A 72,089-nucleotide genomic window follows, 5' to 3' on the forward strand; every position below is an offset into this window, starting at 1 on the left:
TTCATTCATTCATTCATTCATTTAGTATACTGCCCTCCATCTGAAGATCGCAGGGTGGTTCACAACATAAAAAAAAACAAAATGAGAACCCCAAATACTAGAAACTCAGTCTATGTTTGTAACAAGCATGATGGAACAAATTGGTGTAACAAGACAATTGAGGGTTGGTAATGCAAATTCTAGGGACGCAGGTGGCGCTGTGGGTTAAAGCCTCAGCGCCTAGGACTTGCCGATCAAAAGGTCGGCGGTTCGAATCCCTGCGGCGGGGTGCGCTCCCGCTGCTCGGTCCCAGCGCCTGCCAACCTAGCAGTACGAAAGCACCTCAGGGTGCAAGTAGATAAATAGGGACCGCTTACCAGCGGGAAGGTAAACGGCGTTTCCGTGTGCGGCTCTGGCTCGCCAGAGCAGCGATGTCACGCTGGCCACGTGACCCGGAAGTGTCTCCGGACAGCGCTGGCCCCTGGCCTCTTAAGTGAGATGGGCGCACAACCCCAGAGTCTGTCAAGACTGGCCCGTACGGGCAGGGGTACCTTTACCTTTTTAATGCAAATTCTAAAAAATCAAAACCACAGTGAAGTTTCAATAAAGCATTCAGAAGGCTTGGAGACCCTCAAAGATAAGAATGTGAGGAACATTCTAGAGAGAGGCTTACAATATGTGTCATTGGAAGTGCCAAAAGTTCAGAAGGGGATGGTATTGACTCAAGGCATTTTGCTGCCTGAGGAAAACATGATGGTGTCCCCTCCAATTCCATATACTGAAACCAGTCAAAGTGGTGGATGGAACTTATTTCAGCACTGTTGATAGGACAGCATCTTCACTACACCTGAGGGCAGAAGACTAGCTTTTGGGGTACAGTGGTACCTCGGGTTAAGAACTTAATTCATTCTGGAAGTCTGTTCTTAACCTGCAACTGTTCTTAACCTGAGGTACCACTTTAGCTAATGGGGCCTCCCGCTGCTGCCACGCCACCGCCACATGATTTCTGTTCTCATTCTGAAGCAAAGTTCTTAACCTGAGGTACTGTTTCTGGGTTAGCGGTGTCTGGAAACTGAAGCGTCTGTAACCTGAAGTGTCTGTAACCCGAGGTACCACTGTACAGGGCAGGCCATGTGGCATATGCAACAGTGTCCTCCAATACCTTGCCACCACTTCCCGCCCACTAGAATTTTCCACCTGAGGTGCAGCCCTCATTCTGCCGAATGGTAGAGCTGGCCCTGTATGTGTTCCCTAAGTGTAACATCCTGAGTATCAAGTCAGATGGTTCAATGGGTAAAGGGTGAATGGCAATGCTCACAGCAGAAAAGGCACTTTCCCATATGCCTTTCCCATTTTGCTCTCGGAGGTGGACTGGTAAGGGAAGTCTCTCCTGCTTATCGCCAAGTAGAGCATGGGTGGCAGCCTTCTTATATATAACTTGGACCCAAACTGTGATGACTTTTTAAAAGGTTAGTCATCCACCCAACTATCCAATCAGTCATTGGAACAGATCTCCCACTGTCACCTTTATTCTATTCTCTCCCTCTTTCTCCCTCTTGCTTATCTATCATGTAGAGTCTGTCTTAGCCAATCTGCACTGATGCCTGTTTTAGCCCCGGAAGCTGAGTGTTTTGAGAGTCATTGAAGACAATTCCAAAGTCCATGTTATATGAAATAAATCCAGGTCTCATTTGTAGCTTCAACTTCTATCTGGATTCATTTGCAAACTGCTTTGATTATTGTTTGACTAGAAAACTGAGGTATAAATGTTAATAAACTAATGTAAATAAAAACAACAAACTTTTTGCAGTTGCAGATGAGAAAATCTTGGAATCTTTCATGGAAAAAGCAAAGCACATCTGCAGCTTATAAGGCTGAATTGGAAAACTCATTGCTAAAAATAAATAGGAATTCATCATGAGAAAATTCTAATTCCGGTTCATTTCAGTGGCAGCCTTGAGGACTGATCCAGGAATGTAAAAATCCATAAAATTCAATGGCACCTCTCTTTGTAATGAGCTTTAGATCAACTCCAAGGACATTAAGAAATGGGTTCTTTTCATAGCTGTCATTTATAAGCAGTTATAAGCAGAGCCAACAGCTTCTGCATTATTCTTCCATATGCAAATGATCTCGGGTTTTTATAGCAGGTCATTTTTTATTTGTACACACATAAAAATTGCATAATTCATGGGATATTGGCCACAGATCCAAGGACCACATCTGCATGAACCTCCATCAGTTGTCAATATTATGGAGCAAAATATGCAGTATTCCACATCTTTAAGAGTTGACTTTACTGCTGAGAGTTAAAGTTTACAAATCACATAGGAAGGCACCCTCCACACTGTCCCACTACATAAGGTTCATTTGCAATAGATACATAGATAGATTATATAAATGTTGTATTTCTCAGCCATTTTTTAAGCATAAATAAACTATTTTACAATCAAATATATGCCAACACATTGTGATACTATGTTGAATATGTTACGGAAATCAGCAGTGGAAGCAGGTAATAAAGCTATTTACACCTATTTATTTGGATCACAGGAAGATAAGGGTAGTAATCAGCTGGTGCCTGTAAAAACACACACACACAAAAACCCAATCAGGTCTGTGGTCATGCCATTATCTAAATGATTTCATTTTCTCTGGATTGCTTATCCAGCCCCAGATTTTGTGAGAACATATTGAGTGACATATTGTGATTAAAATGTGGGTTTAATAAACCAGTTGCTTAATTGATTGAAGACATGTTGCACTGGTGTAATAAAATTAATTAAATATGATTTAATTAACCCAATGTAACTACAACCCCAGAGTATCATTGGTAGGATGCTGGCAATATTTATTCATGGAGGAAGCATAGCTCAATGGTAGAGCATTTGTGCTGCACCCAGAAATAGTAACTCTCCAGTTTTAATAGATGACTTAAGGCAGCAGAACCAGGGAGGCCTTGGCCTGAGATGTTGAAGAGCTGCTATCAGTTGGAGTAAGCAACATTAGGCTATATTAGGTAACCTGTGGCCCTCCAGGTGTTATTGTACTTGGCCTTGAGAGCCCAGTGGAAATCTGCCTGGTGCTAATGGAGTCCCAGTGCAAATAGAGGTGGAGGACCCTATCCTCAAATGATGTGAACAACTACTGATTAATTTGCCAGTAGGGACAGTGCCTGTTGGAGAAGTTGCTTGATCTTGCCAGAACCAGTTAATGGCCAAATCTACTGTTTATGTTACCGGTAAGGAAATAGACTTGTTGCAGAGCTAGGCATTCACATACATGCAGAGCTCTTGCCTATCCCAGACACTGAAAGCTAGTTTGCCTCCTAGTGCACACCATGTTTTGATTCCACTTGCCTCACCCATTTAAACATCCTCCTGAGGAGCAGAGAGGCCAGGGAGTAACAGCCGGAATGGGCATATGGGTAACACATTGGAACCTATCACTCTGTCTGCAGCAATGGACAAACTGTTAATTTCCAGTTTGAACTCTCACATCACATGAAAGCTACTGCCGGAAACCTAGCTACTGTTTTCAGCACTGTGGACAGCTCCCTGGGTTTAGGTCTCTGCTCAGCTATTCTTCGAGAGGATGGGAAACCAAACTCTTTGTAACTAACCAAAAGGTCTGTCATCATGAATCCTGTTCCACACAATGCCGGAATCAGGCCTTTAGTGTGGCAGCAAGTACTCTTTGGAACTTCCCCCTACTGTGTATCAGACCGGCACCTTTTCAGTGCCTTCAACAAGCCTTCTTAAAAAATGTATCCCACTTGGTGTCTGTATTGGATTTGAATTGATTTTACATATGTATTAAATTGATTTTATATTTATGATTGGTTTGGGTTTTTTTAAAAAATCTTTTTATATGCAATTATTTTAACTTTTATATATGTAACTATTCTGTTATATGTTTCAGATCTCTTTGAGAAGCCTCATAGGATGCAACTCATAAATGAAACAAAGAATAATAACAGCAATGAATTGTATCCTGACTCTGCCCCATTTCCATTGTTTCAAAGGGAGAACTGCTCCTTCAGTGATGTACACAGTTTAGTGACTCACTGCAGTAGGGAAAGCATAAAAGGATGAGAAGGAGAGAGAGAGAGAGAGAGAGAGAGAGAGAGAGAGAGAGAGCGCAATTCCGCTTCAGCATAATAGGTGATCAACTGAGTAGGCTAGTGCCTGATGTTTGATGGAGTGTCTTTTCCCTTTTGATCCCAGCTAGTATAACTGCAGGCACCCTTCTTAGTCACAGAAATGCCTGGATTCTTGCTGAAAATCCACAAAGATGTTTGAGGGGGATGTCTGGCACATGAAAAGGAATACTTAAAGAAGACGAACCTTGTGTCACATTCAGAACCCAAGGAAATTAACAAGCACGCTAAGACAATGAATTTTCTGTCACCGGTGACAGTTAACTGTGGAAGTTTCTCTGATGCTGACTTGTGAAACAACATCCCATTTGCCTTGTCTCCTTTCAGAGCTAATGCTGTATGCTATCTAACCCTGCCTAGCCAAAAAGAAAGTGCTACTTTCACTCTTTTCAGCTACTAACCTATCAGGAAGATAACGTGTAAACTCAGATGACCACTGCATCGCTTGGCAGAAAGGTAACCAATCCTTCTTGCCATTGCAAAATCAAGTACTTCTCTATTTTGTCAAGAAGTAGCTTCTTTTGCATATCTTTCATAAAGACACAGAATTGAAGTGTTGGAAGGGACCCTGAAAGTCATTTAGTCGAACCCCCTGCAATGCAGGAATCTCAACTAGATCATATATGACTGATGGCCATCCAACCTCTGATCCAAAGAAAGAGAGTCCACCACCACATAGGAAGATGCCTTACACTTAGCTAGACTATGGTCCTATCCCATCAATGCTCAATGGCATCTACCGGCAACAGCTGTAACATTTCAGATCTTTCTCTTAACGCGCTCAGTCTAATTCTGGATCCCACAGAGAAGGAAGGGTGAGAGAGTGCAGGACAACGGATAGCTCCAGATGAGCAACTTGCTCCAATAAACTGTTGCAAGCAGACTGAGTCTTTTTAAGCATCTACCCTCAGATTACCTCTGGCACAACCCTATTCTGGTGGTCAGCTGCTGGACTCCAGTGTTTTACTTAAGCTCTGCAACACCAGTAGAACTAGATACATGCCAGTGGAGTAGCCAGTGTGGGGATATGGCTGGGACTGGAGCATCACATGTACATCAATTTTTGCTCCAGCCAGGTAAAAGCACTCAGGGAAAGTGCAAAGCAGGGCTGGTGAACAGCAATGCTCTGGGGAGTGTGTGCTCTGGGAAGAGTACTGAGGGCTATATCTGGTCCCCAGCCTTGAGGTTACTCATCTCGGCTCTAGAGATCCAGGTGTGTGATCACTGACTCCACTGTATGTGAACAAAATATTCTAGTGCTTGCCTTTCCTGAAGCTGTTGAAATATTTTAAGGGGCAAATAATCTTACCTTCTTTTTTAAAAAAATCATTTCTGAATTTGAATCTTTAGAAATAATAAGAAATACGTGCTCTGTAAGAAAAATTAGTAACACAAATGTAAACAATATGACAAGTATTTGCAGCACTATCAATTAAGGCAATGTACAATTTAAATTACATATACATTATCTTTTTTTAAAAAAAATGAGAGCACGTTTAGTATATTAGTTTTAAAAAAGCAATGGATTTATACAAATTGTTGTAATTTGTGTTTGAAAGGCTTCTCAGCTAAACTGGTTTTTATTTCATAATTAAAGGGTGGTTTAATAGAACATTTTGAATTGGTATTAGTTATTCAGAAATATGTATTGTGCCCAGAACTGATTCACAGAGTCAATCAGACTGGAGGCGATGACTGCAGGCTGCCTATCCAAGTGTCCACCTCAATCACCTGTACAGGTGTGTGATTTAAGTTTTTGAATAAAAGGTCTGCATGCTGAGAGGACGTGTACCTCATCCGCCCACCCCATCACCACCACCTTATCTGACTTTGCTCCATTGCTTCATGCACTTATCTCTTGAGCTTCGTTTATTCTTGGATTAGAGAAAAAATGCTCACAGTGATGGAGTATGGGGAGGAAGGCTCATGGCCCCCTCAACTCCTTGCATCTTCAGTTGTTAAAAGCCCACTCATCCTCTCTGTTGGGTGCCATTGCGGCCTGGCTCTCAGGATGCTGTCAGCGACTCCCGGCTGGTTGCCCAGGAAAGTATGAAGACAATGTAAAGTTTCTTACAGTCCTTTTTTGTTTCAAACATTACATTACAGAGGCTATATAACCCAGCCTCTTGGATAATGGCGATGTCCTGAGTGAATCTCCACCACCACCCCCATCTCTCCCACTTCCTCATTCATCACTTCTACGGGTGCTGCTACATGCCCTCTGTCTCTGAGTTCTTGGCTCTCCTATTTTTAAGGCTCATCAGGTTCTGGGAGATGCTGGGTCTGGAATGCTTTCTTTTTAATAATAATAATAATAATAATAATAATAATAATAATAATAATAATTTTTATTTATTTTCCAATAGAAAACATCCAATCAAATATCCGATCATAATACTTCAATTAAAAAATAAAAAAACTAAAATAAAAAAGATCCAAATTGTATTTATTAATTTCTTGGGGTTCCCCATGGTCTGGATCTCTGGAGCACATCTCTCCATCTTAGACCTACTTCTCCTTATTTTTTCCATATTTTCCACATCTCATGGAATGCTTTCTAGTGACAACGTGTCAGCCAGCTGCTGCTCTGGCTCTCCTATTATTTCCCAACTTTTCCTCTCATCTACTTCTGAGCTGTGACCTCCCACAAACCTTTGTTGTAAATCTATACTGTCTTCCTCTTCCCTGGAAGGGTCAGGACTGGGAGGCAGTCTCCCCCATTCTAGTCCCTCTTTCCAGTCCCTAACGCTGGCATTCCTTCATGTACCGGGATCCAACATGGGAAGTCCCTGGGACTGTTTCCCAAGCAGAAAAATAAGTCTCTGGGCTGAGTTTGCTGCCTGGTTATTTGGTCCCACCCACTCACCTAATCAGTAAATTGCAAGCAGGCATGGGCCAGCAGGAGGCAGGCTTAGTCCACCCCTTAAGTATATTGCATAGGCACATGGGTTGATCTGCAGCCACTTTTTGTTTCAGCCAGTGTCAGGGACTGGACAGACGAGGAATAGTGGAGACCACCTCCCCATCCTGAACCTTCCAGAGAAGAGGAAGACAGTATAGATTTACAACAGTGGTTTGCGGGAAGTTGCATGTGATGGCCTGGGATTCGGACTCGGAGGCTGAACCTGAGGAATCCCAGCCTGCACAGGAGTCCCCGCCTCCAGAATCAGCTGAGCCAGGGCTGGGGCATGAGCCTGAAGGGTCCTCACCTGTGCTGGATCCTCAGGTGCAGGCACCAGCTGAGTCTGCTCTGGCTCTTGAGGTGATGGAGGACCCATTGCCTGCAGGTGCTCCACTCTCAGGCCTGTCAGGGGAAGAGGAGGTTAACCCTCCAGCCTCTCCTGAGCTGCAGAGGCTCAGGGCAGAGAGGCGGAGGGAACTAAGTTCCTGCAGAAGGAGTGCTCGCCTCCAGGCCAGGAGAGGCGAGTCACCTGTGGACCAGGGCCGCCCTATGCCTCGGGGCAAATAAAAGCCAGCCAGCCACAGTCCCAAGTTGCGGGAGCAAAATTGTTGGTAGTCTGTTCCTGCCTGCACCCTGTCCTGCTCTCCTGCCAGAGTTCCTGACCTCACCCGACTCCCTGCCTTGGACCCAGCTTCAGCTTGACGGACTGCCTCAATACCGCACTCTCGACCTTGCCACACTGTTACCCATCGGGACCAGCACATTGCAGCTCATAGGAAGATGAGGGTAAAAGTTGGGAAATAATGGGAGAGGAGGGGGGGCCGAGTCGGAGCAGCTGGCTGACATGTTATCACTACAAAGCAGTCCAGACCCACCATCTCCCAGAACCCGATGAGCATTGAAAGTAGGAGAGCAAAGGGCTCAGAGACAGATGGCTCTAAGCAGGAACTGTAAGGTGGGTAGTGCTGTTGACAAATGAGGAAGGAGGGGAGAAGGGGTGTGTGGAGATTTACTCGGAGCAACACCATTACTCCAAGAGGCTGCATTTCTAAGCCTCTCACTGTGAATATTGAATAAACAACAATGGTAAGAACTTTCCTTGTCTTATCCATTCCTGGCAACCTGCCGTGGGGGGTTGGATCCTCTGACGCCTGACAGACAGGCTACTTGCAGCTCAAGGGAGCACTTGTCCAACTGGTTTTAAGAAATGTAAAGCTATTCCAGGGACGGGATCACATTATAGGCACCTGTCCAGTCAAACTCCACAGGTGAAGTCTGCTGAACTGTGCACTTCCGCCCAATGCTCAACTAGGGGAACTAAAGTACAATTTTGACCTAACATAGTGTGAGTATTTCCAAATCAGCCATTCTGCTCCACAATAGGTTTTGCCTGACTTCATACCGGGATTCCATTTCCACATTTCTGTGTAATCCCATTGTAGCCAATGGATTTTAATTATTCTAGCGAACTCAGGATAAAAGCCAGAGGCTTTAGATAAGTGACTGCTTGCCCATTAAGGCTCGGAATAGCAGGGTTTATTGTAACCAACTTTTTCAGAGCAACTCACACAATAAGTGCTTACCTTTTATTGATTTTGGTCGTCCCTGCTCCCTTTTTAAAGGAAGCTGTAAGGTCTTTAAGGAAACAAATTCTTTGCTTATCCCATTGATCCCCTTTCCCTGTCTCTTAATGTGACATTGTAGAGAACAGTGCTAAAAAAGAGAGAATGATTTCCCAATGCTATATTTAATGCTAAATACTCCCTCACTAGACACTTGGTTGAAGTCAATGTAGCACTAAGCCAATCATTCCATCAGCACCAGGATCTCTCCTTGCACAATGGAATTATTTCCCCCTTTCTTACCCCTGCATGCCTCCTAAAGAAGTTTCCCAACCAGTCAGAGCTAATTTGGAGACAGCATGGGGTGCATGCTGTGGGTAGGAGAGGGGGAAGTCCTTTTGCGCTAGCACTAATCCTTGCCAGAGGCAGATTTAGGGGAGCTCAACCAGTTTTCCTGCACTGGGAACTGAGCTGAGAGGGCACCTGAGAGAGCACTGAAACAATGACTTAGAACGCAAGATGAGAGGCAGGGGGTGAATACTGCTGTCACACAGGCAACCGCTGAAATTTTAAAGTCCCAGATCCACCACTGCCCATTGTTCTTGATAGACACATTTTAAATGCTCCTAGGACAGCCACTTCATATTGCTTAAAAAGGTTAGCTTTTTAACACTGGGGTTTGATGCTCACTGCATATTCTGAGTAAGAGAGAAGTGATGCAAACTTCATAAATCATAAGCTCACTTAAAGAAAATGGCTGAAATATTTTGTAGAGGCATATATTTTTAAGCACGGAACCTTTCAGCATAATTGCATCACCCTCCCCCCCCCCCAGGTAATTTAGTTGCACCCTTAGAGCTTTCCCTTAATTCTGAATTAAGAAATTTCTCACAAATACTTTTTTGAGATCAATGTGCACAACTCAATAACCCGGTCGTGTCATTTTCACCACAAAATATGTTTTCAGTGTGTGAGAGAGAAATCTCTTGTTCAAATATCTTTTGTTTTCTAAACTTGAAATAAATTGGGGAGTGCAAGGTATTTTAGATGAATGCACCCCCCCCCCCATTTTTAAATTCCAGATAATTTAAGATTCTCTTTTTAATCCACTGTGGTTGATCTTAAAGGATTTCACTGTCCAGAACTCCAGTCCACAAAACATTTTGGATCTTTTGTTGCTCTTCAGAACCACTATTTGATTGCATGGTTAATCTTTGATGGTCGCAAATGCCAAATGTTTGCTATGTTCCTGTCTCCTGTGTTTTCATTTTTTATGTCCAGAATTTATGTGGAATTAAGAGTTCTGTATTAGAAAAAGAATGATGTGAACTAAAAACCCAAATTCTGTCACTGTTTATAAATTGTGCAAATTAAGAATGTGCAAGAATGTGCTATTAAAAAGGTAAAGGTACCCCTGCCCGTACGGGCCAGTCTTGACAGACTCTGGGGTTGTGCGCCCATCTCACTTAAGAGGCCAGGGGCCAGCGCTGTCCGGAGACACTTCCAGGTCACGTGGCCAGCGTGACATCGCTGCTCTGGCGAGCCAGAGCCGCACACGGAAACGCCGTTTACCTTCCCGCTGGTAAGCGGTCCCTATTTATCTACTTGCACCCGGAGGTGCTTTCGAACTGCTAGGTTGGCAGGCGCTGGGACCGGGCAGCGGGAGCGCACCCCGCCGCAGGGATTCGAATGTGCTATTAAGTTCATGCAAATTGCATCGTGTATGACTTATGGATGAAATCTGATCTCAAACCACATTTCAGGCCAGGCAATAGTGATAACATCTAAAAAGTTGTTCCAAACTCCTCCAAAAGTTGCTCCAAAATATCTTTTCTACTTCATTTCAAATGGAGACGATCTTGTGGAATTTTGTCTCATTACAGCTGCCTGCCTAGATCAACAACATGCAAGCCCGTCCCTATCGAACCCTCTCAGGCTTGCTCTATTCAAAGATGTCCATTCCCTTAGTGATTAGTTCTCTGCTGGGTTTGATCAGCTGCCAAGAACTTCCACCCTGGGCTTGTGTCAACTCAGCTAGTCTGTTTAAGTGCATGCCAGAGGCTGTTTTTAATATAGTGTGCACTGGACATGCAAATCACCGAAAGACTCAAAGCTATTTTTCAGGCACCCTGCTAGTGTGATCTGAATCTTGATTTATGAAGTGGAACTCCCATGTTGTACTTTAACTGTTGAAAGAGAAGAAATATATTTCTTGGTCTGCCATACATCACTAATATAAAGGCATGCATTCAACAAAACTTATTCTACTACATATCTTTCCAGGAGTGGAATGAAGCCTTAAAAGGATTTTTAAAACCCAATAAAAAGCAGGTGGTATTTTTTTTTCCATTTTCAGATTCTTGTATTGAAAGGGAGGGAGCAACATTTTAGGAAAGTATAATTGGGTTTACTGAAGGATGTGATAGCATACAAGCTGAACAAAGGAAACCTATTAGCCTTCCGAAGCTCAAACATGTATGGAAATTCTTTTTAGAAGACATCTTTCATTTATTTATGTCTTGCAGTTATCTTCTGCCTCACTTCCAAGGAGTCCAAGGATCTCAAAAGATGACACAAACATTCTCCCCTACCCCAGAGAAAAGAATTGCCCTCATAACAATCTTGTAAGGAAGGTTAGGCCTAGAAATAAGGTAAAGGTAAAGGTACCCCTGCCCGTACGGGCCAGTCTTGACAGACTCTGGGGTTGTGCGCCCATCTCACTTAAGAGGCCAGGGGCCAGCGCTGTCCGGAGACACTTCTGGGTCACGTGGCCAGTGTGACATCGCTGCTCTGGCGAGCCAGAGTCACACACGGAAACGCCGTTTACCTTCCCGCTGGTAAGCGGTCCCTATTTATCTACTTGCACCCGGAGGTGCTTTCGAACTGCTAGGTTGGCAGGCGCTGGGACCGAGCAGCGGGAGCGCACCCCGCCGCAGGGATTCGAACCGCCGACCTTTCGATCGGCAAGTCCTAGGCGCTGAGGCTTTAACCCACAGCGCCACCTGCGTCCCAGGCCTAGAAATAGTGACTAGCCAATGGTCAGCTTCATGTCTGCACTTGGTTCTCTCAGTCATTCCCCCAACACTAATCCAGGAGTGAAGAACCTTTTTCAGCCTGAGGGTCTCATTCCCTCATGGACAACCTTCCAGGAATCTAATTCCAGTGGCTGCAATTGTAAAAAAAAAATTCATACCAACTACAGTCATACCGTGGAAGTCAAACAGAATCTGTTCCGGAAGTCTGCTCAACTTCCAAAACCAAAGCTCAGCTTCTGAGAAAAGTTAACCTGCAAAAGAAGTCTTAACTGAGGGTGGGCAGGGTGGTCCCTCCCCCTACCTGGCCTGATCACCTTGGCAATGCCTCCCCAGGCGAGATTGGGCAACTGGCTGAGGTAGGCGGAGACCTCCAGGTATCCCACCTGGGGAAGGCAAAGCCAAGCCTGTGCTAATGGTGCTGCATAGGGTCCAGGGGGCTGTGCGCGACCATGCAAGGGGCGCCCCCCCCCATTTATTTTGGGAGCGGTCATTCCTGCAGGCCACTTTTGACAGGTGTGTGAGGCAACCCACCTGCCAGTCATATGGCATTATCATTATGACAGGTGACTGACACCTATCCAAGTCCATTGCACAGCACTTCCCATATCCCAGGCAACCAGCTGACTGCCAGGCATTTGGGAAGTGCTGAGCAAAGAACTTTGTGCAATAATTCCCAAGTGTCAGATAACCAGTTAGTTGCCTGGCATTTGGAGGTACTGCCCTTTCAGTCAAGCCCCACTTTTACCTGCCCAAAATGTTGGACATGTCTTGCCCTAGATGGTCTTGCAGGTCAAATGGTGAGACATGGCAGGCTGGAAGTTCCCCATCCTGCTCAAGAATCCCACCCCTCGCCAATCACACTTCCAGCTGAGACACAGCAAGGGGAGCTGCAAGCATCTCCTTTAAAAATGCTCAGTTCCAGGAAAGTGATAGAAAAGGCTGCTCCCATATTTACAGGGAGGAAATGTTCCCAGTAAGTAGGTGGATGAGCGAAGCTTTGTGCTCTGCTTTAATTTGTGGAACCACAGCTTCTGAATATGCCTAAAATTGGATCATGTTCTGGGCTTTTTTCTAGATAACATATTAGTTGTAATAAAACTATGCTTGTTCTTTTAGTAAGAATTCTGTCTGGAAAGCAGAATTTCCCTATTTTTGACTAAAAATGAACTTTTAAAAACCATGGCATCGGTAACAAATAATGGAGTAAATGGTATAATTGGGCCATTTGAAAAGACTGCTCCTGAAGACATCACCAGCATGGAGTGATGACGGCTGCAAACGGCACTGTCACCTGCTCCCCATGGTTTATTCATCACCAGGGAGAGCGATAAACAGACTTCCCCCAGTTTGCTCCGCAGCGAAGTGTGATTACTTCTGGGGTTTTTTTTTATTTAAATATATGAAGTTCATCAATCCTTCCAAGGGAACATTTGCATGCCCCCTTAAAAAGGCAAGTGCAAGGCCAAGCCTGGGGAATTTCAACCAACATATTGAAAAACAAATCAGCCAAATCTCTTGGGTGCTCTGTTGCATCTCAAGTAGGACAGTCCAAGCAGGCAGGCTGGTTTTGAACTGGGATTGTGCTTCTTGCTTGCTTAATGGAGAGGTGTGTGAATCACATGCCTTCCAGATTGCTTAAAGATCACCTTGATTTGCAGAATTATTTGTAGGCAAATAATTGGCCAGCTGTCTGGCTGGCTGATGTCAATTCCGCCTCCTCTCGCTCCGTTTCTCAGTCATCATAGCTCCCCCTAAGGGTTGCTAAGTCACAATACTGCAGTGACAGTAGAAACCACAACTCTATGCATGACAATGGCACAAAGCCTTTTGCACTGGGCAAAGGCCCTGTGTTGATAACACTGCTACAATGATTGTGATGAGTGCTTTTTTCTGGGGGGGGGGGAGGTGGGAAAACTAACCATGAAGTTTGTTTGTTTGTTTATTTATTGTGGGCCTGGTCACAGTGCCACACACCCTACCTCGAGCAGTGGCTAAATGTAAGATGTGATTAATAAACTCAAGCAGACGATGATCTGGATTAGAAATGACCACAACTTCATTGATTTATATAGGTGGATTTTTGGCTGAGACATTGGGTGTATATCCATTCCAGGACCTCAGACAAATAAAATAATTACTATGTAATTTTTTTTAAGGTAAGGGACTCAGTTCCCTTGAGTTCCTGCTGAAAAAAAAACTCCTTGATTGTGATGCTTTGTTAAAAAAAAATAATCACAACAGGTAATAAGGTGTGCTTAACGATTTGCTGCTGCTGCTTCTTTGCAAATTGGCTTTGAATGTACCAAAGCATGGAGAATTTTGAGCTTGCCTTCTTTCAGCACCAGTAACAACCAGCTAAAATGTATTTTCCTTTTTCAGCTAGATCTAAAGTGGCACTACATATTGCAATATTTTACCACTTTGCATGCTGGGCCCTGCATTATACATGGATGTTGTTGTTGTTTAGTCGTTTAGTCATGTCCAACTCTTCATGACCCCATGGACCAGAGCATGCCAGGCACTCCTGTCTTCCACTGCCTCCCACAATTTGGTCAAACTCATGCTGGTAGCTTCGAGAACACTGTCCAACCACCTCATCCTCTGTCGTCCCCTTCTCCTTGTGCCCTCAATCTTTCCCAATATCAGGGTCTTTTCCAGGGAGTCTTCTCTTCTCATGAGAGGTGGCCAAAGTATTGGAGCCTCAGCTTCACGATCTGTCCTTCCATTGAGCACTCAGGGCTTAAGAATGGATAGGTTTGATCTTCTTGCAATCCATGGGACTCTCAAGAGTCTCCTCCAGCACCATAATTCAAAAGCATCAATTCTTTGGCGATCAGCCTTCTTTATGGTCCAGCTTTCACTTCCATACATCACTACTGGGAAAACCATAGCTTTTACTATATGGACCTTTGTTGGCAATACAGACCTTTGTTAGGAAACAGTTAAATGTCTTTTTCTTTTCTGTTCATTGACCTTAGTCCAGTGACTTCTGTTAATATCTTTTAAAAGCTGTTTCTTCAGAGACATCTAATTTTTCATCGTAAGTAATTGAGCCTGATCTTTGAAATGCTTTTGTTATTCAAAGCAACCTGAAGGTATAGCTTGTTGGGAGCTGTATTGCCTCCCTTCTAGAGATGCTCTGCTAGGTGTGCTAACCCTGCCATCGAGATTGCAGCTTTATATTAAATCTCTGTGGACAACTGATAGAGGCTTTTTGTCCAAATGAAAAGTATGCTTGGAAAAGAGGTGTGACACTCAAAATTTGCTGGAGATTGGAAAAAGAAGTGCCCACAGCTGAGCAATGGCCAATACTTAAGCAGGGGAGTGTCCAGACTGTCACTATTTTTGGAGTGGGATTCAATCACCATTCCAGAAAATTCAAGTTACACAATTATGGCCGATTAGGAGATTGTGCACAACAAACCCACTTCCTCAAAAGAGCAGACTTTTTGCAATAAGGAAAGCATTGGGAAAATGAACCGGAAAGTGTGGGAAAGCGCTTGGTTTGAAACAATGTCATCTAACCTCCCCACAAACAAATCGGAATGAATGCCCATTAAAGAGCCAACGTCATCTAATTTATGTGCAATCAAAGCAGGATAAATGCTCAATAAACCAGTCATCTGGAAGTGTGCCGTTAGAGACTGATTGTGTGTTGGATGAACAAATCATTTTTATTCGTCTTGGCAAGCCATTGCCTTAACAGGAGAACCTTAATACTGTGCCACAAAGAAGGCATTGTCATCAGTTGAAGCACACTGGGGATGTTATTGTTTCACAAGGACTATTATTATTTGATAAAAATTCATTTTTACAATACCGTTTTGAGGCTTTGCCTCTTCTTTTGCTTTATTTTATTACCTTAAAAACCACTGCATGTCAATTTTAAGGGATAACCTTGATCTTGTTTCCTCGCACTTGAAATAGTTACTGTGACTGCATAACTAAACCCACCAAGAATCATAGAATTGTAGAGCTGAAAGGGACTCCAAGGGTCTTCTTCCATGGAAGCAAGCCCTCTTGAATTCAGTGAGACCTACTTTCAAATAAATGCACGTAGGATTGCACTGTTTGTGGGTAGAAGGTTAGGTCTGGGTGGGATATCAGTGGCTGCCTTCTAGCAGGTCAAACTATTTGTCTATCTATGCCCAGTATTGTCTGGCTGGCAGTGGCTCTCCAGATTCTCAGGCAGAGGTTTTCTGCAACTATTGTTATCTGGGCTTTTTAAACTTGAGACACTAGACAAGAGGTGGTTAACCAGATGTTCCAGATGCAACCAGATATAATGTTTCAGATATCATTGGACTCCAACTCTGATCAGCCTCATCCAGTGTGGTCAATAATCCTTCAACACACCTACACAAGCCCTTAAACCACGTACATGCCCTCCAATATTTCTCTGATGAAAATAGGGACATCCGATTCAAATTATTATTATTATTATTATTATTATTATTATTATTATTATTATTATTATTATTATTATTCACCTCTGACTGGGTTGGTTCTGCTAGTGCAATTGTTGCACTGGATTTCATTTTTCATAACCACTATTCTTGCCCTTACTCTAGTGTTGTGCTGGGAGTCAAATGGTATTGAATCTGGGCCTGAGTTTTTGGCAAGAATGTGTACCACTGGGTGCTGCATCTCAGGCAGCAAAAGCTTTTCTGCTAGCCCAAGACTGGCATTTTCTTTATATCACTTTGGAAGATCATTTGTTTTGCCTTTTTCTCCCACTCTGAATTGAGGAAAAAGAGGCTGGGAAATGAAACTGGCTGAAGATGACCCACCCTCTAAACATGAGATGTGCCCCCTTCTCTGACATTTGTTAATCCCTAGAAGTGAGTTGATGTCTTGAATTTGATCACACAAAGTGTCAGCATATTGGCTGTGTGGGGAGAAACAAACTTGTTTGCTAAAGTGAAGGATAAGTTCCATTGACAACACAGCTCTCAGCATCAGAGAGAAAGAGATGAAACAAAAGCAATATGGAAATTGATCAATGAAGTGCTTGCTTTGCAGTTAAATCAAGATGAGGGTGGGGGAAGAAGAGAAATGGGTGGGGGGGAGCACTCAAAGTTCTTTTCTGTGACAAAACCTTTAAGAAAACTTATGAAGTGGGATTAGTGAAGAAAAGCTGTTAATACTTTTCTTTAAGTATTTCCTTCCAAGCTTTCTTCAGATTCAGCAAGCTCTAGTTGTTGATTTTCTGAGCTGTGTTCTTAGCGCAATTGGGTCATCAAGTTGTTAGGAATAACTGCTCTCTGCAATTACTTTTGCCCTCTTGCTCTTTCCCCTGCTCTCCGTCACCTCTGTTTTCCTTCTCCTCATTTTGAAGAGATTCAACCCCCACCTCCTGATTTAACACAGCACACAAACAACTTTCAAAATATGCAAGCAGTTCCATTGAAATATTAAGACATGGACGATCAGATTTTGTTTCAGGACCCTTAGCTTTCAACACGCAGCCATTTCTTTTTCTTTTTTTTTTCATTTTAGGAAGTAAAATGGTCAGGAAAATAAGCTATTGGGTAACAACACCTTTAAAATGCCAGCCATAGATGATGTTCCAGTATGTCTGTCTGATCTTAAAGTTGAGTGAAATTGGTAGGGGCCATTCAGGGGTCCCTACGTCAATTTGAGTTACCTCTTTGAGGTCCTGCTCCATCTATAAGAAGACATAAACACCTCTTCCCCTTTGGATTCATCAAAGTTATGTTTTATCATGACTGAATCTTGAACAAACTCAGAGTAATTGATTCACACAATGATTTTCTTCCTTATAAAAACACCAACACCATCAGCATATTTACAGTGAGTTGAACTAGGCTTCGGGGTGGACTATATTTCAGATTCAGTGGCACTCTGTGCGAGGCCAAAATTCGGTGCCTCCCACCTCTAGGCTTCCATTCTGCTCAATTCACTATGTTGAAGCAATGATTCTTTAACATCAACTTCGTTGGACTGGTCATGTTGTGTGGATGCCTGATTATTGTCTTCCAAAGCTCTGTTCTATTCCAAACTTAAAAATGGAAAGCATAATGCTAGTGGTCAACAAAAGAGCTTTAAAAATTGTCTCAAGGCATTTTTTTTAAAAAATGTAGTATAAACACCAACAATTGGGAAACACTTGCTTGCAAACGCTCCAGTTGGAGAACAGCCTTTACCAAAGGTGAAGCTTTGAAGCTTTGGGCTTTGAAGACACTCAAAATCAGGACGCAAGGGAGAAACGTGCTAAGAGGAAGGCACACTTGGCAAATCCACACCGTGATCAACTCTCACCCGGTAACCAATGTCCCCCTGTGGAAGGACGTGTGGATCCAGAATTGGCCTCCACAATCACTTACAGACTCATTGTTAAAACCATGTTTAGGGAAGACAATCTTACTTGGCTATGAGTGATAGAAGAAGAAGAAGAAGAAGAAGAAGAAGAAGAAGAAGAAGAAGAAGAAATAGAAATCATAGTTGTGGCACCCTGTGGCACCCTCCTTGGCTCAACGTCCAGTGCAGGGGGAACTGGTTTGCTGCCCTAAATCTGCCTCTGCTAGGCTTCTACGTGTCACCAAACCTACACTCAATCAATCCCCTTTTGTAAAGTTTTCTAAATATTCAGTAAGCTGATTCTAAACTTATTCACAAGACAAATCAGACATCCTCTAATTCAGTCAAGATTGATCAACATTTAAATAGCAGGGATGAGCAAAAGCGGGAAGAGGTGATATGAATTTATAACTAGAGTCCATAGACCCATTTTATAATTGCTTTATACTTTCTGAAAAGTTTTCTGAAGAGTTTTAGAAATGCTTCAGCTAGCAACAGAGTATAGAAATAAATTGAAAATCTCTCTCACTTGCTCTCTCTCTTTTGATGCTGTTGCATTTGGGGACATTGGGGGTGTGGAGAAAGAATAATGGAATTGCCCATAAACCATTAAAGCACATTTGGCCTCCGAAAAAGGAATTCTGACTTTGCTAGCATTTTATTGACAATGATTGTAAGCCAAGAATGGTAGTAAAAATAGATTTTGCAATGTAGGACATATAAAGCACAATATTGATATTATATGAATGCTGTACTTGAAACAAGCATATTTACAGCTGAAAATGGTAAACAAAAGGGCATTGTCAAGTACATAATTCACCTTTCTTCCACTCATATTATTCACACCTTCCTTACAACCTAAGGATCCAGTTGAGGGAAGATGTGAAATTATTAGGCTGGAAGAGGGTAGAATTTTATTCTTGCCATTATCTTGCAGCAGAATACAATTCTTAGTACAAGAGGTAGACAGGGCCTAAACAGACATCTTTTCCACAGTCCACAATCTTCCCTGATTTGCTCTGCCTAGGTACCACAAACAGAAGCCTCTTGACCACTTCTAATTCCTTACCCAAAATGGTGAGCAGCCTAGAAGCCTCTACAGAGCAAAACAAGAAGTATTGACAATACAGTCATACCTTGGGTTACGTTCCGCTCTCCTTACAGACTTTCAGCTTATGAATGCAGCAAACACAGAAGTGTTTACTTCCAGGTTCACTGCCTGCACCTGCACAGAAACTCTCAATCACGTCACACACATGCGCAGAAGAGGCACTCTAGTTGTGGACTTTTCGGTGTGCGAATGGCACACCGAAATGGATTAAGTCTGCAACTAGAGGTACCACTGTAATGCTGACTTGTTGGGTTATTGTTTTTTGCAGGTGTGGAGAGGTGTTCCTTGAAATCAGCTCTTGTTAGTACCTGTCAGAGTTTGAACTTTGCACCCAGTGCAACCCACAAGGCTGGACATAGCATTTTACTGATGTGGGGAGGAAGGGAGAGAGAAAGCCACGAAAGAGACAGGATTCATTTTTCTCTACCCACTCCAAATATGACAGATTTAAATGCTCTGGAAAGGGAGCACCATCCTCAATAAGGAGGAAATGGATGCTTGGATTTTCCCTAGTGTATAGGTAGCAGTGTTCAGCATTATACTACCATCCCTGTTTATACAAGAGGCTTGTTCACACATTACACTGAAAACATTTACATGCTGTCTCTACTCATTTACAAATGCTTGCGTGAAAGGGCATACATGATTAGTACAGCTTAACTCCTGTGTACACAGGTGCAAAGAGTTTAATGGCATACCCTCCAATGTTTCTTCAAAGAAAATAGGAATGTCCTGTCATCATCATCATCATCATCATCATACCCCTACCCATCTGACTGAGTTCCTTCAGCCACTCTGGGTGGCTTCCAACATATATAAAAGCATAATACAGTAAAACATCAAGCATTTAAAACCTTCCCTATACAGGGCTTCCTTCAGCTGTTGTCTAAAGGTTGTACAGTGGTACCTCCGGTTGCGAGGGGGATCCGTTCTGGAGCTCCAGTCGGATCCCAAGGAATTCGCAAATGGAGCTGCCGCATCTGCACATGCGCATGGCGCAATTTAGTGCTTCTGTGCATGTGTGCACAGCAAAACCCAGGAAAATACTTGCGGGTTTGCCATGTACGTATCCTAAAGGATATGTAACTGGAGGTGAATGTAAGTAGAGGTACCACTTTATAGTTATTTATCTCCTTGTCTTGGAGGTTGCATAATTCCATACCCTTCAACATTTCTTCGATGAAAATAGGGACATTCTAAGGAAATGTGGGACATTCTGGGATCAAATTAGAAACTGGGATGGCTTCTAGGGACTGGAAAATAGGGATTCTTGGTGGGGGGGTCTGTAATGGGGCTTATTTCTAAATCTCCCAGCTTACAATTAGACTTACACACAGGTAAATCTGCACAAGAAAAACCTATGTAAGATTGTAGACATGGAAAGCAAGCATCTATCTCTTGCAAATAAAAACACACAGGGTTGGAAGAGAGTCCCATTGTGTTCAGTGATAGTTGCTCCAAGTGTGCATAGGATTGCAGTCAAGCAGGGCATTTGTACACATGTCTACTCAAAAGTAAACCTCACCGAGTGAAATTGAACTTATGGTTAGGTAAGTGATAATAACAGTGCCACCTTGATGATTTCATATCCCTCCTAAAATAGCCAGATTTTGCTTAGGCCATGGAAATCAACTGCTGTTGGTCCATCAAACACTTTGCAACCTGACGTTTCCCATTTCAGACAAAAGCAGTTGAGATTTGTCTGCTTTATTGTGCTTAAGAATGAGATCCCTGAACTTGCATAGAGGATTTCGATCCTCATTTCTCATTCATTTCCATGGGAAATAGGGTCCACATCTCTTAGGCGGCTTTACAAATTGAGGAATAAGCCAGTATATTAACAAGGGAAATCCTTCCTCTGACAGTCTCTCTTTGAGCCCTAAGGCTTGTTCCGCATGCCCCGTTGGAGACTCAAGCTCATTGTCTCCTCTTGAAGCAATGAGGCTGACCCAACTGCTGTTTAAAATCTGGGCAAATAGATTCATACATTGCTGTCTGCTTTCCACCCCCCAAGGCAAAGCTGTATGTCATAATCACAAGCAAAGTACCTTTCCTTCTTCTTTTTTCCCATGTTAAGAGGATAAATACAGCTTGCTTCAAGTTTTCAGATCATGCTAATTTCTTGCACGAACACATCAAGGCAAAACGCTTCTGCACACAGATATTTTGAAATATTGTCAGTCTGGGAAACAGAAGGGAAGAAATGGTTTCTGAGGTTTACTAAACACACAAACATTCAGGCCAATTCACACTCTATTTTTTCTCACTGTTGCATCTGGGCATCACTCGTTCTTCCACCGCATCCAGCATCCAGCACAAACTCATTGGACTCCTTCAGAAAAAACCTGTTTATTGAACATGGAGGTGAGAATGTATCTGATCTTTATTATTTCATTCTGATTTGTTTGCACAGAGGTTTTATGACAATGAGCATTCATCCTGAATTCTTATTTCTTTTTGCCTGCACAGTGGTTATACAGCTACCCATTCATCCCAGAATTCTCAGTGCTTTTACCATCACTTTCCTAATAGCAAGGGGCTGTTATTTGTTTTTTTTAAGTGGATTTGTTTTGCCAGACTGCCAGAGCACTTTACTCTGCTTTAGTTGTGCAAACCTAAATTTCTGGTATGCACCTAACCACTCCTGAAAAATACTGCTATTCTGGAAACAAGCTTTGTGTTTATGGCTAATTTTTCTCTTCCCACTTGGTTTAGAAAAAGCAGCTGGCTGCATTAAACAGACACTTTTAGTCCTTAATTAGAATGGGGTTTGCTCACTGCTGTACCTTGGTCTACCACGTAACAGCAATTATTGAGATGCTAGGTATTTGGCAACATTAAATGTTCCTCGATACAGGAGAGCAATGGCTGGGTTCAGTTGATTTCCAATACAGCCTTGACATTTGAGAGTTTGTTCTAGTGAAAGTGTTTCCCACATGTTTTCCTGTGCTATAATTTTAGGGGGTGCTGTGGGTTAAACCACAGAGCCTAGGGCTTGCCAATCAGAAGGTCAGCAGTTCAAATCCCCGCAACGGGGTGAGCTCCTGTTGCTCGGTCCCTGCTCCTGCCAACCTAGCAGTTCGAATGCACGTCAAAGTGCAAGTAGATAAATAGGTGGCGGAGAAGTAAACGGTGTTTCCGTGCGCTGCTCTGGTTTGCCAGAAGTGGCTTAGTCATGCTGGCCACATGACCCAGAAGCTTTACATCGGCTCCCTCAGCCAGTAAAGTGAGATGAGTGCCACAACCCCAGAGTCGTCCGTGACTGGACTGGACCTAACGGTCAGGGGTCCCTTTACCTTTACTTTCTCTATACTCAGGAAACTTAGATGATTTCTAGGACTCCATTTTAATGGCAGGTTCCAGAAGAAGGAGGAGGAGGAAGAGGAGTTTGGATTTGATATCCAGCTTTATCACTACACTAAGGAGTCTCAAAGCGGCTGTTGCAATTGAACAACATCTAGATGGGCCAAGGTTACTGACCCTTGCTTTAACAGATAAATACAGTCGTATCTTGGTTTTCAAACAGCTTAGTTCTCAAACGTTTTGGCTCCCAAGCGATCGAAACCTGGAAGTGAGTGTTCCACTTTGCGAACTATTTTTGGAAGCTGAATGTCCGACAGGGCTTCCACAGCTTCCGATTGGCTGCAGGAGCTTCCTGCAGCCAATCAGAAGCCATGCATTGATTTTCAAACATTTTGGAAGTCGAACGGACTTCCGGAATGGATTCTGTTCGACTTCCAAGGTACGACTGTACTAAATTCATTGACAACTGCAGCTCACACACTTCTGCTGGGTGGAATTGCATGACTTGTCTCTCCAGAAGGATTAGCTGGCTTTTTGTGGTAAACAGAGTCTCTGCAAAAGGTTTGGTACTGATGAAAGCCCAACTGGCTGTCTTAAATGCTATATTCCTGTCCCATCAAGATGTTGTGACATTTCCTCTTAGTTCTCTGAGGTGGCATCCACGTCTTATGAGATAAGGTTGAAACCAGCTTGATGTCGGTCCAGATGTCAACCTGAATTTCTCTCACACACATTTACTAAGGCCAAGTGTGCCACAAATCCAATGTACTTTGTGGTGATGGACCTATCTGACCCTCTTTCTCCCATCAGAACACTTCATTATTAATCTTTAACGGGTACAAAAATGCAAAAAAGTGTGCTAGCTATTTTATTAACATGAGGGATTATGCTTTCAGCAATATATCAGAAAGTATTTTATCTAAGCTGTATTAGTGATTACATTTGCATTTGAATTTCAGCCCCCATCATTTCATATGCAGAAACAACCCCAGAGAAAACAGGACAACATTCATCATGTTAGACGGATCTGTCACAGGAAAAGAAACTGTTGAGGCTATTCTAATTTAATTTTCCTCCTTGATTTTTATACCCCCTTATCTATTAGCTCAAGATGGTGCAAAAAAAAGACACCCCCAAACAAATACCTAATACATTAAGACGGAACCATAAAAATCTTATGACATAAACAATATGCATCCTTCCAAAATTTATTGACAAGAAAAGCAACCTTCCCCTCTCCCACAGCACTGAGAACACATCCAAAAGGAATGGTGGCATCTTAAAATGCTTCTGAAATGCAGCCAGGGAAGAATGTTGCATGGCTTTAGAGCTTCAGCTGAGAAAGTTGATCCATGGACCTTTGAGATTCTAATTTTGCACAAAAAATGAGTATGGGAGGAAAGAAACCTTAACTGGTTGTAAGGGCTGAATATGCAGGCTTTGTACACCATATAAATCACCTCCCCCCCCCAAAAAAAAACCCCTCACACTACAAATCCTGTAGTTTGCTAAGGGTGCTGGGAATTGCAGCTCTGTGAATGGTAAACTATAGTTCCCATCGTTCTTTGGTGATGTGTATGCTTCGAGTGTGTGGTAGATACACGGCCAGAATTAGAATTGACACCAAATGTCACCTAAAGCAATTGTCTGAGGCAAAATTACCTGAAGGAAGTGAAAAGAATTTGGCTAAGGAAAAGTTACATTTCTTACAATAGGGGGAGTGTCCCAACCATTAGGCAGTGAGAGGCAGTTACCTCAGGCAGCAAAAAGTTAATAACTGAATTTAGTATTATTGTATTTTCAGTTCCTGGGAGAGGTGCTTATTGGACTTTCTGCCTTAGATGCCCCAATAATGGATACTTCGCAGCTTTACTAAAGGGCAGGGAGAACAGCTTCCTGCTCCATCTTAGGCAGAAAATTGTCTTGGTTCAGCCCTGATTCAACACAGCTTCACTGAATGTGAAATTTGGATGTGAATTCAGTGGTTTCATGACCTTTCTTGGATGAAATACGAAGAATCCTGAGGTAAAGCTCAAGGGAGCTTTATGTATTTGTAAAGTGGAATTCTGAGGCACACTTCAAAGGAGAAACTTCTTAGGGATGTTAAGAGAACTAAAAACATTTTAAAGTGATGGTGTGTGATGGAGGGGGCAGTATTCACTCATATCTGTAAGGATGTCTCTCAGATATGTGTATAATTTCAAGGTACTGTATATAATTATATCTTCATTGCATCACTCTCTATTTGAAACATAGAATTGTAAGGTTGGAAGGGACCCTGAGGGTCATCTTGGCAGAGACTGCTTTAAATTATTTACCATACATTTCCCCCAGGATTTTGTCCTTAAAATACCTCTTTCACAACAAACAGCCTAATTCAGAGTGGCAAATTTTAGGAGCCTCAGTGTCGACGCTTCACTTTCCCCAACTGCTGTGTCCTTTGGAATGCACTGGGGCAGGAACTGTCTCACCCTATGGATGTATGCACCCATAGCTAACTGAAACGAGAGGTGATGTCAGCTGAGGCCTCTAGGCTTTAATGCCATACAAATATTTACTACATAGCTGCATAACGTACCCTGAGCAGAAAGGTGTTGGGGTAACCGAAGATACACTTTCTTGGCATTGGCAACAGATTCCCCAGTGGAACATAACTGCAATAAACAAGTACTGTGTCGTAGGAGCCAGTGTAGTGTAGTGGTTAAGAGTGGTAGATTCGTAATCTAGGGAACCGGGTTCGCGTCTCCGCTCCTCCACATGCAGCTGCTGGGTGACCTTGGGCCAGTCACACTTCTTTGAAGTCTCTCAGGCCCACTCACCTCACAGAGTGTTTGTTGTGGGGGAGGAAGGGAAAGGAGAATGTTAGCCGCTTTGAGACTCCTTAGGGTAGTGATAAAGCAGGATATCAAATCCAAACTACTACTACTACTACTACTCTTCTTCTTTTTCTTCTTCTTCTTCTCCTCCAATCGCTCCTACTTTCTGGTACCCAGACTGAGCCCAACATTCCCAATGAAATCCATTTCCTGGATCGAATTGTACAGACCTATAACTGGGTTTTTCCTTGGCCCGGTTCACACATAATGCTAAGCAGATATGAGGAACATTTTGGCTCTCCAGCTGTTGCTTGCAGAATCAGCCCGAGCAAGTGTGGCCAATGGCCTGTCAGCAACACTTGGAGGGCTGAAGGTTCTCCAGAAGTTCTTTCTTCTCACCCCCTTCTGTGAAAAGCACACATGGAAATAATGAAAACTCAAAAGGGTATTGGGATGGTAAACAGTGGGAGACCGATACGCATTTCCCCAACACCTGCTTTTACAAGGTCCAGAGAGTCAGACTGAACAGAATGAGAAATCACACACTGGGAAATATTGAGACAGACTGCAGCCTTTAGGCCTCTATAATGGCTGAAATTCTCTCGTGCCTATTCAGGGAGAGACAACGGCAAGTGCCCACAGTGGAACAGCCTCGAGGTGCTGTGTTGCTCCTTTCAGGCTTCAAATGCCTTTCAAAGCTTGCAGAATGAGCTAACAATAAAGAGCATTGTAATTCAAATGTTAATATCTCATTAAGTTTTATGAGCAGAGAGGGAAGAGGGAAAATAGAAAAGAAAGCAGCAGCAATGGAGCCTTTTCATGTGGAGTCAACAATAATAATATATATATAAAAAACATACAGTACACTTGCCAATAGACTTGGAGGTATTTTCGGCATATTTCTGCTGTCACTGGGTCATAGCATCAGTGGGAGAAAGCTGAAGGAAGGAGCATTGGGAATTTTCCTTTAAAAAATCAGCACAGACTTGAGATGGAATGGACTTGCTGATCTACTCACGTACAAGGGACACAAACTGGATCAAGACTTTCATCCTAGCCTGCAAGATGGCCTGGTTCACATATTATGCTAAACCGCAGTGTATTAAACTACAGCTTCGTGTAATGTGTGAACCTTGGCCCTTGCCCAGAGGCTTAACTATGGAATGTAAAAAGAGCCTGCAAGATGAGGTCAATGGCCCCTCTAATCAAGCATCCTCTTTTCACAGTGGCCAACCAGATACCTCTGGGAAGCACACAAGCAGGGCATGAGCTCAACAGCACTTTGCCCACCTGAGAGTCACAACAACTGGTATTTAGAGGCATAGTGCCTCTGGCAGTGGAGACAGAACATAGCCATCATGAATTTGTCTGGTCCTCTTTTAAAGTAATTCAAGTTGGTTTGTTGGTGTTGTCATTTGTGGCCTCTTCTGGTATGCCCCACGGAGGACCTTAAGGTCCACAAATGACAACACCTTGGAGGTCCCAGGTCGCAAGGTGGCTAGATTGGTCAGGGCCTTTTCAGTACTGGCCCCATCTTGGTGGAACGCTCTGTCACAAGAGACTAGGGCCCTGCAGGACTTGACATCTTTCTGCAGGACCTGCAAGACAGAGCTGTTCTGTCTGGCCTTTGGTTTGGACCCAGTCTGACCCTTATGTTTCCCTCCTCTTATGGTTTTGATCTATGGGCTACTATTAAAATGAGGCTGCATTTTAAATTATATTTTAACCTGTATTTTAAATTGGGGTTTTTTAATTGTAATTTTACTGGTGTTAGCTGCCCTGAGCCCAGCTCTGGCCGGGAAGGGTGGGGTATAAATAAAAAAATATTATTATTATTATCACTGCCTTCTATGGGAGGGAGTTCCATAGTTTAACGATGTGCTGCATAAAGAAGTATTTTCTTTTATCTGCACTGAATCTTCCAACATTCAGCTTCATTGAATGTCCACAAGTTCTAATGTTATTGGGGGGGGGGGGACTTTCCCCTATCTGCATTCCCCATGCCAGGCATAAACGTGTATACTTCTGTCTTAACACATCTTATTCACTTTTTCTCTAAACTCAAAAGTCCTAAAAGCTGTAACCTTTCCTCATGGGAAAGTCGCTCCATCCTCTTTATCATTTCCATTGCCTTTTCCTGAATCTATTCCAACACCTCCAGACCAGAACCATACAAAGAATTCCAGATTCAGCCGCATCACAGATTTGTACAATGGCTTTATGACATCAGCAGTTTTATTTTCAATTCATTTCCCAATTATTCCTAGTGTGGAATCTGCCTTTTCCGCAGCCGCTGCACCGTGGGACGACATCACAATCAAGCATCCCACTACGACCCCAAGCTCCCATTCCTGGTCAGTTCAGAAAATGTGGCTCAGCTGTAGTCACTACCAAACAGTGGCTTTAATGTAAAACAGTAAACAGGAGAGCTTGGAGGGCTGAGGGCTGGTCATGATAGCTATATTGTACCTCCATTGTTGGAAACAGCATCCTTTGATTACCTGTTTCTGGAACTGCAGGTGAAGAAAAGGACATTTGCACTTAGCTTCTGCTAATGGGGTTCCTACAGGCATTTAGCTAGCCCTCGTGAGAACAGGATGCTCAACTAGATGAGCCTTTGGCCTGATCCAGGAAGGCTCCTAAAATCTGTCAATTAATGCTAAATCTCTTACAGAGGAAAAACATTGAAGCAGCACAGCACAAGGCCAGCCACTACAGAAAGATGAGATATATTTAAAAAATCTAGTGATTTTACTAGCTATTGTCAAAACTATTGGGCGTCAGAAAAAGAGAAAGAAGCGCATTATCTATCAGCCAGGTGTTTGACAGCCTACTGTGTCTGTCCTCGCAGGCTGCAGAGCTGCCAACTTTTCAGCCATTTATTGTCATTCCGCTTTTAACTGCTGCTTGATGAACAGAGATCTGTAGATGAGAAAGTTTAGCCCTGTACTTTGAAAAGCTTTGCCTGCTGATTTCTGCACAGCAAACTCCTGTTACAAGCAAAAGAGCTGGCTAAGAAGATTCCTTTTCCTGATCAGTTGGCAATCTTACCAGTCAGGATTAAAACGGGAGGTTTATCAAACACCCATTGCTCTAATTTCACCTTGGTGGATCACAAACACTGCAGTTAGCCAAAGCTGCAAATGTGAGGATTCCACCAAAAAGTTGCCTCACAGGTCTGGCCCTCATTCTGTAATTACTTGCACATCTGCTAGAAATCAGCATTGAGGTTAGGGCAGGAGGAGGGACCAACTGTGGCTTTGTATGTGGAAGGCTCCAGCTCCAATGAACCTGGCAACTCCAGTTAGAAAGGAGCAGGGAGCAGATATGAGGAATGTGTCACGCAGTGGTAAATCAATCAAAGCAGAGTCTTCATAAACAGAATGAAACTGAAGAAAATAAAGTTGTTCATAAACAGCATAGTTAAAGAGCATACACAGAGTGCTCATAGCAGCTATCTGACTCTTCACAGAGGCACAGTCTTAGTTACTGATTTACTAGAGTCCTGGAGCCACTCTTGTCTTCAACAACACAACACACACACTGGCTGAGACACACAGAGAGACATTGACTACTTTTATAGGGAGAATGAGTCATCACTCAATATGAGTTGCGAGTCACAGTGACTTAGCAGTTTGCTGTTAGCAGTTAGCAGGCTTGAATGATTGTGTAGTCCTTGTAGTCCTTACTGCTTCTGCTCTCAAGAACCTTTGTATCATGACTGAAAGAGCCTCCTTTCCAGAAGAACCCAGAGAACCACTGTCAGTCAGAGTAGACGCTAGATAACCAAATAGCCTAGCCTGGTAGAAGGTAGCTGTGGCAATGTTCAGGGTGGCAGGAGAGGATATATTGTTTATTAATATCCTTCCTAACTTGTGCTATCAAGTTCCTTTACTTAGCAGAGTGCATTCCTCTTTACACAACAGAAAACTAGTTGCAAACTCGTGTGAGTTTCTTAAGACAATACGCAATTCAATCCAGATTGAAATGTGTTCTGATATTTTCCTGGTAAGACCCCTTGAATCCCTCCTAAAAGAATAGAGACAGCAGAGTCTTATTCATAAGCAATAAAAAGAAAGTTTACTCATGATCAGGCAGAGCACAGTGTGATCCCCGAAGACAGGCTTAAGGCTTAAAGCTACAAGCATATACAAACAGGTTTACCCCATATGTGGGTTGACCTAGTGACTGAAGTTAGCAGTCCGGGAAGTTCACAGGCTGAAAGGAAGATGGAGAAGAGAGAGAGTGGTAACATGCCTTGGCCTTTTACCAGGTCTGGAAAGGTCACACCTACCCACTAGTCACATGCAAGGAAGGGTGCTCCAGGCCAGGAGGAACAGGAAGTTTTGACTGGCTGGACCAAACATTCCCTTGCATGTCCACTCTAGGAAAACAAGGAATGTTGTACTTGACTGCTCTCAGTGGATTCCATCCTACGGTAGCTACTTCCAACCTTCTGCCCACCAAGAGCACAATCCTACGTGCATCTATTTGAAAGGAGGTCTCATTGAATTCAAGAACGCTTGCTTCCAAGTAAGTGGGTTTAGGAACACAGTCACAGTAGGGTGGGGAATGGAGAGCAAAGATTAAAGTTATTCCTTAAAATTGGCAGGCGGCAGATTTTAAGACCAAGAAAAGGAAAGAAAAGAAGAGGCAAAGCCTCAAAATAGCATTGGAAAAATGTTCTTTTAAAAAAATCAAATCAAATCAAATAACTGTCCTTGTAAAACAATAGCACGCCCAGCATGTTTCAGCTGACAACAATAGCTTCTTCATGGTACAAGATGAAAGGTTCTCCTGTCAAGGCAACAGCTTGCTGAGACAAATAAAAAGGATTTGTTCACACAACACACAATCAACCTCCAAAAGCACACTTCCAGATGACCTGTTTATTATGCATTTTATCCTGCTTTGATTGCAGGGAGATTACTTAGTGTTGGCTACTTAAAGAGCATTCATTCTGATTTATCTGCAGGGAGGTGAGATGACCCTGGTTCCTGCGAAAGCCAAATAATCCGGCCTGACATAAGAAAACTCCTAATGCCTATTTAAATTTGCACTGGACCGTATATTTTTCCAGAATGAGGGCCATGCAGAGCTATCAGCACTAGGACTTGCTGCTTGCTAATTAACCAGGAATTTGGGATAGGCCCTCCATATCACCTGCACAGAAATATGGAGAGACCTCCACAGAATGTGAGACTGAGATTTTGAGTGGCTATAGCGAAGATTCCTTCCAAAAATGAAGCGGGTACAGCTTAATCCCAGCTTTAACCCTTCCTTAATGTGCATAACAGAGTCCTGGAGCAGAGCCTTAGCTAAAGTTGTGCTGACGCTCCTTGGCTTCCTTCTCTGGGGAGCTGCTGTGGCTTTAGTCCTTGGTGGTGCGTTTGTAATCCTCACCTACAGAAGCTACGGAGTCTTCTTTCAGAACAGATTCTTCCTTGTGCCAGGCTGGCTGGCCATCATGGCTGCTCTTCTGCTGGTCCCCACCGGTGCTTTGGCTATATGCGCCCCAGTTAAGAACTCTCGCCTTCACCAGGGGACTTTGATGTACTTTCTGTTGGTCCTTCTCTGCCTAGAGGCATCTTCAACCGTCATGACCCATGTCTACTGTGTCAAAGCAGGCCATCAACTGAAAAACAGCATGGACCACTTCTTTCGCCAATACAACAGAACTGCTTCACATCACCGTAGCAACAGGGCTGTTGATGCAATCCATAAGCAGCTGAAGTGCTGCGGAATCGACAACTACACTGACTGGACGGCAGCGCTGCCAACTCGTCTCCAAGCTGGGCATGTCTTTGCCCCCGAAAGCTGTTGCAAAGAGGCTTATTTGGACTGCAAGGGTGACGTAAGCCAGCCGGAGAAGCTGTTTAAGGAAGGCTGTCTTCAGAAACTGGAAGGGAGGCTGCATTTTGTTATGGGATATATGGCTTGGTGTTGTATGGTGGTGGTTTGGTTGGAGATGCTGGCTGCTCTTAGCAATGGAATACTTATGAAGGAACAGCCATTCCAAGACTTCCAAATTCTTGATTCTGCTGCTTTCTCATAGGCAACAAAACTAGTCCCTTTCCATCTTACCTGAAGTTATTGTGCACTGCTCTCAAAGCTTGAGATGGCCTTTGTAAAACTATGGGAAATATGAGACTAAAAACCCTTCTTGGAATATAGATGCCAGTTCTCTCTCTCTCTCTCTCTCTCTCTCTCTCTCTCTCTCTCTCTCTCTCTGACTAATACCAAATAAATGAATGCATCTGAAAACTTTGGACGGTGGGCAATTTTTCTAGCATTGCATGTGTGACGGTGAATCCTTTGATACTGATTGCCTTTGATACTGATTGTACAGTTGCAAATTCTTCCCCTGCTCTGGAAATAAAGCTGTCTGAATGTTGGCAGTCCAACTTTAACGAGGGAAAGAAAAAAATTCTGTCGGTCATTAAACCTCACACAGAGCAAGGTCTGGAAAGGTAGAGAAACTTAAGAGAAGAAGGTCTGCAGTGGAGTGCTGAGTAGGTACATAAAAGAAAGATTAAGTGAAGGAAAGGGAATTATGCTAGAAAGGGCACTGTAGAAAGGAAAGATGAGAAAAGAATGAAAGGGGGTCTCACAAGGGTGGTTTGGAGGGCTCAGGGCTGCAGGCCTGGGAGTTTAGTATTCCTAGATATATGACTGCTGCGCCTTTAAGAGTTGTCAGGCTTTGGAGAAATGGCTTCCGCCCCCACTTTGGCTGTGCATCAGCAGAACAAAGCAATTAGAGTCCCTTACCATTTTAAGAGTGTTTAACGATCACAGCAAAAGAACACAGCAGCCATTCTTGGAGCGAAGGTGCTCCCAATTAAGTTTTCCACCTCCTTCCCAGAGTCATCATCACTTCTCCTTCTTGCAACCTGATCTCACAACCACTGAGTCTTCTGCATAGCAACCTTATCAGCTCTCCTTGCCTTGGGAGAGAGAGGCTGGACACTCTCAAGTGAAGGAGAGTCAGTTATCTCTCTCTGTTCCTGTTCTGCTGCTTCTAGCTGTTTCCCACTCAGCTCTGCCCAGCTATTGTTTTCAGAACTATGTCCCTCTGCAAACCAGTTATCTAAATCTATGCTGCTCCACTGTTCCTGAGTAGCTTCAGCATCCTGGCCAGGACCAGGAAGAAGGGGAGGTTCCCACCATTCCTCTTCAGAGCTGTAATCCTCGTCTGGTCTCTGACAGTTGTGCTGAAAGATGTGGAATGCAGTCAGTGCAGTCAAACCAAGTATTCATGTTTGCTAGATAGGCACATGATGGGACTTGAAGCTCACAGAAATTACCTGTAAGTTTGCTAGACAGAAACCTGTGAGAGACACTCCCACTGGGCCCTGACAGCAGGAGGGCATAGCAATATATATTGTCCTACCTGCCTGGGCCCATCCTCTCTGTCTTTACCTCTTCATCTATTCACCAAGTGAACAATGTGAGGACATCTGAGTCTGAGCTACATGCTCAGATACCAGCTTAAGCGAGACTAAAGTATGTCTTTGTAACTGAATTACTATTTTAAGTCTGCCTGAACAAAGCTGCTGCTGCACCTGTTACTCTTCAACAAGTATTCGGAGTGAGTAAATTGTTATTTTCACCTTTTGCAAGGCTGGTTGTGTGGTGGTTGTTTCAAGGGGGAGAAGAGGAGAAACCAGCAGGAGAATCCATTCTGCATCAAAGCATCCTGGATTACTTAAATTCAAAGGTTAAAACTAGCCTATCTAAGCTAGGTTACTATCTTATAAATATATCCCAACGAAAGGTCATTCTTTTCAGTAGTGGCTTCTGTTGTTTCCTGGCAATCCTGAGGGCAAAGAAGCAGCTGGGGGTGGGACGGAGACTGGATTTTATAAATTGATTGGAACTAACCGGGCAGTGTTTGGGCTGCAGGCCTCTGGTTAATGTTTATTTCAACATTTGCAAAACTAAAGCTACTGAGTGTGAAGTAGATGGAAGAAAGGGGTGCTTTTCTTGTATGTTTAAAACTGCCCAATTTTCCCAATTTTCACATCCAGGATGGCAACCCTTCTATAAATATTATTTCATTGATGCATAACCTTGTTCCTGAAGGTCTCAGGGTGCAAACCTAATTCCTTAAGAGCAGCAATAGGACTTGGTGGTGTGGCACAGTCCCAGCACCAAGGAGATAAGTAACTATACAACTTTTAGAAGACATCTGAAGGCAGCTTCCCTGTACAGGGAAGCTTTTAAATGTGTAATGTTTTATTATGTTTTTATATATGTCGGAAGCTGCCCAGGGTGGCTGGGTTAACCAAGTCAGACGGGTGAAGCATAAATAATAAGGTGGTTGTTGTTGAATAGGACGTTCCTATTCTCATCAGAGAAATGTTGGAGGGTAGGAATTAGGTCAAGGCCTGCATAAAATTAGGCCTTCGTACTTGTGCTGCCCACCTGTGTGGACAGCAGGGATGGAGAAGCCATGACCTTCCAGATGTTGATGGACAACAATTCCCATCATTCTTAGTCATTGGTCTTCTGCCTGGGAATGATGGGAGTTGGAGTCCAGCAAAATCTGGAGAGAGCCACAGGTTCTCCATCCTTGTTCTAGACACTAATCTGAAAGGGAAACCAAGGAAGAGAAGTAGGTACCATTCACCTGTCTCCTGTCCATGGTAAATAGGGACAGTTTGAGTGTATGCATGTAGCTCATTTAATGTATTACTAAAATACTGGGTTGTTGGTTTTTTTAATTAAAAAGACTCTGTATGGGTGGCAACCAATCACATGAGTGCCTAGAGAGAAGTGTTCACTTCTATGAGATTTTTCATCTACTGCTTGATCTTTTAAAGCATGCCAAACAGTGTCTCCCCCAATGACAGCAACCAACAGCTGTAGCATTGCAGCCAGTCTGCCTTATTCTCTTATTACATTTGAAAGTCTGTTAATTTCTTATCAAGGCTTATGTGCCACCTTCCAGGAAGATTAGCCAGAATTCTGCTTTCTGTACTGATAAATTTATGAAGTTTGTGTATCTACGTTAATTAAAGGGACTTTGATGCTTTCGTTGCCTGATGGGGGGAAATGTACTCTAATCATTTCTTGCTCAAAACCACACGCACACACACAAATCTTTTGAAAACTGAGAAGATGCCAGGCAGCTAGCAGAACAATGCTCTAATCTGGCCCTCCAGGGTTACAATTGAACTCTTATTGTTTCCCCTCCTCCTAAAAACCACTAAGTAGATGTAAACATGCAACCCAAACCACAGCTTTTCATTAAAATGTTTTTCTTCACTTGTGCTCTTGCTAGAGTGAAAGCGAGTGGCAATGCTTCCTGCTCTTAGGCAGCTCATTTACAGAAGCAAGAAACTGAATGAGAGCAGAAGTATTGCCCCATCTTTTCCAGATTCAAGCTGAAGAAGGACCATGGCTCAGTAGTAGAACATCTCTTTTGCATGTAAAAGGTTCCATGTTCAATCCCTGGCATCTTTGGGGTAGGGCAAGGCTGGAAAACTCCTGCGTGAAAACCTTTTAGAGTCCCTCTCAGCAGTAGCATAGCATGGGTTGCCAGGGCCTGGGGCAAGACATATATTCTCAGCACCGCCTGCTGGTAGGTTGACCTATTAACCTCACAGAGTTACAGTTCCCAGAATACCCTGGGAAGAGGGAATGACTGGTAAACCACTCAGGGAATTTTAGCTTCGGGGGGGGCAGGGGTCTCCTAACAACTTTCAGCACCTTTAGGAAACTACAGCTCCCCATAATATTTGTGGGAAGCCATGATGGCTTAAAGTGGTATTGCGAGGCTTTAAATGTACATAAACCGAAACAAATTTTATATCATTTTCCGTTACAGGTTGTTCATGCGCCTAATATTTTACTGGATTGGATAAGGGCCTCAATTTGACCCGTTTTAAGATTATTCATCTGAAAGACTGAGGACTGTAGAACATTCAAAACCAGAATACCTATTTTGCATTCTCCCTCACCTAAGCTGACAGCTCATTGGCAGCTAAACAAGAAAGTCAGTTGCCAGGAATCAGTAGTCTTCCAGCCGCCATTAATTGTCTTTGGCCGACAAGAAGGAGTGTGTTCATTAATACTCGATTTGGGGAAATAATAAAACGAAAACGAAAGATGAAGCTCTGTCTATGAAGAGTGACGGTGAAAAATGACTGCTATTCTGGAACTATATCTTAATGGCTTCAGCAGCCACTGTCCTCCCTTTGTGCAAATTTTAAAGCCATTATTATCCTCCGCCCTAATCAGGGAATCAAAATGTTCTCCCAGCAATTGATGGCCCTAAATCAGTACTTATTCCTCTGGAATGAATTTATTCAGCATGATGTATTTCTATTGCCGTGTGTTTGCATTGCGGATGTGCATAATAAAAACAGCAGGCTCTGTCGCTGAGAGGCTGGGCTGCCAGCATCCCAGGGATAGAAGTGAGCAAAGCAGCTCTCTCATAAGGACCTAGCACCATTTTGCCATCCCCTCTGATGCACTGCTGTTGCTCTCCTGGCCATGCTGTAATGTCGTAGGCTGGCTCAAAGGAGCATATCCTCCAACATTCCTCAGATGAAAATAGGGACATGCCTCACTCCTTCCCCGAACCTCCTAGACCCCACATTTCCACACAAACACCCCCCAAGCAGTGGGGCCTTCTCGGTGGTGGTGCCCGCTCTGTGGAACGCCCTCCCATCAGATGTCAAGGAAATAAACAACTATTTGACTGTTAGAAGACATCTGAAGACAGCCCTGTTTAGGGAAGTTTTTAATGTTTGATATTTTATTGTGTTTTTAATATTCTGTTGGCAGCCACCCAGAGTGGCTGGGGAAACCCAGTGAGATGGGTGGGGTACAAATTATCATCATCATTGTATTTTTCCATCTATAAGATGCCCCGCCCCCTATTTGGGGGGACTCCGGTTTAAGAAAATGGTGGGAGATGGCCCCCGTGTAGAAGACGCCCCCAAATTTTGGACATTATTTTTAAGGAGAAAACCCTAGTCTTATACACAGGAAAATACAGTAAATATTGTGGGGGGCTTTAAATCAAGACTCCTTGCACTCCACTCCATTCTGCTCCCCCTTGCTTCCCACCCAGGGCAGCCCTGCCTTCTGCCTACCCATCAGAACTGGCACATCACAAGGGGCTGGGCCTCGGTGGTGGCAGTCTCTCCTTCTCCTCACCCACTCTCCAGGAGGCCGTCTGCAATGTCTAGGCAACACGATGACCATGTACATATGCAATAGACAATCTTTTATAGAATTCCTTCAAACCATAACAAGTCCAAAATGAAATCTTTAGTCTCAAAGTCTCTGAAACTCTTTAAATGAAGTGACGTACCAGACTTTGTACGATGACAGACAAGCTGTGAAGCTGTATGTATTCAGCAAATATGTCCAACACTGAACAGTGATTCTGGATATAGACTACTGTTCATAGAATTCTTCGTCAGTGTGGTAGGAGGATATAGAATTGCTTCATAAACTGAAAATAAGGGAGGAGGTCGGCAGCAGCAGCCATGGAGTGGCCATGGACAGGCAACGGGGTGCTCCTTAGCAGCCACTTGGGACAAGCACTACCCGTTAACCTTCACGGCTGAGTGGAGATTTTAACCTCCCAGGTTTAATGTTCTAACCACTACACCACACTGTGTTGTCCTATTTATCCTCGCAATAGCCCTAGCTTAGCTGGGCTACTTAGTGGAGATGGAAGAGAATTTGTCTCATCTGCATTTTTAAGCAAACCGATCTAATTTGCACCTGCTGTACATGGAACCGACTGTAATCATCCCGATTTTGCACTTCTCTGGATTTTGATATATATTTCTTGGCTAAAAAGAGAGTGTGTGTATCAAAATGCCTTAAAAACTCATATCAGGATAATACATGTTCAGAAATACATTCATTGAAATGAAATACATATTTTAAAATGTATTTTGTGATAGAATGCAATTTAAATCTTTGTACAGGTTTAGATAAAAAATAAAATCATAATAATCATGGCTTAAAATTGAAATGTGACAAAATGGAATTATGACTAAACACAACTAAAAATTGGTATGAACCAGAATTAGACTGAACTGTCCATCCCTATTTGTCACCTGCAGTGTTTCCTGGCTATGTAAGAATTCAACCCCAATACTGAGTCCACTGGTTAGCTTTTGTTGTTGTTTAGTTGTTTAGTTGTGTCCGACTCTTCGTGACCCCATGGACCAGAGCACGCCAGGCACTCCTGTCTTCCACTGCCTCCCGCAGTTTGGTCAAACTTATGCTGGTAGCTTTGAGAACACTGTCCAACCATCTCGCCCTCTGTCGTCCCCTTCTCCTTGTGCCCTCCATCTTTCCCATCATCGGGGTCATTTCCAAGGAATCTTCTCTTCTCATGAGGTGGCCAAAGTATTGGAGCCTCAGCTTCACGATCTGTCCTTCCAGTGAGCACTCAGGGCTGATTTCCTTCAGAATGGATAGGTTTGATCTTCCTGCAGTCCATGGGACTCTCAAGAGTCTCCTCCAGCACCATAATTCAAAAGCATCAATTCTTTGGTGATCAGCCTTCTTTATGGTCCAGCTCTCACTTCCATACATAACTACTGGGCAAACCATGGCTTTAACTATATGGACCTTTGTCGGTAAGTTGATGTCTCTGCTTTTTAAGATGCTGTCTATGTTTGTCATTGCCTTTCTCCCAAGAAGTAGGTGTCTTTTAATTTCATGACTGCTGTCACCATCTGCAGTGATCATGGAGCCCAAGTAAGTAAAATCTCTCACTGCCTCCATTTCTTCCCCTTCTATTTGCCAGGAGGTGATGCGACCAGTGGCCATGATCTTCGTTTTTTTTTTGATGTTGCGCTTCAGACCATATTTTGCGCTCTCCTCTTTTACCCTCATTAAAAGGTTCTTTAATTCCTCCTCACTTTCTGCCATCAAGGTTGTGTCATCTGCATATCTGAGGTTGTTGATATTTCTTCCGGCGATCTTAATTCCTGGTTAGCTAACATGACCCAAATGAGGCTTTATATACCCCCTCTTCTAATGCAGAGCAGAAAAATGTGTCTAATTTATAACAGATGATCAGTGAAGCAAATAGACACTATTCATATCTAAAATTTTGAAATTAATCTTAACACGTTCCACTTGAATGGATCCATAAAGACTTATTTGTGTATGAAGTTATATGTGAGTGTGAATAAAAGGAATCCATTGGTAAAAGTTATTAGACTTTTTAGGCTGTAGAAGATTGCAATTCAAATTCCTGTTCTGTCCCGGCACTGGCTTTTAACCTCAATTCCACATCTGCAAAAGGAAGAACAATTTTAAGTTATTGCAGACAGCAGCTCTAAGGATGAATGAGACAATTACGTAAAGCACATTGCACATTTTAAAAAGTGTTATATGAATCATCAAAGATAATACCTGTATAGATTAGATTAGATTAGGTTAGGTTAGATTTACCAGGGAGTGAGTCTCATTGAACTTAATGGGGTGCACAGGACTGCACTGTTAAGACCAAATTCTTCATGAATGGGACTCCAACAAAGATATAATTATATATTGGATTCAGCTGTGGTGGAGGACAAGAGTGACATTTGGAGGATGGAATCTTTTAAAACGTATCTTGCAGAAGATATAAGGGGTGGAGAGAGCAACCATCAAAATTACCCTGGCGGTTTGAAGTGCCTGAAATGCTTAGCATATTTGTATTTGTGCAGCATTAGTTAAGCTTTCTTGGATCCAGCTATTCCCAAACTATGTGCCACCAATAATCTATGAGCGTGTGCACATCTGTATGGGATAATTATCGCGGAAGATTATTGTACTTCCAAGATATAGTGATCTGGCATGGTCAGCTCTTCCATCTCTGGTTATTCCTTCCTGACTCTGGTTTCTGTGTTTTATTGCTTTCAATAAATAATTATAAATTATTGCTTTCAATAATGATGTCAGAGACATCACCTTGCCGACAAAGGTCCGTATTGTTAAACCTATGGTTTTCCCAGTAGTGATGTATGGAAGTGAGAGCTGGACCATAAAGAAGGCTGATCGCTGAAGAATTGATGCTTTTGAATTATGGTGCTGGAGGAGACTCTTGAGAGTCCCATGGACTGCAAGAAGATCAAACCTATCCATTCTGAAGGAAATCAGCCCTGAGTGCTCACTGGAAGGACAGATCGTGAAGCTGAGGCTCCAATACTTTGGCCACCTCATGAGAAGAGAAGACTCCCTGGAAAAGACCCTGATGCTGGGAAAGATTGAGGGCACAAGAAGAAGGGGACGACAGAGGACGAGATGGTTGGATAGTGTTCTCAAAGCTACCAGCATGAGTTTGACCAAACTGCGGGAGGCAGTGGAAGACAGGAGTGTCCATGGGGTCATGAAGAGTCGGACACAACTAAATGACTAAACAACAACAACGACATCCTTTGTGAAAAGCCCCTTGATGTGTTGATGAAACTGGTCAGCAAAGCCTTTGATGTAGAGTAGCTCTGTTTGAGCCTGTATTAGTCCAATAGGACACAGGTCTATAAAATATCTAGTTTTGGAGCATGCCAAGTGGGAGCTCTGCATAGACTGTGGCCACAGTGCTATGCATCAAGAGTACCTGGGGATCACTTCGCCACTTCTGACAGGGCTTCCCAGTGGCCGACTGAAGTGCTTGCTTGGTAATGTATATACTGCTTGCTATTTGGAATAAAATCTGTAATCTTCTCAACTACTTGTGTTTCTATTGATTCTAAATTAAATTTGGCAAGACAACATCGCTGCAGAATATTGAGGGGGCCTGGCCCCCTCCTTGAAAATTTTGGGGTCCTCAACCCCTCAGCTCCTCCTCCCCCCCCCCCCGGTGGTGCTTCTGCTGCTGGCATTGACGGGAAATGGTTTTGGAGGGACAAAGAAATTATTTAAAAAGCCAGTTTCATTCTGACTGACATTCTCGACTAGCTTTAGGTGACTCCCCCCCCCCCTTATTGCTCTTTCTTTCTTTCTTTCTTTCTTTCTTTCTTTCTTTCTTCTCCTTGCCTTTTCTTAAAAAGAAAGAAAAGTATTTGCCATTATAACGATTGGTTTGGGTGTCAGCTTGTCCTTAAACAGCACAATTAGTGTGCAATTGGTCTGATCAACAAGCATGCAGACTTGGGATGTGAGCGGCTGGCTCCTATTTGTTTACAAAGCCTCCTTCCCCGATATCTTGTAGTACTCAGCATCCCATTAGGGAAGACGCTAGCAATGGTAGAAGAATTGCCTGCTGTCACACAGTACTTTCAAAAACCATGACCCGTGAAACCAGCCCAGACCTTGATAGATAGATATATTAGAAAGACATTAGCAGGAAAGCTTCTTTAATTTGCCTGGGCCTCGGCGTGTGTGCGATGGGGAGGAAGGCATTTTTTCCTTTTTTTCTTTTTTTGCATGCATCTTCATTAAAGCTGACTCTTCCCTCCTGCAGGAGGTGAAAACTCCACGGAAACAACCTTTCCCCACCCACAATTAATCCAAAGAGTGAGCACAGGACCAGACAGATGGCATATAATTCGAGTGCGGAGAGAAATGGTCGTCGCCCCGCTTTAATTAGCATTATAACGTGCCTCCCTCTCTTCAGATATAAGCAGATATGACAAAGATGTGTTTCGTGTATTCAAGAGGCTAATTAAACTGCCACATGCTCAAACCAATATGCACACAGGCCTGATTAAAAAGCTGGAGTCAAAACAATGATGGATGAGCTTTTAATGCGCATGGGGTATGCTGGTGGAGAGAGGAGGAGGAGGGAGGAACTGGGATGAATCAATGCTGGTTTCACTGGGGGAGGTGGGGAGTGGAATGAATTAACAGGAGGAAAGAGAAAATAGAGACAAGGAAGGCTAAGGAAGACGATGCGTGGTTTAATGCAGTGTTTCTCAAACAGTGGGCCTCAGGCCACTTTCAGGTGGCCTCACTGCCACCGTCTGCCCAGGGCCTTCTCACTCACCTGCCATGCCATGCCATGCCATGCCATGCCATGGCTTTTGGTTCAACCAATGGCCACTACAAGGAACTTCTTGCATGCTGAGTAAAGGTGGTGAGGAGACAGAGAAGTTTCAAGAGGTGGAGAAAAAGAAAGGTGTAAGGTTTTGTTATTATAAACCAAATGGAGGGAAGAAGAGAAGAGAAATGTTTTATAAGAGGACAGGGATGCCATATCTAGGGGCCCGGGGCCCGAGCATCCACAAAATTTGTAGGTGCTCAGCACCCACACTGCAGGGGCCCCGGCACAACTTCTGGTGCCTCACGAAGTTACGTCTGAGGCCTCATGAGACTTTGGATACCACTGGAAGTCAGGTTCTGAGGCTGTGGGGCATGTCATGTGCGCTGGGCACCCATAACCTGGGGCCCAAGTCAGTGCCCCTGTAATAGGAAGAAATAATGTAAAAAGACCAGGGATTAAAGAAATTGGCAGTTTGGGGTGGGGACAGGGAACAAAGTACAAGTAGAGTTTGAAAGGAGAGTGGGAGAAGAATGACAATGAATAAATGAATCTTTATTTGTGTAGTAATAAAACAACAATACGATATACAAAGAATAGAAATAAAAAGTCAATTATATAAAATACATTTTAGTGTTTTGAATCAATAGTCAAATAGTGGATCTTGTTCTGATTGCCCCAGCTAAAACCCTTGCAACCTTTGCTGTCACCTGCTCATCTTGATCTGCCAAGAGAAAGGGCACTGTGGCAGTGGTTGGGCGACCCAGAATGGACAATAAAGGGAGGGTGATAATCTCATTCCTCAAGTCTTTTTGAGTGGGAGAAGAAATTGAAGAAGATGGGTAAAAACACTATGAGTGGCATGCGGGGATGGGAAGTAAGAAATAGAAAATATTTCTTCACTTACAGCATCTGGATCAGTAAATTCTATCTCAAATGGGGAGGCAGAGTCACAGTACCAACAGAGCCTATGTCTGCACTTGAAGTAAGCCAATATGTGGAACTTCTTACCACAAGGAATCCAGCTATGTTTGTGCCATTTTACAGCACTTAAAAGTGGATAAACGTAACATCCCCGAGAGAGTCTAAATGGAACTGGCAATGAAGCTTGAGTTGTTTGTTATGGTTAAGATGTTCTGCGAACACGGAAGGCCTTGGTTTAAAACAAAGAGAGCCTGGGATTCTCAGGAGATATCCAGACAACCATTGGACACATTCCCAGGGTGGCTGGAAGCCAAAGAGAACAGAGAGAGGAGGTTATAAGTAATGGAGAAGATAGTGGATCCAACTCTAAAAGGAAAGCTTTCAGGTTTAAGCACTAAGTGTCCTTCCAATTTGGATACATGCAGTGGGGAGGAACGTTTGTCTCAGGAATCAGAAATTTGGGAAGCCCTGTATTTGTGTTAAATACATTGACATTTGAAATGTGAGAGAAAAACACATATCAGTGATCATTAGAGGTTTGATCTATATCATAAGAAAGGAAGAAGAAGAAGTATTCGTCTCTGCTGTGTTTTGCCACCTGGTTGATACAGAGCTTGGCAGCTTCTCCAAATTCATGCTTAGAGGAAATTATGTTATGTATTTGCTGGTGCTTTGATTATGATTGATTCTTAAATAATCTCCCTATTACACTTGCCGAATTGCTGCCTTCTGGGGGAAAAGATGGAAATCATTCCCAGCCAGTGGAAACCCATGAAACAATATTGGAAGCCTTGTGTCCAACTGAACGGGTGATTAAGAGATTAGTGTGGAGGATGGAGCGTGGAGAATTTCAGCGCTGCTAGACATGTTAATCTACCTGGGGCATCTGCTGTGGACAGGCAGGATTGTGTTGTTGTTGTTGTTTTGGGGGTGGAATTGAGAAATCTTCAGGTCCAGAGATTTTGTCTCCAGTTTCTCAAAAGTTGCCTTTCCCCACAAGAGAGACTTTTGGGAGTTTTTTTGCTTCACTTACAGGATGCATTGAAAGTGCTTCAGAATTTTAATAGGTGTAGAGTTTAACAACAACAATTTATTATTTATATCCCGCCCATCTGGCTGGGTTTCCCCAGCCACTCTGGGCAGCTTCCAACAAAAGATAAAAACACATTAAAACATCAGTCATTAAAAACTTACCAAAACAGGGCTGCTTTCAAATGTCTTCTAAATCTCAGGTGGTTGTTTATTTCTTTGACATCTGATGGGAGGGTGTTCCACAGGGCAGGCGCCACTACCGAGAAGGCCCTCTGCCTGGTTCCCTGTTGCCTCACTTCTCGCAGTGAGGGAACCGCCAGAAGGCCCTCAGAGCTGGAACTCAGTGTCCGGGTTGAACAATGGGGGTGGAGATGCTCCATTGAGTTGAGCTTGGTGTGAGGTGACCAAAATGGTGCAGCTCTCTCCCTCTCTAAAAATCTCCCTAAAATTTATCCAGTGCTCTGCAGCCTTCCCAGGTGTCCACATTTCCTGATCTGAAAAAAGCTTTACACAAGACATCATCTCCTGAGGTCCTCAATGGGGATTTCCCAGAAAGTGCTAACTGAATTTGTTTTTAATAGAAGTTCTCATTTTGCCAGGAAATTTCAGCCAAGAATGAGACTGTGTTTTCAGGGAACACAAGCACCAAGGAAGGATGAGGCAACAGGAGATATTATTTGTAGAATGGAGGAATGGGCACTCATAAATACCCCTCAGTCACTTTGCAACAACAAACCCCCACATGCAACCCGTGAGAATCTCACCACAATTCTTTCTCCCCTTTGATAATTTTCAAAAGCAATTTCTCTTCTTTTCTCTTCATTAATTGATGGAGAATTGTTGATGGAGAAATGCAGGAGAAATGTCCATCACATCACAAGAAATGATATCTTTTTCAAATTTCTAGCTCGCATGTTTACAGAGCAAAGTCAGAGTGGATTTCTTGCCCTTTGGGCTGCAGAACTAATCCTGAACACCTTGACAATATTAGGTGTCAGATGTTAGAAAAGAAAGAAAAAGGACAAGTAAGAAAGAACCAGCAGCTTGTGACACTCTATAATGATTTCTATGCATATTATATTGCGTGTACAGGGGGAGTCCCCCCAGCCCCAGGCGACCCCTGAATAATGACTCAAGACAACGTACTTGTGGGAATTTTCCAATGTTATCCTGATGACAGTGATGAGACTGAGGATAGGCAACAGCAACAGCAGCAGCAACAGCCACAGCTGCCGCAGCATTGTACTCAACACTTCTTGTGAGCCTAATTGTCTTAGAGTCAGTCAGTATTATGGGATTAAAATTGGCCACAACTTTATTAAGTTTCAGATGTAGGGAGACTTTGGCTCAGGCATTGGGCGGTTATCCTTCCCAGTCCTCAGCCGGGGATCTGGGAGACTTCAGGGTTATGCAGAATGTGTGGGGATTGGGCTGGCTCTGGAGAACATATGTTCAAGCGGAGAGCCCACCCTCTGTTTTGCCACTGTCGGAGGGTAGAGCAATGGCAACCTCTCAGTGTATGACCAATGCTTCCTCTCAAGACCCCATTAACAGGGAACCCTGGGATCACCACCGCAAGGGGGGCATGGGTCACCGCTTCATGCCCCCCCCCATTTAGGAAGATAGACTAAAGGATTCTGCCCAAGGCCTGAAACCACCAAAGTTGTGACATTTTGCTACTGGAAAGGCAAAACCTGCCAATGCAGGAAAATTCCTTTCCGGCCCTTCAACAGCGACTATGACATAGCAGCGCCTGCATACCTGTGGAGAAGAGGTTAACCTGCAAAAGACAACTTAACTGAGGGAGGGCAGGGTGGGAGAAGTTCTGGAGCCAACTGACGCTTCACAGGTAAGATTCACCTTATGTTGTGTGGGCAGGGTGGTCCCTCCCCTTACCTGGCCGATCCCCTGGCAACGCCTCCCCAGGCGGGATTGGGCGATTAGCTGAGGTAGGCAGAGACCTCCAGTTATCCAGCCTGGGGAGGGTGAAGCCAGCCTGAACTACCGGGAGCCGCACTGGGATCCAGGGGGCTGCGCGCGACCACGCAAAAGGTGCCCCCCATTTGATGTGGGGAGCGGTCACTGTGGCCTCTCACTTCCCTGAACTTTAAGGCATTTCCAGAGCACTGGGTTTGGGGACATAGACTTTTACTTGTGAGGAGAGAGTCTATGGAGCACTCGATGATTTTTGTAATATCTGATTAACTGGTGAATATTTGTTGGGATTTTTAACCTAGTATATTGTGGTGGAAGTCCCACTGAGTTCCCACTTACGCCCTTCTTAGTAAGCATGCCCCAGATTGAACTGTTGCTTATTGCTAATGTGCTGCTTTTAAATTTAAACAGTGCATTGCTTATTCTGTTATTTAAATGTTTGCTGCCTTTATGTTTCCATTAGCAAGCTACTATGGAAACCTCTCAGTGTTATTAATAAATCTCACATGAGCGGACTTAGAAGGCTTTTCCTTATGTAGACAAGACATAAGTCAAGAGAGGCAGTATCAGCAATCTTGGGGGGAGCCCAAGGTGGGTAAAAGTACAGGTAATATTTTGTAGGGACACAGCCCAAGGGAGTAAAGCCCTAAAAACAGCCCATTGAGGATTGAGTGTACTCGGCGACCACAGAATGTTGCTCGTCTCTTGGGGGTCGGTGGCAATGGAAAACAAAGAGGGAGGGTGGAGGGAATGGTGTAGCTGGGATCTTGAACAGGAGTGCTCCATGCTTCAGCAAATTGTTACAGATCCCACTTGTGATTATTCTGTCTCATTATACATGCATCATGCCACATTGGCCGTTTGAACATTCCTCCTGTATGGCAGCACACACAATTAAGGCTGCTAACTTTATCAAACCAACCTTGTGCCTTTAAGGGACAGTAGTTCTGGAGCAATTAGGAAGTGATGGTATTTATCTCCATTTATCTTGAAAAACTTCAGGTGCTAATTCCTGCAAAACAGCAGGCCAGGCCATTTTCCCACCCCCAGGAATTTGGGTGGCCTACCCAAAAATCCTCCACCTGCTTTTAGCAGGAGAACCTCTACACTAAGAACAAATGAAGAAGAGTCAATTAATAAGCCAAGTTGAAGATACAAATTCCCAAATGCAGTCATGCCTTGGTTCTCAAACAGAATCCCTGCTGGAAGTCTGTTTGACTTCTGAAAATGTTCAAAAACCAAGGCACGGCTTCCGGTTGGCTGCAGGAGTTTCCTGCACTCAATCAGAAGCTGCAGAAGCTTCGTTAGATGTTTAACTTCCCAGAATAGTTCACAAACTGGAACACAAACTTCTGGGTTTGTGGCATTTGGGAGCCAAAACATTTGAGTCACAAGGCGCTCGAGAACAAAGGTATGACCGTATTAGAATGGCACTACAATTTTAAACACACTTACAAAGTAGTAAGTCCTATCAAATTCAGTGGGGCTTACTTTTGAGTAAACACTCTTAGGATGGTGATGGTTTTGATTTATATCCCACCCTTCCTCCCTGTCTCCTCTTGAGAAAACAGTTTTTCTCTGGCAAAATAATAAAATTCATTGAAAGTCTCTTGGCAATTGCTGTAAGCACCATAAAGACTGGAGCTGGACGGTCATTTTTTAAGAGCTGGTAATGTAACCGAGCCATCCTTCCCCATGGTGTATGGCTCGTTTTCATATTTCCCTTTTGTTGTCTCTGATCAAATAGGTTTGTCTGGTTTCTGAACCATTATGAAACACGCCAAATCCGTTTGACCAAAAATTACATTACAGGGGCATCACACACACACACACACACACACACACACACACACACACACACTATAGCGCTTCCAGCTTTCTGAAAAAGCATCAACATACAAAGATGCAGTGAGATGAATAGAGAGCTAATGAAATCTAGGACTATAATTTGAGGATGGCATGGCATTTAGGCCATGTCTGCTTTGAATTATGTTAGTTTCCTGGAGACAGCACAACCAACCCCCCAAAACCATTGTGCTTCCTCCCCCCCCTTTTTGTATTACTGATAGCTGAAAGTTTTATTATCAGCTGTTATTGTTCTTAAAGCAACCATTAAAATACTCTAAATGTCAAAGCTTTGCAAAGAGAGCAGTCTTTTTCTTTAAGCTATATAATTTCAGGCCAAAGAATTATGTGCCAGTTAGACATTTATTACGCTCAGCTAACACAGTGGCTTGATTTATCAGAAAAACAATAATTGTGGGATTTGCTTGAGAGCCTGGGTGTATAAAATGTGTGGGTGAAAGGAAGTTGGGGGGGGGGAATGTGTGGGTGAAAGGAAGTTGGTCAAAGGGTATTCATTTGAAAAATAATAATGGGAAAGGGACATGCTGAACTCTTTGGATCCTATGCTGTAATTTTAAAATGAGAAAACACTCTTTAGTACTGAGAAAATAGATTAGTCAGAATGCAGGTCTGTGCAACTACTTACATGTAACAACTAGTGGAGATGTTAAAACAGATATGGATGTCCCACCTGCCTGTATCAGCCAGTCCCATTGGCCCCAGCTATGCCTTGTCACGCAAATAGGGATGTGTAGCTGGATCACATATAAAGAAAACAACTTGTATTCTAGTGTCAGGCTTCAGGGAGTTGGCTTCCTCTCCCCCACCCCCACTTTGGCAGTAGATAAGCAAAACAAAGAGAAATGAGTCTCTTACCAGCTAGAAATTTAACAAGAGAACAAAGAATCCATTTCTAGGAATGAAGGTGCTCCCAGTTAAGGATTCCATCCACTTCCCCCCTAGTCACCCATGTCCCTTCGGTGTCTTGCAACCTGATCTCGCAACCATTAGGCTTTCTATGCAGCCACCTGATCTGCTCTCCTTGACTTTTGGGCTAAGTGGATGGACGCTTTCTAGTGAAAGTGAGTCTGTTAATTCTCTCTCTCCCAGTTCTTCTCCTAGCTGTTCAGCACCCAGTTCTTCCCAACTTCGGTCTTCTGAACTATGTCTGCAAATCACTGTTCCAAATCTATACTGCCTCACTGCTCCTGGGAAGATTCACGATCCTGATCAGGAACAGGGGGAGAGGGAAGCTCCCACCATCCCTCCTCAGTGCAGCCCTCCCTGACACCTAGTTTTAGATTACAGAATACAGATTTCAGGTTACAGATTTCAGCACTTGGGCAGATGGAGATGTGGATTAGCCCTTAGTTGGTGGCAGACCATGATGCTATATAACACCCCACCACACACACAGAAAACCCCCAAAAGTATTTGTTGCAGAACTGCAATGATAAAGACTTTTACACAGAGATTCACAACCACTGAGCCTTCTGAGAAGCAACCTTGTCAGCTCTCCTTGCCTTTGGATATATAGGCTGGGCACTTTCCAGTGAAGGGGAGTAATCTCTCTCTCTTCCTGTTCTGCTCCTCCTAGCTGTTCCCCACTCAGCTCTGCCCAGCTGTTGTTTTCCAAACTGTGTCTGTCTGCAAACCAAGTCTCTAAATCTATACTGCTCCATTGTTCCTGGGCAGCTTCAGAATCCCGGTCAGGAGCAGGAAGAGGAGGAGGTTTCCACCATTCCTCATCAGAGCTGTAATCCTCAATCTGGTCTCTGACATGCTGGGATTGATGGGAATTATTGTCTAAAACATCTAGAAGGCACCAGATCAGGGAAGACTGCTCTAGAGATTTCATTTGCCCTTAGACATGAAGCCACACATGGGAAGAATTTTCGCTAAAACCATTTTTCTGTTTCTCAGACTTTCTCCATAGCAAGATAATTTTGTAGGAATGAATTTTGAGTTGTTCTTTATGTGCAGCAAATATTCAGTCAAATGTGGTACACCTGAGTCAAATACCTGCCATCAAATATGGTACACCTGAACAAGTGATTCATTTGGTGAGATGTTTGTCCATCACTTTTAACTGAGGGCCAAGCTAGCTGTGGTGTTAGTTGTGTGAATGCAAACAAACTTTGATCACCTTGTGTGGGGCACACACATTCTTTGCTGTTCTTCAAAGTGCTGTTAGGTTACTATGAGGGCTGGCTCAAGAGTTTCAGCTGTCTGAGGCAGGGTACAGAATAGAGCCCTACTGCTTGCCAAGTCAAGGTGCATAGTCCTTAAGTTTGGCCAAGTGATTTTGGCACCTGAGATAGAAAAGTCCACCAGCACCTCTCCCTCAGAGTCCAAAAATACAGTAAACATAAAATTAAAAATTTGCAATTTGCTGCCTTTAATGACACCTAAGATCAGCTGCCTGAGGCAGCCAGCTCACACTGCCTGAGGCAGCCAGCTCACACTCAATAAGCACTGACCTTTTCCAGTCTCCTTTTCGTTTGACACTCTTTCTATCAATGAGGTGCCGGCAATCAAATACAATCAGGACAGCAATGTCTTTATGAGTGCAGATGGATGAAAGGTTATCTCCCAGCACAGTAATTGGGGGGAAAAGGTCTGTTTATACTGTGCAAAACTTGGTGCTTCCACTCTCGGTTAATTGTACATCTTTCTATTCTGGTGAATGGGTCCCCCTTGACATCACAAACAGTCCCCATACATTTCATCTGCACAACTGCAGGGTCATTTTTCAGCCTGCAGATAAGCAGTTCCTATTCTGCCCCAAAAAGGAATGAAAATTCTGTGCTTGGGCAATTCAAATGATGTGCCAATGAAATCTGGATTCTGCACGCTGAATAAATCATGCAAAGCAAATTGATTTACATAATTTCTCTTCCTTTGCATCATTTATTCTGCATGCTTTTATGTTTTGTTTATTCAGATTTTGCAAGTCATGGGAAGGGCAAGAAGTTATGCTGGATGGATGATGAAGGCCAGTGGAAATCTTATCCAGTCACCTCTTTGGCTGATGATTCCAGCAGGCGTTGCCCACTTTTTCTCCTGTACAGTGGTACCTTGGGTTACAGACGCTTCAGGTTACAGACACCGCTAACCCAGAAATAGTGCCTTGGGTTAAGAACTTTGCTTCAAGATGAGAACAGAAATCGTGCAGCTATTAGCTAAAGTGGTACCTCAGGTTAAGAACAGACCTCCAGAACGAATTAAGTTCTTAACCTGAGGTACCACTGTATTTTATGGTAAAGAAGAGCTAGAAATGTGTGTGTGTTTAAGAAAGCTGAGACTGTAAGGAAGCTGACTTCTGTATAACCAAACTTACATATTTTGTACTTTTTGCTGAACTCTCATGAGAACATGTCACACATGCAGCCCTAAATAATACTTAGAAACCCAGAGAAACAACCATATGAAGAAATGTCTCTTCTGAATAATCTGTTTCTTAAAAATCAGCCTTTGATAAACAACATTTTTATTATGGCTCAGGTAATGATGTCCTAAAAGGGAAGACACTGAACTTACCTACAACAGATACATGACTTCAATGTGGTTTAGTGAACTTTGATAATGATTAATATTATTCACTTCAAAATATTCTTGAGGAATGAGCACTCACACTTTACCTTGTGGGTGCCCTTTGTGGGATTGCATGTGGTGCTACAGTTCCCAGGGATCTTACTGGCAAACAGGGGCTGGCTTGCCTCTCAGTGTTAATTTTTGGAGGCCCACGCCCAGCCTCAGTAATCAAGTTTCTTGCTGGGAGATGGGGCCAGCCCCATTTATAAATAGGGGGTGGAGCCGACAATAGCCAAGCTCTGGAGATTCAGCCTCCCTACCCTCCCTTTGTTTAATGTTTCTTGTTTGCAGGTTAACTTTTTCTTCCTGTTTAGTGGGCGCTCCTACAGACTTTGACGGGTTGCTGTTGAAGGACCAGGAAGAAATTTTCCTGCATTGTCAGGTTTTGTCTTCCCTGTAGCAATTCATCACAGCTTTGGTAGTTATGGCCTTGGGTGGAATCTTTTAGTCTTTTCTTCCGTGTGTGTGTGTGTGTGTGTGTGTGTGTGTGTGTGAAGTGGTGACTCACCCCCCTGCGGTGGCAATTCCAGGGACCCCCTCTCAAAGGGGTTATATATATGGGTGTCACTGGCCATACACTGAAAGGTTGTCAGTGAACTACCCTGCGTGCGGGAATATGGGCTTGGCTGCCTGCTACACTTACGTCTTGCAGAGCACTCCCATATCCCATTTACCCTGATGAGTCCCAGTTTCCCCTGGCTGGGGGACTGGGAGGGGTATATGCCCAAGCACTAAGCCAAGGTCTTCCTACATGCGGAAGTTTAATAAAGTTGTGGCCCAATTTTAATTCCATATAACGTTGTCAGAGTCTTCCTTCCTTCCTTATGATCCCTGGGGGCTGGGGCTGTCGCTGCCTGGTCACGCAATCAAAGCCTCTGCTCACCTGTATAAACTAAGCTACTTCAAAATATAACTCTTAGGAGAAGATTGGCTAACTGCTGAGGAAGCCCTCTGTGAAAATGGCAGAATCTCCGTGCTCACTTTGTTTGCTCAGATCTAGTGCTGATAAGATACCCTTCGATTAAACGGTCACTGGCTGTCCGCTTCTTCTGCTTTTCCGAGAAGACAGTAGTTCCATTTGTTCCATTTTGTTTCACTTAATGTGAAAGTTTATCCGAGGAACGGCAAGCAGGAAAGAAAGTGGTCTTTGCTGGCTTGTAGAGTTATATAGCATCATATTGCTCTGCCTCTGGCAGAGCTAAAGCAATCAAATGAATGGATTCCAGAGTGTTTTCTGTTCTGTTTGCAAACAGCATATCACAATGCTGGGGCAGGCAGCTTATTGTGCATTTAACTGCAATGCTATTTCATTTCACCCACCATTTTGTCAATCTTAAGGACAACCTGGCAGAAGAAAACAATTGTATTTTATTCTTTGGTTCAATGGCTGAAGTTCCCATGCCACAGACTGGCATTGCTGCTAACTCCCAACATTTTATTGGAATGTCACAGAGCTGAACAGTGGAAACAGGGCAACTCTGAATCCAGTTGTTCTGATCTCCATTCCACCAGGTAGGGAGTTCCTTTTATAACCACATCCATACACATCAGCCTCATGGCTAAAGCATGCTGGGATCTGCAAAGTTATCCTGTCCTGCTATAACTTCATAAACTTTTAAAATTTGAAATAAAAGGTAAAGGGACCCCTGACCATTAGATCCAGTCGTGGTCGACTCTGGGGTTGTGGCGCTCATCTCGCTTTTTACTGGCCGAGGGAGCCAGAGTACAGGTTCCGGGTCATGTGGCAAGCATGACCAAGCCACTTCTGGTGAACCAGAGCAGCGCACGGAAACGCCGTTTACCTTCCCGCTGGGGCAGTCCCTGTTTATCTACTTGCACTTTGACATGCTTTTGAACTGCTAGGTTGGCAGGAGCAGGGACCGAGCAAAAGGAGCTCACCCCGTCGCGGGGATTCGAACCGCCGACCTTCTGATCGGCAAGCCCTAGGCTCTGTGGTTTAACCCACAGCGCCACCAGAGACTCCCAAATTACAGAACAACCACAGTTCTAAGATTATGCTACTTTGTTCATATGCTCCAACATTTCTCAGATGAAAATAGGGGTGTCCTAGTCAATAATAGTAATAATAATAATAATAATACCCTACCCATCTGATTGGGTTGCCCTAGCCACCCTGGGCGGCTTCCAACATACCCAAAGACATAATAAAACATTAAACATTTTAAAACTTCCCTATACATGGCTGCCTTCAGATGTCTTCTAAAGGTTGTATAGTTACTTAGCTCCTTGGCTCAAGGGTTGCATAACTCCATACCCACCAACATTTCCCTGGTGAAAATAGGAACATCCTAAGGAAAAGTGGGATATATTCCAGGATCAAATAAGAAACCGAGACGGATTCTGTAAATCTGGGACTGTCCCTGGAAAATAGGGACACTTGGAGGGTCTGGGACTGCTTTAAGCTCTCCATGAACATCTGGCTACTTTGACTTTACAAGGGAATGTGCCACATTTATTGACAATTCTTAATGCATTTCCCAGTGCAGACACTCGTATGAAATAAACCCTATTCTACCACCACCATGCACATCCGAAAACGTATCTGGATCCAAATCCTGCACCCAGTTCAGATGTTTAATTCTACTAGAATAAGTTGGCTTATTTATATACTACCCATCTGATTGGGTTGTCCCAGTCACTCTGGGCAGCTGCCAGCAAATTAAAACATGAGGCCAGATTGCCTTCAGGCAGCCAGGTCCCAATCCTAGAGACATGGGCCCCTATAGCTCTGCAGCCTGCACCACTCTTTATATTATCAACAGCAGAGGTGGGGAACCAGATGTTGTCAGGCTCCAACTTAAGGTTTTTTACTGGCTTTTTGGTTTACAGAAGGGGCGGGGGTAGATTGTCAACTTATTAATTTTGAAATGTTATTGGGCTGCAGTTCCAATTGTTTTCATTTTCACACAGAGGGGCAGTGTTGGTTAATTAGGTTCCCACTAAGAACAATTCTGTGTTAGCGGAGACAGGAGTTAAGAGAATGAAATTAGTAAGGAAGCAATAATGCTGCTTGAGAATTAAATGGGTTGTTTCATTTTGCAGGCAAGGCAGAAATGAATAGGTATGAAGACAGAGAGAGGGAGAGGTCTGGTCTGTTTCAGACATGGAGCAAATTGTGTTGAAAAATTGTTATCGAGCCGCACTATTTTAGATCATCGGTGCAGGATTGTGAATGTTCTCCCACAAGTAAAAAAAACCCCATGCGCACGTCTTTAGCCGGCGTGCCTGACATTTTAATATAGTTTATTCCTCTGAAACTGTGTTTTTAGGTTGTACACCACCTTAATACTTTTTGTAAGCTACGTTGAGGTTTTATTTTAATCGAGAGGTTTAAAAAGGTTGTGAAATAAATAAAGAATGAAAGTGCAGCTTTTAAATAAATAAATAAATGTCAGGGAGCAGATTAAACAAGAATCTATCTCCCTGACACATGTGATTGGTTCATGTGTGCATTGTGTATGTAGGTACACCACTTGATTTCTTGACGCTTGTTGTGAAAGGATTCGTTGAAGTGCATTGTATCTGAAGTGATATAATTTGCAAGCTGTTTGTAACCTAATAATACTCCGGGTGGTGTTGAATCAACATAGAACATCCAGAATGTAAATATAGATTAGGGTTGCCATATTTCAAAAAGTGAAAATCCAGACAAAAAAGTGAGCTGGGGGGGGGGGCAAAGTTGTTCAACGTTGTTGTTGTTGTTGTTTGGGGGGGGGGCAAAGTTGAGCTTTTTTCAGTTTTGTCCAAAGCTGTTGACAAAATCTATTTAAAAAGAGAGTTTTTCAGCTATTTTTAACAAAATTCGCCAAATTCTACACTTCTGACATGAGCTACCATACATCCAGATTTTTCCAGACATTTCAGTGATTTCTGCCTAGACACTGTTTACGAGGACTGAATACCATCTGTGTCTGGGAAATACATAAAAATACATTGTGGCTTACGCCCACAGTCTTAATCATACTATATGATAAATTTAAACTACAATTTTAAAATAGTGTCTGTCCATCATTCAAGCATCTATATAGTCATTGGTCAGAATGCTGAAAGGTAGGACCATGTTGAACTCTTGTTCAGCAGCAGGCTAGAATATGGTTTCCACCTGTCCCCTTATAAGATTTTAAATTGAATTTTACAATTAAATGGACTACAGATTGTTGTTGTTGTTTTAAAAAAATAGAACTGAAAATTCAAGGGAAATTCAAGGGAAGAACCTAGCAAATCCTTCAGGGGGTCAGCCCCCTCTCCCATCATGTCTACAGCAATATATCAGAGAGATTTTTCCCAATGATGATTTTTATTCTCTCTCTCTCTCTCTCTCTCTAGCTTTCTGCTTTTCTTCAGAATGAGCTGCAGCAGGTTCCTAATCTGCTCAGTGCTGTTGTAAAATCAGATTGTAAAAGTCAAGTGCCTTCTCTCAAGTTTTATCATCCTTTCATCAATAAATTAATCTTTTTTCCCCTAACACTGATAGGTAGATGACTTTTCCCCCACCCCCATCTCTGCTTGAATAAATTTAAGTTCCAGTCGTGAAATATTAGCTTAAGGCTGACTTCTGATAAAGCTGCTGCCCTTGTCGATTGTGTGTGTGTGTGGTATCTATCAGTTCGATATTTTTAATCATGATGCTAGAAAACCTGCATGCTGCACAGCCTCAGCTAAATCTTGGGTGCCATCTCCTATCAAGCTTAAATGTAGCCCTGATCTACAAAGACACATCCAGGGTTGATGTTATTTTTCTAGGAGCTATTCTTGAGATCAAGTGAAGTATTTTACAGGTATAAATGTGTGAAACTAAGAAAAGATAATGAGAGCGGAGCTGCCTAAATAGCTCTATGGTGGTAGAGTAGCAGGGGATATTTCCAGGCATAAAGGTAAAGGTAAAGGTACCCCTGCCCGTACGGGCCAGTCTTGACAGACTCTGGGGTTGTGCGCCCATCTCACTTAAGAGGCCAGGGGCCAGCGCTGTCCGGAGACACTTCCGGGTCACGTGGCCAGCGTGACATCGCTGCTCTGGCGAGCCAGAGCCGCACACGGAAACGCCGTTTACCTTCCCGCTGGTAAGCGGTTCCTATTTATCTACTTGCACCCGGAGGTGCTTTCGAACTGCTAGGTTGGCAGGCGCTGGGACCGAGCAGCGGGAGCGCACCCCGCCGCAGGGATTCGAACCGCCGACCTTTCGATCGGCAAGCCCTAGGTGCTGAGGCTTTAACCCACAGCGCCACCTGCGTCCCTATTTCCAGGCATAGTCCTGTCATAATCAAAAATTTCTGCCAATTAAGAGTTTGCTCCACCAAGAATTTTAACTTATGCTTGGTTTTAATAATTCTTGCCTAGCTTAGAGAAATGGTGGAGGAAGGAGTCAAATGCCCTTTGTCACACCCATTACATACACTAATGTGTTGTTATAAAGGATGGAAAGCCCCCTAAACCCTAGAAATTAATAAATGCTAGGATTTTGATTATTTGGGACATGAAGGGAGAATGCAAGCTGCAGAGGAAATACAGTGGTTGAGCTGTGGCCATCAAGGAACAATTGAGAGCAATTGAAGGGCATTAACTATACAAGGAAACTCTTTCCCTATTGCCCTGAGGTGTGAACAGAGACTGGGGTTTTGGAAGGTTGCCAAGGTAACTGCTCTGGGAGCAATGGTAGCTGCGAGGAAGAAGAGCTGAGATCCATCTTGGGCAGGCTGGCTGAAGGATGCCTGCGCCTCCCTCCATGCAGACTGATGGTGTAAATAGCTGAATAAACCATATTTCTTAAAGCAACGACAATCTCAACCATGTCTTCCATACTCCAAAGGGACACAGACACTGTGTGTGCATCTCGGACCCCCAAGGGCTCTTGCTACCACTTGGCAGAGAGAGGGGAAGGCACCTAACTTTTGTAGCAATATTTAACACCACGTCCACTTTGGTCCATAGTGTATTCTTGACTACGTCCACACAAACCATTTTTGTGTTTTTATCTTGTATTTCAATGTTGCGAACGGCTCTGAGATCTACAGGTGAAGGGCCGTATACAAATATAATTAAGGATAATAATGATGATGATATTGTCTACACTGGCTGACAATAGCTCACAAGGATTTCAGGCAGGGCTTTCTCCCACATCCATCTTGAGATACTGAGTATTGGACATGGGACCTTATGCATGCATAAGAGATGCTCTGCCACAGAACTATGGCTCTGTCCCAAATAGAGCTGTTAAAACACACACAGGTAAGGTAACAGGTAAAAGACCCCTGGATGGTTAATTCCAGTCAAAGGTGACTATGGGGTGCAGCGTTCTTCTCGTTTTCAGGCCGACGGAGCCAGCATTTGTCCACAGACAGCTTTCTGGGTCATGTGGCCAGCATGACTAAACCGCTTCTGGCGCAGTGGGACACCGTGACAGAAACCAGAGCACACGGTAACACCATTTACCTTCCTGCTGCTGCTATTTATCTACTTGCACTGGTGTGCTTTCGAACTGCTAGGTTGGCAGGAGCTGGGACAGAGCAACAGGTGGCGCTGTAGTCTAAACCACTGAACCTCTTGGGCATGCCAATCAGAAGGTCGGCGGTTCGAATCCCCACAACGGGGTGAGCTCCTGTTGCTCTGTCCCAGTCATGCTGGCCACATGACCTGGAAAGCTGTTTGTGGACAAACACTGGCTCCCTTGGCCTGAAAGTGAGATGAGCGCCACAACCCCATAGTCACCTTTGACTGGACTTAACTGTCCAGGGGTCTTTTACCTTTTTTTAAAAAAACCACACATAGAACAGCTTATTGTTCATAGAACAGCATTTCAGCCATATTTCAGAGTTACGACTACAGAATGCTAGTGAGTAACTGGAAACAACTGGCCTTTTATGTAGCCTTCGTATAAGCATTTATGCACCTTATTATTTTAGAATAATTAGAAGCACATTAGAGAATGAAGCTTAGAAGAGAGGCCTAGCATGATATATACACACAGAACCATACACACACAGAGAGAGAACATTTTGTAATCTGAGGATTATTTTAAATGGAATAATGACATTTCAAATACAAATGTAACTAAGAGTCCTGTTTTGACCTGGAAATTTATTTATGTGTAGAAGAGCAAAGATATGTTTTTCTTTCCTAATGAAACTACTAAAAAAAGGACGGTTTGTAGCCTGTTGTTTTCCATAAGTAAGAATTTGTCCCATTATGGCACGAATAGGAAAAAAAAATGACTTTTAATGACCTCAGCAAGAGTTATTGAATTAATAAAACAAATACACTTTGGGAAATGGTTTTTATACATTGTCCTTATTATGGGTAAACTTATTTCTATGATATAATACAGTTTTTAGTGGGTGCATTAAATGGAATTTGAAATTAAGTCATTGAAGTGGTTTGTTTATGAATATTGTAGTGGTAATGGCAACTGCTACTGAGCCGGGTCCTTCCCCCAGCTCCACAAGCCTTTTTGGGGTCTGTCCGCAACCCAAAAAGTACATAGGGAGAGGTGCCGCTTCTGTGAACACACGTGGCATGCAGAGCACTTCTGCGCGTGCGCGCTCCGCGATATCCAGAAGTATGCCGTGTTCTTAACCCGAAAGTTACGTATCCAGAGCAGTACGTAACTAGAGGGTCCACTCTATGAGAAAGTGTGAAGGACTGTGAATCTCAAAAAAAGCAAACCTTTTCAAAATAAAATATGTACTGCATGCAATATAGTTGAGCAACATCTTATTTAAATGCTAAACACGGTTTTTATGACAAAGAATGGAAAAGCCTTATCTAGGAGCAAGGTGCAGGTCAAGCGTTTTATCTGATTATTTCAGAATATATATTTTTTCCTCTCTTCTCCTCTTAAGATAAGCTCTTGTATTTTTTCACCTCAGTAAATCTTATTAAAGTCTCTCTCTCTTTTTTCAGATTTCAGCCTTGAATATCATGCTAAATGCCTCAAATGTGTCAGATTGGTGTTGCAGTTTTTATATGATGATTATAGTAGCAGTAATAGCTCCAGGAAAATCTTACACGTGTTTCCAAAGAAATACGTCCTTTTGAGATCAATGGGATTTACTCAAAGACAACTGTGTATAGGATTGCAACCCTATTGTACACTATGCTTATAAAGAGTGCAGTGTGTTTTTTTTCCAATGTTTAAGGAGCTTTCAACCCTAGCCAGAGACATTTTTGTAGAAAGAACTTAATAGTTGTACATTGTACAAACTTAAGGCACAAGGACCTTTAAAAAGCATCTTACCCCGTCTATGCCCACTCAGCCACTTCAATCTGAGGAGTTGGCACCATTACAGGTACCATATAATCTCATTCTGCAGTGGCAAGAATGGATCTTTTAGTGTGGCAGAACCAACACTTTGAAACTCCTTGGCTATTGACAGAAGGCAGGCGCCTTAGCTTCACTTTTTCAGGCACCTGCTTAAATCATTTTTATTTAGGCCAGCTAGCCTATCCAGGCATGTGGAAGTTACATCTGTTTTAATTTGTTTTTAGTCTGTTGTTGATCTTAATTATATTTCTTAATTATATTTCTGCTTTTTGAATGTTTGTTTTTAACTGCCTTTTATCAATAGTTTTCAAGTGTTTCTTTCTTAAATCACTTTGAGGTTTTATTACAATCAATACTTTAATAAGAAAAAGAAGTAGAAGGAGAAGATGATGATGAAGAAGAAAACTTTATTATTTATATAAGGTAGAAAAAGATTAAGAAGAGGTAAACGCCGAGGGAGCCGGCGTTTGTCCACAGACAGCTTTCCAGGTCTTGTGGCCAGCATGATTAAACTGCTTCTGGCACAATGGGACACCATGACAGAAACCAGAGTGCACAGAAACACCGTTTAACTTCCTGCCACAGTGGTACCTATTTATCTTCTCGCACTAGCATGTTTTCAGACTGCTAGGTTGGCAGAAGCTGAGACAGAGCAACGGGAGCTCACCCTATCACACAGATTTGAACTACCAACCTTCTGATAGGCAAGCCTAAAAGACTTAGCGGTTTATTATTTATTTATTTATTTATTCCTCGCCCATCTGGCTGTGTAGCCTTATTAGACTTTACCGATTGGTGGGCTCTGCGTTGCTCCCGGACGGGAGGAAGGAAGTCAAATGACACCGAGGGTTGGTTCAGAGAAAGAGTTCTTTATTTCTGCTCTCCAGAGCAGCAGAAAGGCACTTGCGTGGTCAGTCCACAGCAAGTCCAAAGAAATGAGAAATTTCATGCAGTATATATATCCTACAGGTACCCTCTCCTTCCTTCCCCAGGAATCCAGCCACGTCAGCTTATACACACAGGTTGACATCACAGATGTTCCTGCTCCAGTATTCTCAACCATAAAAGGGTATTCCTTCCTATACTTCTGACCATAAAAGGGTATTCCTATTCCTATACTCTTATCTTGGAGCAAGAGGTCACCAACTCCAAGAACACACGCTGGCGCTGTTCCCGGACTAGGTCTCAGCGTCAGAGTGTGGTAAGATAAGACCCAGACATGTCATCCCTACTCCACTGGAACAGCCAAGGTCATCCTTGCCGTCACAAACTGATAAAGGAGAGGGCTCTGAGCACTTGTTTATACAGCCGGGTTTTTGTTTATACATTGACTCAGAGCTCAAGTTAATGGATTTTAGCTAAGGAAAAATAGGGATTTTGGTGCCCGTTTCAAACTGTCTGCACAGTCATTTTTGGGTTTGGGAAACCCATGCCCAGCCACTCTGGGCAACTTCTAACAGAATATTATAAGCACAATATAACATCAAACATTAAAAACTTTCCTATATGTCTATAATGCTGGAGGTGCACTCCCTTTGTCTCTCGAGACAGACAGATGCCAACAACATTGGTGCACTGCTCTTCTATTTTAACTCTTTTAATGGTTTTATTGGGGAGTGTTAGTTGAGCCAATTGTTTTATTTATAATTTGCCCTGTGACCATGGGATGGACATGCAGGATAAAAAAAGAAATGAATGAATGAAAACATACATAAATTCTGTTTGCATCAATGAATTAAGATTATTTATGAGACAACTCATCCAATAAGTTTTACTGTACCCAAGATAAAAAAAGTATTGAATGCAACACAACAACCATACTACAATGAAATGGCCAGCATAAAAATCCAAATCCAAACCAGCCTAATAAAAAAAGATACCATATACAGCTTAAAACTAAAACAGACATCAAATACATCTGCAGTGCCACCAATACTTGGAGGTGCTAAGTACTGGAAAGGATTACCCTGCTAAACAGCTGAAGCTGAATTGATTTCTCCTATACCTATTTCAGGCCCTGTATGACAATGCAACTCCAGGGTCATTCTTGCATTTCAGCAGGTCTCCGCCGCCAGTATTTGGTTATGTGATCTGACTACAACCCAGGAATAAATGTTTTGTAATGAGATGATAGGCAGCAAGCTGCTACAGCTCTCTGTGGAATGTCCTCGGGATAAGCTGGGTAAGAGAGGGCTTGGGAAAACAGAGATATGATGGGATTTCTGACCCCCTTTTCTTTTCAAGAGCTCAAAGCTGCTTTCGTGCATAGCTGTCAACCGTCCCTTATTTGGCGGGAAAGTCCCTTATCCCAGTGCCGTGTCCCACTGCTGTACCTTATTGATGATGTCCCTTAAATTTCCCGGGTTTCAAAGGAAGCAGCTCCTCTCCTTCCCTCCCTGCCGGCCGGGAGGAGGGAGGCTCCAACTGTGTTGCTTGGCTGCATTGCTAACCCAATAAGGAGTCTAAGAACAACTGGGGGATGGAGCTTGCATGCCTTGTGCCGATCAAATCGGTCACGTTGCCTGGGGCCTCATCTTTGCTCAGCGCATCCCAGCGGAGAGGTGATGGTGGTTTTCCTTGCTGCATCCCCTTTGCAGGGTTGCTGCGCTGCGGGAACCACCGCTTGAGGCTTCGTTTGGCTGCTGGCTGGGCTTTCTGCCTTTGGCTCGGAGGGGCTCAGAAGCTGAACTTACCTGTGCTGGGAAAATCCCTTATTTTGGCTGCTGATCCCTTATTTTCAAGGCTGCTGGTCCCTTATTTTCAAATCTGTAAGTTGACAGCTATGGCTTCGTGGGGCTTCCAGCTTCTCTCCCATCCCTAACCAGTGACAAGGCTGTGATCGGATGAGCTTCAGCAACATCATGACATCTTGTACCCTCAGACCATCATACCCTCCAACGTTTCTCCAATGAAAATAGGGACGTCCTATTCTAATACAGTGGTACCTTGGTTCTCAAACTTAATCCGTTCCAGAAGTCTGTTCCAAAGCTGAAGCGTTCCAAAACCAAGGTGTGCTTTCCCATAGAAAGTAATGCAAAACAAACTAATCGGTTCCAGACTTTTAAAAAAACCCCTAAAACATTTAGCATTAATTTTACTATCTAACGAGACCATTGATCCATAAAATGAAAGCAATTATCAATGTACTTTACTATAAAATAAATAAGACAGTATTGTAGATGATAAAAATGAAAAAAATAATTTCTTCCTTCCCTGCACTGATAATAGTCATTGTTTGGATGGGGGGGGGGGCTTTTATCCATGTCCGCAGTCACACAATCAATCAGTAGCTGAACTGAGTTCCACAGTCACAAAAACAAATTAACCAAAAAAGCATGGAAACAAAAACACAAAATAAATAGCAAAAACAAAAGCACCAAACTTAATTCATTCCGGAAGTCCATTTGACTTCCAAAATGTTCAAAAACCAAGGCGCAGCTTCTGATTGCTGCAGGCGACCCAGAAACTATAGCTGACAGCCGTATCAGTCGTTCGGCTTCCAAAAATAGTTAAAAAACCGGAACACTTACTTTCAAGTTTTTGGAGTTTGAGAACCAAAGCTTATGAGAACCAAGGTACTACTGTATCCCTGACCACTGGCAGCACTAGTTGAGACTAATGGGAGTTGGTCCATCAGCCTCTGTAGCCCATCCCTAGTTTACAGGACTAGAAGGAATTTGCTGCTTCTCCCCACCTTCCTATAGGAACCAAATATCTCTGCATGTGGCATACCCTCCAACTTTTCTTTGAAGAAAATAGGGATGTCCTATATTATTATTATTATTATTATTATTAATTTTTTATTAAATTTTGACATAAATATATTTCACAAACATACAAAAGACAAAATGAAAAAGAAAAAACAGAAAAAGAGAAAAAAAAAAACATGAAATACATACAACTTTGATGACATTGATCGACTTCCCTTTATCTCGATTTCGGAAATTATTATCTTGTTTATCTATCTGCTGTGTCTATTCCTTAATAAAACTTTTTACGTAGTAAGCGTTATCTCATGCCTACTGTGATTTCTATAAGTACATATGTGTTTCTGATCAACATTTTAATTTTCCCCTTGTCTCTATTTCCATATATATCCTAAATTTATCCCATTCATTGTTAAATTTTGCACTTCTTTGATTTCTTATTTTCTGTGTCAATTTAGCCAGCTCCAAATAATCGGATAATTTAAGTTGCCACTCCTTTAGTGTTGGGATTTTTGGTGTTTTCCAGTACTGTGCTATGAGGGTTCTGGCGGCCACCGTTGCATATTGAAAAAAGGTTCTATCTTCTTCTTTGATATCCTTACCAATTATCCCCAGCAGGAAGGCTTCGGGTTTTTTAACAAACGTGTATTTTTAAAAAAAATTAATTCATTATAGATGGATTCCCAAAAATTTTTGAGAATCTCGCACGTCCACCACATATGAATGAATTCGCCCTCCTTGCTCTTACATTTCCAACACAGTTTATCGCCCGTTCTATACATTTTATGTAGTTTTACCGGTGTTATGTACCATCTGTACATCTTATACATGTTTTCCTTTAGTGTCGTGCATGCTGAAAAATTCATATCTTTACACCACAATGCCTTCCATTTGTCAAACTCTATGTTGTACCCTAGGTCTACCGCCCACTTCACCATCACATCCTTTACTTCCTCGTCCTTGGTGTCCCACTCAAGCAACTGGTTGTACATTTTTGATAATAATTTTGTTTTACTTTCTATTATTTCAATCTGAAATCTAGATTTCTTGTCATTTATTCATTGTCATTTATTCCTATATTATTATTATTATTATTATTATTATTATTATTATTATTACTACTACTACTACTATTGTTATTATACCCCACCCATCAGAATGGTTTGCCCTAGCCACTCTGGGTTGCTTCCAACATATGTAAAAACATAACAAAACATTAAACATTAAAAAACCCCCAAAACTTCCCTATACAGGGCTGCCTTCACCTGTCTTCTAAAGGTTGCATAGTTACATATCTCCTTGGCTTGGGGATCACATAACTCCATACTCTCCAACATTTCTCTGATGAAAACAGGGACACCCTAAGGAAAAGCAGGACATCCCGGGATCAGATCAGAAACCATGACAGCTTCTGTAAATCTGGCTGTCCCTGGAAAATCAGGACACTTGGAGGGTCTAGACCATTGTTATGGCATTCTCCCTACTTATAAGGAAGTCTTGCAAAGATGACAGACCTTGCGACTATCGTGTAGATACTGATTCCTTTATCCATTTCCACTTGAGACTGTCGGTGTACATTGCAAGAAATACTGATATTTTAAGAGGCATTTGTTTGAAAGGACAGATACGAGAATAAAATTAGTGAAAGACGAATACACAGCAATTACAGTGGGTTTTCAGGATGCAGGGTCAAATTAAATTATAAAGTGAAATAGTGCCAGTACCTGCTGGGCAAATAGCTTGGAAAATATTCTAGGATGACAAACACTCTACTTTTTTTTTAAAAAAAGTGCAACTAACTATATCCAGCCAAGAGTCAGCTGCACAAAGAAGGTGTTGGCATTCACTCAAGCATATAGATTACAAAAGGGCTTTGTCATCAGGTTTGGAGTGGAAGCAACAAGAATGAGGCACCAGGAAAAAAAATCAATCTGCATTTATAACAGCTGAAGAACTTTTGCCCGGTGACAGGCCTATAGGCTCAAGAGGAAACATTTCACTGTATTAGGAAATGAGCAGCCAGCTGTGGCAGAAAAGCATTCTTTTGTACCTCAGTTGCCTGCCAGCTAGCATTAGCTCAGAACCTACATTTAGCGATGCTGATAGATAGGGGTGAAATAAAGCAGCAACAACACAAGCATCTAGGTGTCTCACACTTCAGCTTAAAAAAAATGCACAGAAAACTTTCTATGAAGAACAAGGTCACACGTTTTATATTTCCTATCCAATCTAAGATGCAAGCATGAAATCTTGATAGCAGAAAGCCAGCCTGGGTAGAGTTACCTAGAGGGAGCAGAATCTCCAAGTGTCCTTGTTTTCCAGGGACAGTCCCAGATTTACAAAAGCCATTTCTGATTTGATTCTGGAATGTCCCGCTTTTCCTTAAGGTATCCCTATTTTCATTGGAAGCAATGAACATTCTCTATAGAATCTATGGATGCTCATACTTATAGTTTGCTGATTCCAACCTTGTGATGTGATCCATAGCTTGAAAGATAAAAGGGCAATACATTATAATTTGCTTCTGTGGGATGTGACATAAGCAGTCAAGTACAACACTTCCTGTTTGCCCAGAGTGGACACGCAAGGGGTGTTACTCCACAGCCAGGAGAACTTCCTGTCACACCTGGTCTGGAGCTTCCTCCCCCTGCATGTGACCAGGTATGTGGGTGTGGTCACGCAGCCATCTTCCTCTTTTGACCCTTCTTCCTCTTTGTGCCATGCTGTCTTGATACTGATCTCTTTTGCTGTCTGCTGGCTCTCAGCCACCAGGACATGGGCTCATTCCCATATGGGATGAACTCAAACCCTTTTCTGTAACTCTAAGCTAAAGCCTGCCTTCAGGGATCCAACTGTGAACTGAATGTGAGTAAACTTCTTGTCAGGGCCGTCTTTACCCGGGGGTGCAAGGGGTGTAGGGCACCTGGGCGCTGAATTCTGGGAGGCGCAAGGCACCCGCTGCTGAAGCCGCCTAAGCTCTTAACTATCTACCTATTATAAAATAATAAATAATTTTGATCAAGCTAGAAAAACAAAATACATATGTACCTAGGTATTACCAAAATGTATACCTACTGTTTCAGTAAAGGACTTTCGACTTTGTGCACTCATTTATCAAAGACGTGCTGCACCAGCGGCGGTATTTGTCATTCACAACAGCAGCACTTGTCATTCTCTTTTTTTAAAAAAATAATCTTTATTACTTTTCAAACTTACAGCAGAAAAGAAAAAAAAAACAAAAGAAAAAACAATACAAAACACAATACAAAACACAACCTTAACACTAAATTAAACAAAACAAAACAACAATTTAAAAAACATATAGCATACCATTTCATTAGTCTATCTTTCATTCCCTATCTTTCTCTATTTTTATCATTATGAATGTCTTAACATATTTTTAACCTTATTTTCCATTAATACTAAAATACTTATTTATACTTAATTCCTTATAGCATTTCTGCTAAAGCCATAAAGTTTCATTCCAACAATTTTCAAACACTCATTAATTTTACAATATTTCTATATACAAACTTTAGACTTTCCCAATCTTCTACCACCATCTCTTCTCCCTGGTCTCGGATTCTGCCAATCATTTCGGTCCATTCCATATAGTTCATCAACCTGGAGATCTTCTGTCCGAGGCTCTTAAATCTTTTCCAAGTCCCTTCTGCAATTCTTCTTCATATTCTTTGATGCTGAAAATGCTGAAGAGCAAGTCTCGGGGAGGCCCCAACCCAGCCATGCCCCCATTCCCTCTCGATAGGCCAGCCAACTCTCCACAGCTAGAACCAAGGTCCATACAATATCTCAAATCATGTTTCAAGGCTCCTCCAGATCCAAAGACCCCCACAACTCCAATCACCTCCTGACCCAGATTTAGAACCCAAAGGTCAATAAATCCCTGCATGAAAGAGTCTATCCAACCTTCCTTCTCCAGTGCAGGCAGGGCTCCAATCTTCAAATTCTGACTTTTTCTATATTCATTCATAAGAGGCCTCCACTTATAGTCCTCGATTTGCCTCTGAAAGGCTGGGGCTTCCACTTGTATTACTTTAGGTTCAACAACCACAACTTTCTCCTTCTTCTCCCCAGTTTGTCCTGTCAAGGTAGTTTCCTGTATCAAATCCTGAGCAATTTCTGTATTAATGGTCACTTTTTGTCCCAAATTTATCACTTTTTGTTCCAAGTTCTCAAGTTTGGAATTCATAACATCCATCTTTTTATGAAGCTGTTCCAGCGAGTAGCTTATCTTACATAAAACAGTCACTAAAGCTCCTTCTGTCAACATTCTTAAAGTCCAAGGTCAATCTCTGATTCTCACAGCTATTATCTTGCAGCTGGAAAAAACCACTCTTGTAACAGTTTCAAAAGCTCCCTCTAGAGGGAAACAGTCTCCACTTGTATCGATCCTTTCATGCACATTTTAAAATATAAAGTTAGTTTCAATTTTCAATTACTTTTCCTCCTTTTTGAACGCAGAAGAGGACAATGGAAACAATATATTTCTGTTATTTAGCCATCTGTCAACATGCTATCCGTTCACAGTCAATGAACTCTCCCAAAATGTTAGTTCTGCTGGCAGCCCATTTCCAGGTTCAGAGCAGTGGTAATTTAATTTTTCACTCTCTCCTGCAGGCTCACAAAGCCCAAAATTTCCCGCTCTTCTCCTGCTTCCAAGGGGGGATTTTAACAGTTTTAACCGATGGAGATTTAATCCTTTACAAAATACTTTCCAAGGCTTTAACTTGCAACATCTTTGCTTCAATCTATTTACAAAAGAGGAAGACGGACTTCCTGTTTAAAACCTTCCCGCTTCAATGCCAAATTAATGAATTTAAAGATCCAATTTTCCTTTCTACTCACGGGTAGTTGTTTAAAGTCAAATTGTCCACAGGAAAAAGTCAGCGCTCTCCGGCAACAGCGATGCGGCTTCACTCCATGAAAGAAGCAGTCGATTCAAAGCACCGCGCTGCTCACCCCACTTCGCTCCGGATCCCCAAATCAGGGTTTCCCCGCGAGTAGGGGAGGCGCAAAAGGTGCCAGCCGAATCCCAAGTTCACAAGCTTCTCCCGCCTGTGATTTCAACAGGTCTCTGCCTTCGCCGTGGCAGTCAGACCCTAATTTCCACGGAGCAAATTCCTCCCGATCAGAGGAACTCCACCATTGCCTGGAGGCGCCAACCCGGAAGCCCTGCACTTGTCATTCTCAATGGTGCCGTGGACATGAAATCAACTCTTACATCATAATAAAAGTTCATTTGGGGGCTAAACTAAATTTGGGGACGCTGGGTGGATCTTTGCACCCCGGCGGCACATATGCTAAAGACTGCACTGCTTCTTGTTACTTTTAAAAGAAGTTTCTTGTGTCTTTATTCTTTTTAGGAGGGATAAAGAGGGACTTACCAGGGACAGAACCCAATCTGAACAAATCCAGATTGGATTGCTTAAGTAAAGAGATTCAAACGAATCTACCAACTAACTTCCTGTTATATATTGGGGAATGTCGCTCTGCTGCTGACTCACAAGCATGAGTGAGGAAGGATACTGTTAAATCAATATATCCTCTCCTAGTATCCCCAACATTCCCACAGCTTCAACCCATCCCTGCTATTGCTGTACCTAGAAGGTTAAGTCCACTGCTCATGTTGGGTATGAGAAAACTGAGAGGAAGGGCATAGAACGAAGTGAACAGAATGAAATTCTTGTTGCTATTGCAACAGAAGTAACTAAAATAATGAAATATTGACAAATAAATAGCAGATGCTGCCATGATGGTTTATGCTTAAAGAGCCTGAGGAGTCTGTTCTAAAAATAAGTGATTTTGTCCCTTGCCTTACGTGCATCATGTACCACTGTCTCTGACTGTACACATATCCCTAAAACAAAGAGGCAGTTGAAGAAAAACCAGCTGAAATATGGAATTCTATAGCCCCCATTAGGACTTGTTGCTGGTTTTGTGGGTACTAACACTGCAGTTTCCTTCATCTCCTTCCAAATTGTGGTCCTTGACAAAACACTGGGAATTAGTGGCATATATGAACCAAGATACTATTGGGTTTAGATCTCACCTTTGTCACGAATTTCGTAGCACCTTGTGTCAAACCACCCAGCTCCCAACCACAGCCCCCACCTGCAGTTTTGGGGTAATTATATTAAGTTACATTACAGTATTGCTATTAGAGTTACTGAGGTTTTGTATATAAAGGGGTGTGTAGATGCAAAATATTATCATTATGCAATGTTGACTGATCCCTTCCACAATGCCAGGCAGCAGATTCCATTGGCCAGGTGAAGCTTGGAAGAATAAAAATGACATGTGTTTACTAGGAGAACTTCTCTGGAAACAGCACTGCACAACTGAGGTGCCAACACCAAGAAGGCTTTCTTTTGGTAGAAATCACCTCTCCACAAATTGTGGGGTACCTACAGGAGCCACGCCGTTAAATTCCTGAACGTATAGGTAGGTACAGCATGAAGTCAGATGGTCCTCTAATTCATTGTATAAATATATATATATATATATATAATTGTGAGATTTTAGCATACAATTCAGCTGTTGTTTTTGAATTTATATAATGGCAATCTGAAAGAAGATGAGAGTTTGTGGAAGGGATAGTCATCTACTTTTACTGAGTCCTGGAAAAGGCTAGGTATATAAGAATGCATGTAATTTATATTGGCAATGGCCTTTTATTCATCATCCTGTGGCAGTCTTTGGAAGCCAGGTTGTTTTTCTTTCCTTTTCTTACTGCCGAATATCTTAAAAAATGTTTCTGAAATCACAGAAAATGGTTCCTCCGAGACAGCCCTTCAGACTTATTGTCCAAATTCCTCCAATCCAATTAGACAATTTGAATTGATGGCACATAAATTGTTAATATATTGCTGCATAAGTGAAGAAGAAAAATACTTATCTCATTTTTCCAGCCCACTGCTTCAGTTTCTGCTCTTCGCAATCATTTGTTGCAAAATTTTCATTTTTTTCCATTACTTTTTATTGTTAGTAGAGAAATAAAATCCCATTAAGGGTGGATTTATGATGACAAGATAACTACAGCGTAGGAACGGAGAGGGTGTGCGTTTAATGACACACAAATAAAGTTTAATGAAATATTATGAAATGGAAATAATATTGAGACTGAATAAATCTCCGCAATAACTATGCATTATAATTATTGGGAGAGATTTGTAAAAGAGGAGCATGGTGTAAATACGAAATGGAATGAGAAGGAAGCAGAGCAACAGAAACATGGACACCATTGGTCCTCCTTTTTATTTTGTAACTAAGCCCTTGTCAAGAAGTTGCTGGTGACCTTGAAAGTCCATTTATAAAAAACTTCTCATTGTAACAATAAACAAACAAAAAAGAATTCAGAAGAGAGATTTTAGAAGAGAGCTGTGTGTTGAATATTAACAATCTTTAAGGTTAAACACTGGTGTAATAGGTCCCAGTGATTCCAAAATCCCAGTGATTCCAAAATATTTGTACCCTCCAACAGTTCTCCAATGGAAAAGGGACTTTCTCTTTAACATCTGGAAGCTTCTCCTGCATTTATCTCGCCGCACACATATAAGTCAGATACACATCTACATCTGTCACCTTTAGCAAAGTGCAACCTCTCGGCCTAACCTACCTCACAGGATTGTTGTAAAGAAAAAAATGTGCGAGAGAAGGGATCATGTACCACACCTCCAACAAATAAATGGAATGAAATACAATTGTAGCTGTAAGCTGTCTTGCGTCAGGGGAAAAGGTGGGATACACTGCTAATAATGATTAGTAGTATGATCAGGAACATGTTGTTTAGTTGTTTAGTCGTGTCTGACTCTTCGTGACTCCATGGACCAGAGCACACCAGGCCCTCCTGTCTTCCACTGCCTCCCACAGTTTGGTCAAATTCATGCTGGTAGCTTCGAGAACACTGTCCAACCATCTCGTCCTCTGTCATCCCCTTCTCCTTGTGCCCTCAATCTTTCCCAACATCAGGGTCTTTTCCAGGGAGTCTTCTCTTCTCATGAGGTGGCCAAAGTATTAGAGCCTCAACTTCACAATTTGTCCTTCCAGTGAGCACTCAGGGCTGATTTCCTTCAGAATGGATAGGTTTGATCTTCTTGCAGTCCATGGGACTCTCAAGAGTTTGGAGTTTGGATTTGATATCCCGCTTTATCGCTGCCCAAAGGAGTCTCAAAGCAGCTAATATTCTCCTTTCCCTTCCTCCCCCACAACAAACACTCTGTGAGGTGAGTGGGGCTGAGAGACTTCAGAGAAGTGTGACCAGCCCAAGGTCACCCAGCAGCTGCATGTGGAGGAGCAGAGACGCGAACCCGGTTCCCCAGATTACGAGTCTACTGCTCTTAACCACTACACCACACTGGCTCTGGAGAGTCTCCTCCAGCACCATAATTCAAAACCATCAATTCTTCGAAATGTTCCTTTCATATCTCCAATTTTCTTGAACAGATATCTGGTTTTTCCCATTCTATTGTTTCCCTCTATTTCTTTGCATTGCTCATTTAAGAAGGCCTTCTTGTCTCTCCTTGCTATTTTTTGGAAATCTGCATTCAATTTCCTGTATCTTTCACTATCTCCCTCGCATTTTGCTTGCCTTCTCTACCCCTCTATTTGTAAAGCCTCGTTGGACAGCCACTTTGCTTTCTTGCATTTCCTTTTCATTGGGATGGTTTTTGTTGCTGCCTCCTGTATAATGTTACGAGCCTCCATCTATAGTTCTTCAGGCACTCTATTCACCAAATCTAAATCCTTAAACCTGTTCCTCACTTCCACTGTGTATTCATATGTGATTTGATTTAGATTGTATCTTACTGGCCCAGTGGTTTTTCCTATTTTCTTCAGTTTAAGCTTGAATTTTCCTATAAGAAGCTGCTGATCTGAGCCACAGTCAGCTCCAGGTCTTGTTTTTGCTGACTGTATAGAGCTTCTCCATCAGGAACATACCAGAGAGCAAATCCTATTGAACTCAGTGAGACTTACTTCTGAGGGGAAATGCTTAGGATTGCAGTGTAAGGCTACCCAGTCTTTACCTAGGAGTTAGCTGCATTGAATACAGTGGGACTTACTTCTCACCACAGTGCAAGGCTCCATTTACAATTCAGAAATAAACATGCCACGCCTTTCCTTAAAACAATGGCTGGCTGCGGAAGCACTGCAATGAAAGAATCTAAAGTAGATTGGCTACATTTTCCTTCATTGTCTTCTATGTGTTAGGAAACTTCCACATACAAGTTACTTCATTGCAGGAAACATCTATAGAACATGGAAGGGGAACAAATTAACAAATATAATTTCTACTTATTTGTAAGGAAACCACAATTGGATTAAAGCAGCATCTTAAAAGCCAAGCTTCTCAGACATAAATGGCTTCTTTTGCTAGTTTATTATAAGCGTTCATCTGAAGAAATTAGAACAACTCTCACATTCTATTGAGGCATCTAATCATAAGCTTGCATTTTTATTAAAGCTTATATGTTTAATCAGGGCTTGTATTTTAAAAATGAGCTTAAAATGTTTTATGCCAGGCAGAAGACCAGCTGCCTAAGAACCTTGGCAAAATGTTTTTACTCCTAGACAAGGGGCCCCCCTGATTTATAGCAGAAAACAATTCTCAAAGTCGTAAAAAGGG

At 42.8% G+C, this 72,089-nt stretch overlaps 1 protein-coding gene and 1 long non-coding RNA gene across 2 annotated transcripts; one reads left to right on the top strand and one right to left on the bottom strand.

Moving 5' to 3' along the window:
• Positions 1 to 23,564: 23,564 nt before the first annotated feature.
• Positions 23,565 to 27,330, bottom strand: LOC307206606. The gene is made up of 3 exons (XR_013834409.1): positions 27,237 to 27,330; positions 25,419 to 25,593; positions 23,565 to 23,740 (listed from the first exon to the last, which is right to left on the bottom strand). It is a non-coding gene; the product is annotated as an uncharacterized lncRNA (long non-coding RNA).
• A 75-nt stretch (positions 27,331 to 27,405) lies between these two features.
• LOC307206467 (tetraspanin-3-like) lies at positions 27,406 to 31,452 on the top strand. The gene is made up of 2 exons (XM_079959775.1): positions 27,406 to 27,542; positions 30,164 to 31,452. Exon 2 carries the CDS (start codon positions 30,431 to 30,433, stop codon positions 31,241 to 31,243), a length of 813 nt encoding a protein of 270 aa, XP_079815901.1. The 5' UTR covers positions 27,406 to 27,542; positions 30,164 to 30,430; the 3' UTR covers positions 31,244 to 31,452.
• Positions 31,453 to 72,089: the final 40,637 nt, after the last annotated feature.

Source organism: Podarcis cretensis (assembly GCF_951804945.1).
Source record: "Podarcis cretensis genome assembly, chromosome: 17".
Taxonomy (NCBI): Eukaryota; Metazoa; Chordata; class Lepidosauria; order Squamata; family Lacertidae; genus Podarcis; species Podarcis cretensis.

Bases quoted from the DNA above. Each gene is read 5' to 3' on its own strand.
- LOC307206467 (XM_079959775.1), top strand. From the start codon at position 30,431: ATGAAGCGGGTACAGCTTAATCCCAGCTTTAACCCTTCCTTAATGTGC.